General features: G+C 37.8%; 2 protein-coding genes across 3 annotated transcripts; one reads left to right on the top strand and one right to left on the bottom strand.

Annotated features, from left to right (window-relative positions):
- Nucleotides 1–1646: 1646 nt before the first annotated feature.
- On the bottom strand, nt 1647–20840 carry LOC574757 (sushi domain-containing protein 2). The gene is made up of 18 exons (XM_030979120.1): nt 20490–20840; nt 16138–16265; nt 14356–14655; nt 13100–13234; nt 12440–12602; nt 11795–12043; nt 10537–10813; nt 9840–10115; nt 9405–9537; nt 8663–8807; nt 7951–8085; nt 7317–7490; nt 6668–6925; nt 5830–6087; nt 4530–5012; nt 3938–4034; nt 3060–3113; nt 1647–2475 (listed from the first exon to the last, which is right to left on the bottom strand). The coding sequence occupies exons 1-18, from the start codon at nt 20569–20571 to the stop codon at nt 2460–2462; spliced, it is 3363 nt and encodes a 1120-aa protein (XP_030834980.1). The 5' UTR covers nt 20572–20840; the 3' UTR covers nt 1647–2459.
- A 3136-nt stretch (nt 20841–23976) lies between these two features.
- Nucleotides 23977–42613, top strand: LOC574885 (formin-like protein 5). 2 transcript variants are annotated; one of them, XM_011683557.2, is made up of 6 exons: nt 23977–24189; nt 35253–35540; nt 35634–36872; nt 37948–38033; nt 38740–38982; nt 40274–42613. In XM_011683557.2, the coding sequence occupies exons 1-6, from the start codon at nt 24078–24080 to the stop codon at nt 40385–40387; spliced, it is 2082 nt and encodes a 693-aa protein (XP_011681859.2). In that variant the 5' UTR covers nt 23977–24077; the 3' UTR covers nt 40388–42613. The 2 variants fall into 2 exon arrangements, with proteins under 2 accessions (XP_011681859.2, XP_780380.3); XM_775287.5 differs by having other exon boundaries at nt 35253–36872.
- Nucleotides 42614–52098: the final 9485 nt, after the last annotated feature.

Raw genomic sequence — 52098 nt, 5'->3', positions numbered from 1 at the left:
GAATGTTATCACATTGTAATAAACATAGACAAGCAGATTTATCTGCCATATGAATGGTTATGTTATTTGCACTGAAACACATTTGTTTTGCAAATTCTTGCAAAAATTTGTATTAAATGACATTCTCTTTCACACAATGAAACAATTTATAGGTAATTTTTGCCATAAAATTTGTGGGGCTTCCAACATTTTAGGCCTTAACATTGCATGACTTTGATCACGCATTTTTTTTTATATCATATTTTATGACATACTTATATGAATCCATATTGCAATCAGATTAGGAAAGACCATTAAATTTAATGATAGTAATGATATTTTTTCTCGAAGTGATGATGAACGAGGTGCAAAAACCTTTCAAAATCCATTTGAAATGATTGTTTAGAAACGAAAACGTCTTTTATGCCATTATTGCTGATTTTGTCTCGTCACAGCTTGTCGACATTGGTGAATCATTGTTTGGGCCTTATTTGAGTTTGGTGTTCGGTACCGGATATTGACGGCATTTACATGCGGGTTTTCGGGCTTTAAAAAGAAAATATGTATATATATATAGGTGATTACCAGGTGATTAAAGACAACTTCGGAGAAGACATAATGTACAAATGACCCCCAAATATCCACAGATATTTTAAACATGGATGAAATTTATGATGTGAATTGTGCAATAATCACTGCCAAAGTGATGGAGGGGCTTCATGAATAATTCGTTGCCCTCTCTAGAATATTTTCATCTGTGTACCAAAAAATGTAACGTCGGTGCATCAATGAATAATGATTAAATACATTTGATGAACACGTATCCAGCATTCGTCGCCATGTAGCAAATGAAGCTGACTGAAAATCAATACATTTGATTAGTTATGGCCAAAATTAATATGTAATACTTATGTGGCATTTGCCATTGATAAAATGTGTTATGAAGACAAAAAAGTGTCCTCTCATCTGTCTCTTCGTCTCAAGAACCTGTACATTTATTAACAACCCTATGCATACTGAAAATTAATAAATTGGAACGCTCATTGTTTTGATTTCCTGAATATAATATCATTTAATGCCCCCATTTCATGCGTCACATTGATACATTGATACAAATATTGATAATAACAATTATAGAGTTCATGTCTGTCAGACTTTAAACTTCTGTCGCTTCGTAAATATTACCCCGGCTTTTCAATGGCTGCCATTATGGCGCTCTAGCATTTCAAAGAATTAATTCCTGCCAGGTACCCGTTTACCTCATCTGGGTGGAGAGCGGCAAATGTAGATTAATATCTTGCATTAGTGCCGCGGCGACTCGAGCTGCGAACCATATGATCCACAGTCCGGTGACATATCTACTAGACGACAGCATTCATTCATTAAGCAAACATCGCAGCTGGTCGAATTTATCACAAGGTGGTTGAATTCCATGTCACTATTTTGCAGAATAGTCATACAAAATTCACATTAATGCATATTACACAAGAGCAAAATAAGCGAGTTCGAAAATAGCTCTGGACCGCATGACCCCAAAATATCCACAGATCATAGACAAGATGGATACTTCCCACCTGTGCATTTTAGAATAATCACTGCCAAAGTGATGGAGGTGCTTCATGAATACCTTGTATTTGCCTCTTGAGAAGAATACTTCCATAAATGTACTGTCGGTACATAAATGAATACTGATTACATAACTTTCATGAGCATGATAAAATTATTCGTCTCAATGGTTTTACGATTTTGGTCCGAATGACCTTTATTTGCCCATGCGCAAATCCTAATTACGAACTCGCTTATTACGAGAAGGTCACTATTTTTCCCGATCATATGTATAGGTACATAAACCCATCATCATAATTGTTTCTATACAATCATCAACAGATTATTTACTGTCATACTCTGGTCTTTGCCTTTAAGTTGGCCCATCTCTGCTTAGAGCAAAATTATGCATATATTCATACAAAAATCACTAGACGCATTTTCCCCATACCTTTGCACGATTGTACAAAACGGAACAAAACTATTTGTTTGCATGAACATTAGAAACGGAACAAATTACAGCGTCAAACGGTTACATGGAGCCTATTTTTTTTGTACACGTGTAGTCTTGAGACGACAATCAGAAACGATGTAATTTGATATCAACAATTCTTTCAAATGGTACAAGTAAAACGCTTTTTTACCCTCTCTGAATGTTGCGTTGTTCCTTAAATTTACAAGTTACCTCTTCGGACAAAGCGAAAGTAATATGCCTGTTAAAAATAATTTTTCAATATTCGCTATGTTAATCGCTATTATATATAATTTTTTTTAAGACATCGATGGACGGATATGAAAGCAATATTACACCATAGAAAATAAACTTTCACAGGACGGAAGAGGGCAAAATTATCTACTTCTTTGTGTTCATTTTTATTCATTTGCAGGTATTTTTCAAATTCCAGCAAGGACTGAGAGACATGTTGATTTGATGATTACCCCGACTCAACCCTGCCAAACAGAAAGAGAGGGAGAAAGAGAGGAGAATAAGTAAAAAGATATATACACAAAACATTGAGGAGGTAGGGAAGAGCATGAGAGAGAGGGAGAATTGGAAAGAGAGAAAGAGAGAGAGGGGAGAGGACGGACGGGAAGAAGGAGAGAGGGAGAGAGCGTTACGTCACTCTATATCATTTTGCACTGAACATAAAACAATCTGAAACAAACTCAATATTGTCAGGATATTGCCATAAGTGATAAGCAACTCCACACAGAGGTTCCCCGTCTGTTTTGATGGGTATATCAGTATATATCGCATATTGCCTTATCGGACACAAGATCTAGTAGATGTTCACAGATATTGCTAGACTGCTAAGTGCAGAGGTCATAATGTTAACACATACTCAATATTATCATTATTAGTCATTATATCTGATTCAAATTTCGTGTTTATCACGTTGCCCCTACCAATAGCAATAATACATCAGTATGATGGACGTAGATATCTTACAAAACTTTATAAAGACAGGCATTCTGATATGAGAATAACCGCAACATTTATGAATACACATTAATATTACATTTTAAATACTTACTTAACGAACGTAGGATTTTGATGAGCCAACTCCTCGCTTTTTGTAGGTGTCACACTATCAATTCAGAAGACAGAAAAAGTAGAAGACGATTGTTAAAGGGCAATCGAACCATTGCAATTCGTTCATTTGAATGAAAGCAGAAATATAAGACAAACAGAGTGGCGAAATGTTTGAAATAGGAGATCACTAAATATATGAGAATCTCTAATTTGCTGTTTGGGCAGTGGATTAATTGTGACGTTTGCACGGACAACTCTCCTGTTTGTCATGTTTGTCGTGTACAAATAATTATCTAAATAATTACTTTTTTTCTCCTAAGCGATTTTTTCCATTGGGAATTACTAAAATAAAGATATTCGGGATAGCATACTATTACTGGTTCTTTATAGAGAAACGAATCTCCTGAGTCATATTTCTGATTAAAAAAGACATTTTATTTGTTTTGTGTTTTGGAACAAAAGGGATACTTGTCAGGCACGACATGAAAATATTTTTCCAAATCAGCAAATTTCAAATCCATATAGGTATAGTGTTTATTTAGTAAAAAATCTAAACTTTTAGATTGAATATCCTTTTTTTTAAACTTTCTATTGGAGTAATATGCTATTAAGGTTGGATTTAATGAGACATATTGTACATATCGATCACATACAAATAGGCGAAGGCCCTGGAGTGGGATCTTAAACAGTGGGATTGTGAACATGATGTCATAATGAAAAACTCACATATTTGAGAGAGTTCGTGAGAAGTTTTTATCCCCACCAGATTATTAGGAGCATGGAGTTACTAACCTAGTAACTCCATGTTAGGAGTGTGACACGGTAAAAGCAAAAGACAATTCAGAAGAAGAATGTTAAGAAATGGTGAGAAATTAATACCTTTTCTTGTGACATAGATGGCCTATGATAAGCCCGGTGACAGCGATCAACGCAACCGATCCGATCGATATCACAACGATCGACCAGGTGGGAAGACCTGCAGAAAGAGGAAAAGATAATCTTAAATTCATAGTTTAAACAAAAAACATGGTTGATCAAAAATATGGTGAGCACTGGTCCATTTATCGGCCGGAGATATAATTAGGAGAAGCAAACTAGTAGTTGCTGAAGCGTTGACGTTCAGAGCAAGGAAAAGGAACCAGTTCCGGTGGAGAAATTTTGCCAATCTTTGTTTGATTTCATCATTTCTTTCCATTTCAAACAAAGTTAAATACTTTTTGGTCATATACGTAGCTTTATTCACGGTTGAACTAGATTTTCTGTTGGAGGGGGAAGGGGTACAACAATAAACGGCAAACAAAATTATACTAAAAAATCATATTGAGGATCTCCCCTAGGAAAAACTCAAACACACAAAAACAAAAGGAGGAAAAAAATGTCACGAATAGGAGACACCACACGAAAAACAAACAAAAGTCACCAACAACAAACAGACAAACAAGCAAACAAACAACACCTTCCCTTGACCTACCATCATCACCCTTCTTTTGGAGTGTCGTGCTCGTCAACTGTGGAGATGTCTTTGGATCTTCGGTATAATATCCTTCCGTGGATCCCGTCTCTCCCCGTGGTTGAGTGGTTATTGTATCAGTGATAAGTGGAGTAGTCCCGGGGTTGATAAGAGGAGTGGTTGGTCCAGCTGTACTTCCTGCCGAGGCAGTCTGTGATTCAGTCGAACGTGAGAATGAAGATGCAGATGATCTTACATCTTCAGTGGTTACCCTTGACGTAGCTGCATCGGTGGAAACAAATGCCGCGGTCGTTGTCTGCACGAACACCGCAATGCATGTCGGGATATCGCTATCACTCCATGTCCCATTTGATTGGCAGGTCCGGTTGGCCTCGTGACTCAGCTCAAACCCGCGGTCACATACGAACCTGGCCACGCCTCCTGGTGTGTAGGTCGTCACGATGGCACTTCCATTAGCAGGGGCGGAAAGAGTTGGGCAGCTCACTGAAAGAAACGACGATAAAAACAAAACGTGAGGAGACATATTGTTAATAATAAATCTCACATTTATAAATCGCTTAATTAGACGTTTCTAAGCACTTGACATTGGTGTTAGTATTACCCAAGTCATTGTGTTCAATTGCTAATCCGCACATGTAAGTGCACAATCTCCACTCCCTGGGAGAGTGTTCCGGCCAGGCGCCATTTTACAAGCGCACACAAGCCAATCCAACCACATTAACCTTCGCATCCTACCGGCTACACATTTAACATGTAGGCGGTGAGTAGCAATTTGTTATGCCCACGGACAATAGCGCCAAAGCAGGAGTCGAACCATGGATCATATAATCCACACTCCAGTGCTGTATCCACTAGATCACGACACCTATAATAAGATTATTTGTAGGGATATCTTAAATCTGGCGATGTTGATTTTGAGAATAATTTAAGTTTATGCCTCGATTCTGTTTCCTTTATAAGACCGTTGCACATTTTCTGACGTAAAGCAGCGCCAGTTACTGGCTTGATCTTTGACCCGCCATATGGAAGTGAAATCGTACACAAAGTGAATACAACGTGAGCAATAAGAATAACATGTTGTTGTAAGCCGAAGTTCTCTTCAAAGGTTTGATTAGCGTATTACACGATCCATATGAAATCATGTTCGTATTATGTCATTGTATTGGTCGCACATTTTAGCAGGTGATTGAATTAGCTTGTGTTGTCTTAAGTAGAGTTGCTATAGTGTTATAAAACTGGCCGTAACAAAAATGTATATAGAATCAATAAGCCAAACAACATACAGAATGAAAGAACGTACCAAATGAAGCCCTATTGTCAACGGCCTCTTCCAACTGTTCGAATTCCTCCACGGAATTCTCGGCGAAACTTTGCGATCCCGTTGTCTGGTAGTCGAAGATACAGAACTGATTCGTACCGCAGACCTGTTCGACCAGGGTTTGGTCTACGAAAGGGTTTGTGACCGGCTCAAAGATGGGACGGTAAGCGCGGTCGGTAAGAGATTCATGGTCGTTGCCCAGTTCGTAGAAGAACAAAGATTCTGCAGCATCGATCTCCCCTGTATCAAGTCAATGGAAAAAGTACCCGAAAGTATATTAAACAAACATCCAACTTCCTAAAACACACATATACAATGAATTAACATAATTTTCTATAACTCGTACTCTGTTTTTTAAAGATGAAGTTGAGTTCTGGTCATGCGATTGCATTGTGAAAGAAACAGTGTGGAACCGACCAGAAACGGTTGATCATCTAGCATATAAGAATTTGTGTGTATTGCAAGGTTCTGGAATCATCAAAATGATAAGAAATTTGGCCAAGTCTTGGTAAAGTTACAAACACTGTACACAGAAAGATGTATATGGGACTACACGAACACGTGGCGTAAAAAGTCGCCCCCCCCCCCGATTTTTACGATGTTATGCATATTTAGAATATAAAGGCATTTGAAGAGCCATGCTTTTCAGGGAACATGTCTTATCTGATGTTCTTCCACACTTGCATAATAAGAATGAGAGTAATGCTCACACATTATTTTTCACCTCTTCCCGGAACTCAACCTTCTCTTTAAACAAATATTTTGATATTGGGCGAAGAAGATGAAAATGTTGAGGGGAAATGTGATTATAGGATCTTACACTGTAGCCCGAACTGGTCGTGCAGCTGCTCAGTAGTCAAACCAGGGGAGAGGAAAGATCCCTGCGGAGTGAGAAAGTCATCATTAGCATCACCATTCCACGTTCCCATCAGGCCTTTCGTTTGACCCTGGAAGGAGTCTGGGGCAACAAGAAGAATGCTCATGGCCCCCTCTGAGGCTTTCAACGTCAGTCCTACCCCGCCGTCGAAAGCTATAAGAATTCCACCTGAGGTAATGTTGCGACCGGTTACAGAGACACCTGAGAAAACAATGAATGGTAAACAGGTGAATGCGGAAGTACTAAGTTGAATTTCGAATTTGATATGTTTAGAATCAGGTGCTGAAAGCTATGTATAATGTAATTCTTCCACATAATCCCACACTGATTTCACCGCGCGGCTAAATTCTTACACTAATAAACATGACTAACCGAATTCCTAACCTCAACCCTAAAAGCAATCGCATATAGGTCTTCTCAGCGTTTGCGAAAAGGTGTTTACCGTAAATATTTAAAGGGGAGAAGTTGATAACTTCTTTGTAATGTAGATAGCATGTTACTCATTTGCAATTGAATTTGTTTATCATAATATTATGTTCATGGGTAGGCATGATTATATTCAAGGAAGTAAACTGAAATAGCAGACAAAAACCTGTAAAAGCCCATCGAGAAGCTTGATCGAAGTCAATCCTTGTGAAGTTTTGTCCATCCCCGGCTAGTCGGACATAAGCATCAAGAACCCTGCGCTCATTGGTTTGAACATGGATTACGTCACTGTCACCATAACGTGCTGCCATGGCAACAAATACTGTGGCTGCGGGGATTCCTAAAGGAAAAGAGAGAGGTGTGACACATGGTGTTAGACATAAAATTAGCGACTCCTTTTCCTTTAACAATTAACATTCGTCAATGTCATGGCACTTAAAGTTGACGAGGTGTAAACATGAAATGAGAACACATTTGACTGAAGCTTGATATTCATAAATTTTCTTCAGTAAATCCAATAATGTATCTTTCTAATTCATTATGTAAGAATGATTGATTAGTTGTATTATGATTTATAAAATCTTGCAATTCTGCCAATTGGCTTTGAAAATAATTACTACCATGACCAATGCCATCAATATTGTCATCGCAATAGCCTTTTAGAGTCAGGGTACGATGATTCATGTTTAATGAGGGGGAAATATCGGGTTAGTATAAAAATAAGAAATATACATTAATTAACATGATTAAACTGAGGCCTAAAGAGTGAGAAAATAGAGAGGGATGGAGATATAATTTACCACTAAGAGGTGTTGTTCTTGCTTGTAAGATGAAAGTACCATTCAGTGCGTTCATCATCGTGAATTCACCATGTCCATTGAATGTGTACATGGTCGAATCAAGAGTTGCAATATGTGGGTCGCCATTTCCCTGTGCTGTTGAGCGAGGAAACAGAGGAGAAAGTGTAGGAATGACAGGTATAGAACATTTGGATGCAGGGGAGTGAGAAACATGAATGTATCCATTGTTGTGGTTTCTACTGATAGTGGTTGACACTTGATTTTTTCTCCAACACAGTGACGTAATTTTTTTAAACATGCTTACATGACAATAGCGCATTACGTAAGCTGAACATGATTTCTATGGGACATACAAAACCGTATTGAAATTGCCCTTGTCTATTGAGTTAATTTTTCGAAAATAGTTGAGATTGTGTTTATCTTATAGTTATCGTAACTACAGACGTGCTTTATGACACGGTCACCAACTCGCACTCTTACACCTATTCAAGTAGTCCATAGGACCAATTGTCTACGAGACCGAAAGACCGGCTAACTGCCACGACTGCACGCGGAAATTAAGCGTCGTGGTGATCAATTTTGACCACCAGTCTTTCAAGGGCCAATTTACCCGTACTTGTAGAGGTGTCATAGTCGAGTGGTTTTAACACTTGTGGAGGAAATGAGAAGGTCGTGGGTTCGCTAACTGGTATAACACAAGTAAACGGAATACCTGGTGGTGGTGGTTTGTAGTTGTCACAAACTTGAGATGGTCGAAGTCTTGCAAAGCTTTTGCACTCGGGATCATCATGTTCACCGAAGCGACAGCAGTATGTCCACGGCAACATGTCGGTGAGGTAGTGCGATAGATACGGTACCTGAGTAGTTGAAGTCAGGTTTACATATAAATATTTAAAATGTATGGGGGCGCTCAATAATGCCATATGGTGGGGTCATCTTGTTTATAAAAGGTATGAAATGTCATCAACAATGGCCATCATAATGTACAGCAAACCGCTATGTTAATGAGCGATATAGTTTTCCTTTCTCAATCTGTCTCCCTCTATCTTCCTTGAAATCCATCTCCATCTTCATTCCTCCTCCATTATTTTACTTTCTCACTCTCTCTCTCTCTCTCTCTCTCTCTTTCTCTTTCTCTCTCTCTCTCTTTCTCTTTCTCTCTCCCTTTTCTCTCTTTATTTCGTTCTCTTTTTCTTTTATCTATCTTTCACTAAAAAAGAGGTAAAGGGGTTTCAATTTAAAGTCATCTACGACAATTTAATATGCTTTGGATGAGGATATTACCCCCCCCCCCCCCTGACGGTCCTTGAATTCTCCATTCCTTTCCCTCCCCCTCAATCTTTCTCTCATTATCTCTCGTTCTTCTTTGTCAGTCTTCCATCGAGAAAGAGGCAGAGCGACATCAGCTTCAAGTCGCCCAATACTGAATATTCTGAATCGGAAGATCATATCACCTTCCCATTTTTCTCATAGGGTGGGACGCCTCCGTGGTGGCGCCGATGACTATATCCCCCTCCTGGGAGATCAAAGACATTGATGATCGTTCCCTTACTATCATAGCAGCATGCCTGTCCACCCAGTTTTTTGCTAAAATGAAATAAAACGTTGAAATGGTTGAGATATCTTGGAGTATAATAAGCTCTTAGGATCATTTAGGTCATTGTATTTAAACTGACAAGGCTACCCTGTCAAGGCCTAAACAAGATATACCTCGTTTGATTACGGTACGTCATATCGTGTTCCACCAATGTTTCAGTTCCTTTCAACAAAATAGTACAAACTAGTAATAAAAATAATAATACATTCTCGCAGTGCACTGGATGCAATAAAGTTGATAACAAGAACATGCTTAGGATTTAACTAAATGTATGTAATGATTAAACTTTTACCTCGGCGTGTTGGCTCGTACGCAGTGCGTCGCTCCAGGTTTGTGGATACAGTTGCTAGGTGACGAGATATCGATATCACACTCTGGATGGGGACTGAACCTACCGATATCTAGCTGGGCTTGGTCAAAGGTACATGGACACGGCGGTGTGACGTCAAGAAAAGAATCGTCATTTTCCACCTCCACGTCCCACCAATCTTGGCACCAATCCTCTGTGTCATATCCCTTGTACCACTGTAGAACATGGACCTTGCTCCAGAGCGCAGCCTGGCTTGAACTAGAATGTGAAAAAGTAGAAATCGAAGTTAAGGGAAGAAGGAACATTCCACCCAACCCTTTTCTTTTCTTCTCTGGATACGCCTCAGCTTTGCCTTCTACATTTGTCCAATGTAACACTCGGGAACTTAAATAGGCAGCCATATTTCCTATGTCTTTATTTCAGTAATGACGATACCGAATTGTGAACCGATATTCCCCGAAAATTAGGGTAATTTGTCTCCGTCAGTACCACATTTAATCCCATTATGTATTGTGATATAGTGTTCAATGCAAAACGCAGTCTTCCTACTTTATTGTTTACATTCTTGTATTCAAAACAATGTATCCTTCATTTGTGCTTGTTATGTATTTCTTTTCGGTAGGTGTTCTAGCAATGCAGGCTGAATTTAAGCAATAATATCAAAATTCATTGATTTTACTTTGTCACGTGAACTCCAGATTCGATGACCCCGATGACCCCAATCTCGAAATCAATCTCAGCGTAAGGTAACCCAGATACTCTTTGGATACCAAGGCGGTAGTTGATTCCTTGAGCCAATGTGATCACAGGTCCACTGAACTCGACCCCATTGTCCTCTCGGTAACCGTAGACAACGATGTCGACTTCGGTCACGCTTTGGAGGGCTTCTGTGTCCCACGTGATCTCGAAGTCGGATTCTCTTTGGTTGCTTTCCGTTACCGGGGAAATACATTGTCAGGAACATCCTCAGGGCTACCTGTGAGACAAGATTGATTTCACTATCTTGGTTAGGTGAGCTGAAAATCTATAGTTATTGCTCCAGTGGGGTGTTCCACAAAGATCCCAAGTCGAACTTAACTCTAAGTTGAACTTAAATATTATGGATTTTATATATTTTATTTTATATTTTATTTTATAGCTACAAATGTAGCTATAAAATAAAATATATTCAAAAGCAAAAATTCAAGTATTTTAGACTTTTTATAAATTCCACATCAAGAACATGAAATCTCCTTGATAATAGAAAATATGAGTGATTTTAATCAACATTTTATGCCTTTTAAAATAACCTGTATAAAATATTGTCATAGATGCTAACGGCTTTCCATAAATGTTAGGTCCAACTTAGAAATAAGTTCAACTTAGGATCTATGTGAAACACCCCCAGGCTTATTTTGACAGAAGTATACGGTTATTGTTAGGGTTTTATTTGATTTGAAGGTTGGGTCTGTGGTAAGGGTTAACTTAGGAAGAGGTTAGTAGAGGTTAGGCTAGTGTAGGACATCACCACGGAGCAACTGTTACAGGAGCATATGTCGTTTAACACTGATAAGTACACCAACATATCAAAAACAGTTTAGTCCTTGTGAATTATCAAGTCATGGCCGTAAACCTACGCTGTGTAGTCATCTTGATGAAATACATGTATTGTAGGCCCGCCTTTGCCAATTTTAGTAATTCCATATAAACATTGTCAAGAATATGTTATATTATCTGTTATGATTATTAGCATGATATAATAATGAAGATGAAAAAGATACCAAACAAAACAACAAAGACTGGCTTATTTATTGGAGGGCTAAAAAGACGAATGACATTAATAGAATGGTAAATGCAAATGAACGTATTTTCTATAAAAGAAAATCCTAAAATATTCCTGATGCTCAGCTACAACCAAATTAATACATTGAACGTTGACACAAAATATTCTAACTTACTAATTGTGAAAGTGCCTTTGAACAGGAAGGTCCTTCCGCCGTCTAAAGACACCCGTAGGGGAATTCGTCCTACTTTGTAAAAAGTCGGCGAAACGCAGAGGGCGGTCTTGACGGACAGAAGTCTTCCAAAAGTTTCGATTCCGTCAAAATCACAGACAATCAGACTGGTTGCGTTGAAGCATGGTCCGCTAATGAGTACCTGAGTTGCGCCAAGCATTGAACCGACCAAAGGGAACAAGGTAATTTTACCTGTAAGAACGAAATATCTCCTGATACATGATGCTTATAATGCTACAAACGGAAAACAGAAGCTCGCGGTTTGGTCAAGAACATTTCATGGTGATTCAGTATTAAAAACATGGGCATTCTAGCTAACATGTCGAATACCAGCAGCCTGTGCATTAATAAGACTAAAACCGAGAAAACTACTATAATGTTATTTTATTTGGTAGATCAAAATATCTATACTTAAGCGTCATTAAAGATGTTACATTTACTCATAAAGCCCATCGCACATTCTGTGATCAGACCATGAACCGATTTTGGAAGAATTTGTACTCAATATAAACATTCAACTTTCACTTGATCATTTGACTTTCTATCAAACCAGAACAGCAAGTCCGAGAATAGTAATTGTTTACACACCAAATGTTGTACATTCTAGTCCTTCGATGTTGGAGTTGTCCGTTCTGAACACCCATCTCCCAGGTACACCGATGTTCGATGTCGTTTCGATATCGACGACGGCCGCTGTCTGAGATCCAGGGACACTGTAATAGGTCACTCCGTCACCAGCGTTGAATCCAACCTATGGTTGAAATTTTTAAACTTTAAACTTTGAACTCTCACTTTGGTTCTTTCTCATTTTGTTCATCGTTTGAAAAGATTGACCAAAACGGTTTTCATTTTACAAATACAATTTCATTTCCGTCTGAAAAGTCAATGTGTTTGTCTATTAGCACACCATTATAACAAATCAACCACCTACAATCGTCCCGTACAAATTGTCCTAGATTTGAAAACGATTTAATACCACTGTACCCACAGGCTTGCAAAGTTCGGGGCTAAGGGATTACAGCCCCCACCCTACATACACTTTTGAAAAAATTCGAGCAGCAAAGTTGTCGATTTAAATTATGATATGATTCATTTTATATTGTGAAAATCAAAATAATACAAAGTCAATATTTGCTATGCTAACTCGAAAATATGAACACCGTAAAGTTGAAACTCAGACGAGAGAGTCAGCCCCTTGGTATGATTGTGCCTGTATGCGCCTCTAGTTGTGCCCATGGTGTTGCATACCTGAGCAGGGATACCACCGAGACCATTACCATCACCACCGCTGGCTTCTCCTGTTGTCCAGTTGATGTCACCGTAATTAAAGATGGCGAAGGAGTATCGACCATCAGTAACAATCACAGCTTGAAAGGAATTCCTCTGGAGAAAAAAAAATAATAATTAGCTTTATGAAGAATCTTTTGATTTGTCATAATTATAGAGAGAACTTTTAAAGCTTATCAACACTAGTGTGGCTAGGAGGGATTAGACCACACAGCGAGGTCACTGACAGGTGGCTATCTCATCAACTCAGCTCTCAAATAACATAAGAAATAGAGGATCATGGGTACCAACAGGCACCGATTGGGGAAGTTTTCTATATAGAGGGAGCAAGTAGCTACAAGTAGGACAGTGGGGCTTTAACACGATCTGAACTACTTTGGATAGATCAACCTAAGGTAATTTCAATAGCCTTGTGCGTCACCCATTGAAATGTTCGAACGTTACAATGACGAATACGTCACCCTAATATGATTTATACGGAACATACTACTACAGGATATTAAAATTGCCCTTGAGTTAATTTTTCGGAAGTAGTTGCGATCTTGTTTTCTTCAATCTTTCAAAAGTCCGAAGAATTTAGAGAGATAGGGGGTTTATCCCGTGTAGAATTCTATAGATTTTCATAATGCGTTTGGTATTGGCGATTGTGTGTGTGCGCGGGGGGGGGGGAGGGGTGGTGGTCGAGTTTTGCGCCATACAAAATGAGGAGATGACGACATGAGAGAGAGGGAGAGATCAACGGTATATTGAGTAATGAGGAGTGATTTAAACCCACTGACTATTGTTTGTTTAGATTGCCATAGGCTTCATACTAGGACCATTCGGTTCCTGTTATAGGCAATAGATATAAAGATAAAGTTAAGTACTGGTCTTGCGATTAAATCGGAAAAGAATTGGGAAAAGTTGATTACAAAGAACATAAGAATTATTTTGCATGATTTAAAATGATTAATTGAAAAGAAGCCTCCACAGTCCGAAAAATAACATGCATTTGCCACGAAAATTGGTATATGTTGTATAGACTACATACGCATGTTGAATACACATTTTTATCAACAAGTTATAGCCTTTTCCCAATATGTTTTGAATAATAAGGCATTTAAGGAGCAAAATCCTTCCTAAAGTGATCAGCCTCCAAACTGACAAACAATGAGACAATTCTTAAGTAATGTTCACCTTTACCAGAACTCAAAGTTCTCTCATCATAGAGTACTTACGATAGAGGGATCAGCAGGATTGTAGAAGGCCACTCTGTCCCAGGTCGCGATGTACATCCATGACGACACAAAATTTCTCATTTCGATAAATGACTCTTTGATAATCCTATCGGCTTCAACAAACAGCTCATCATCCTGACCGAATCGTAGAACTTCTCGATAGGAAATAGCACCGCCATTCCTCGTGTCGACATCGCCCCAGAATGGTGTGAGAAGTCGTCGGCCATCCCCAAGTGGGAAAGTATCCGGTGTGTATTGTGAAACGGCATCCAAGAACGAGATGACCCCGTTAGTGTTGACCTGCATGAATATTCACATAAGAGCGGTGCGCACGAGGCGTTATATTACTTGCGCCAACTACATTACATTTATTCCAGGCGCAATCAATAGTCAAAGAGGGAAACCCTTTATTTGAAGCAGGCACAACGTTTCGATTTGTCCGAAAATTGACTTTCGACGGAAAACTGGATAGTATACAAATATACACTGACTTGAGAGGTTCTGGTTAAAACTATGCGCAAGAGGTGACTCCAATAGTACTATTTGCTGAGGGGCGCAGCCCCGAAGCAAATGGTACTTTTGGAGTCACCGAGGCCGATAGTTTAACCAGTACCTCGAATAGAAGGCATGGTATATTTGTTTTATATCCTGCATCCAAAATTTATATAAAAAAAAAAAAAAAAAAAAAAAAACAATTTTGAGAGAAAACAAATTTAGAACAAAAAAAATGTCAATTTTTATCTAAAAAGATTTAAAATATTTTGTTTTCATTAAATAAAGATTGATTTGAAGGAAAAAAATTAATTCAATTAAAAAAAAATTCACATTTCTTTTCAACTCCCAAATAGTAAACCAAAATAGTACTCTCATATAGGTACTTTCTAAAAATAGGTCAAATATTTCTGGTCATGTGACGAGCTCTCAACCAATCAAAAGCCAACAAATTTTTGATGCAGGATATAATACATAACATGTGTGTGATAACTAGCGAATTGATTCATCTGTTTTTTTAACGGGTGGCAGTTGAATATTGTGCATTTGGTTATTGAAAAAAACATGACCTATTAATTTTTTCCCAAACTTTTGGTGTAAATCTAAACAAAATGTAAAAATCCGTCTCCAAAGCGCTTTAGAGGCATCGTAAATATATGAGAGCAAAACAAATTCAGAATGTCATCACCATTATTATTATTATAAGTATAATGATGATATTGATGATTATAAATATTATAATAATGATAACCATAATTAATAATAATTTCGATTTCTGATAATGAAATAATTATCAATATGGCCTATTGTCATTGTCGTTATTATTAAAACTGATTAATATCTACTGATCTAATTTCCTTTTTCTAGAGCTTTTGCAATCACTCATTTTCCCTTTTTTGTATCTTTCTTTATTTTGCCTTTTACTATTTTCCTCCATTTTTCTCTCTTTTACCCCCCCCCCCCCAATCTATAATTTCTTAGCTACATATTTTTTTTATTTCTTTATTTTCTAAGCATACTTTGTTCATGTTATATTGCCGTAAAACAGCATCTGAGGAACTAACACTTCAACAAGCTCTACTTCTAGTTAGTTACTCTTTTCTCGTGTTTTTTTTCTATTATATTTGTCGTTTCATTGCATATTTTTTGTAATATAATTAATCATCGTATTATGTTTTGCATGAGAAATAAAATCATTTGAATTATTGATCATTGTTATCATTATCTTCATCATCATCATCATCATCATCATCATCATCATCATCATCAAAAAATGTGCATGTATCTTACGAATAGACTTCTATGTTCGTAATCAAAGAACGGAAAAACGACGGAGATCAGTCGCCGAAGAGTTGATCCATCATCATTTTCGATTAGGAAGGCGTCCCCCTCACTTAATCCATACGGGAAGAACAGACCTGCGAGTAAGGAAAAGCCGGGTTTTTAAAATCCTTAAAGCGGTACTTTAATTGATGAACGTTTTGCCTTAGTGTACTATTCAGAGCTATCTATATACAGAGTTTGGCCAACTTGGTTTCACTGGGTAACAACATGGCGTATATTATTTTGCTTTGTGTTGCCCAACAAAGCAGTAGTCGCCATATTGTGTCCAACTCGAACCGGGTTGGCCAAACTAAATGGCCCGAATTCACAAAGGAGGTTTGTCGACAAACCTTGGTTTTTGAACGTCATATGACGCGTTTTTACGCGTTTTTTTACAAACCTGGTTTGTAAAAACGCGTCGAAACGCGTCATATGACGCACGAAAACCAAGGTTTGTCGACAAACCTCCTTTGTGAATTTGGGCCAATATGTATAGATGGCTCTGGTACTGTTTACTTGCACAGCGCCATCTCACGGCTAGAATCAACAGTGCAGCTATGGAAGTAGCGAGTTCCGGCGTTATTTTCTTCCGCGGCCCAGATTGAGGCTTTTTATAAGGGGTCTTGATTTAACCCTACCCCTAACCCTAACCCTAACCCTAAACTTTCCCATAGGCTCAACACGCACCTAACCCCAATCTGTGCCGCCGAAAAAATAACGCTTACGGGATCATACACAATACTACAGCTGACCTGAGATGGCGCTTGAGGGGATTTGCGATAGTGGTTATAGTTCCTTACGGCTTTAAAGATACTATGTCCCTTTTGCAGCCAACATCAAATTCTGTAGAACTTTGCAGGAATTATGTATATGTCATGTATGTCATATCTGTGAAATTTAAACGTTAGCAGTGTCCTCTTATTTAAATTATGCAAGGAAACCCGTTTACTTGCTAGACTTCACTGTCAGACACTATTGAGTGACTGACTGGCTTTTTTCTTCTTTGGTAATAACATACATAACATGAGCTGTAAAGGGTACATGAGCATTTGTCTACATCAATAACCCACTTCTTGAAATGGCCAAAATTAAACTGATTGAATCTTTGCGCAGCATAAAACGTACGACTATTCGGTACTATGGTCTGAAAAATCAGACTATTACTTATTGGCTCTATAGCTCCTAAGTCGATTCGACAACTAATAGTCATTATTTTCCCACTTAAAGACATTTTCAAGCCCCCCCCCCCCCCCCAGTATTTTTAGGGAAGTTCTAAACTAGTATTGTCTTCCAAATGCTGTTGGAATTTAACCTTTTCATTTGTTTGACCTGCAAATGGGACATAGTACCTTTAATGGCCAATCTAACCTTTGTTATAAACTGGCTTCTATGAAAGCACAAACAGAATAGTGAAAGATATAGTACATTTTGGTAAAAAAATAAATGTTAAGTCATTTGGTGTGTTGAAACAAGTGGGAAGTTAACGCCTCTACATCACAGTGACATTACCAATGTAGTCCCATGTATGCAGACCTAAAGGGATACAACTTTCTTTTTTTTAATCATAATTTTCTAACCCTCTGTCTTATTTCGTTCAAACTATATATCATTAGAAAGTCTGCTTCTTTGATTTTTCAGCTTTCTTCAAGAATAATTGTCTATTAAGTTTAGGCAGGGCAGTGATGGTGATTATAATAATTGTTATGGGATAGGCCTAGATCGTTTTGTTTTAAATATATACAGTAGATGATTAACGTATACTGTAAATCACATCCAAGGGATTCAGGCCGACACACTTCGACCGGATGGTCGTAATCATCTTCAAATATTTTATATATTCAATTTTGGTTACATTTTTATATTTACTGTCATTTTTTTATTGTTTCAATCATTTCAAAATTTGAACAGTTATTTCTGAGTTATTCAGATTGATTCAAGCCAAAGCCATGGCATTCTCTATCTTCTTGACAACAAAGCGAGGCCGAAAGGTTAATCATGTTTGTACAAGTAATTAGAGAAACAAAACACACAGAAGGAAAAGACGTTGACATGGCAATGTGATGTTTTGTTTGTCAGGATATCTTGACTAATTCAACCAAAAAACATAGAATATAGAAGATCCCATGTCAACTCTTGACTGCTCGATGCATGGGCAAGAAGGTTACATTTAACAACCCGATTTTTGTTAATGAAACAAATTCTTTAAAAAATCGTTGTAAGAGTAGACTTCAAAACTGTTTTAATCATTCGATAATCACTTAAACCCCTGGGGGCATTTCACAAAACTTGTCATCAGTGACAATTGACAGTTTTTGTTAAAAGCTACTGAAATCCTTGCTTCTGATTGGTTATCAGCAGATTTGTCACTAATATTTGTCATTTTTCATTGAAAAAAGGCTTTGTGAAACGGGCCCCAGGGCTCATACGGGTGTCTGGTGGGCACGAAACAAGGGCGTGGTAACGACTTTGAAAGGGGAGGGGCATGCGCCAAGATACCTACATGGACAATTGATAGTTGATCATTGATTGTTTGATTTATATTTTATCTTTTCAATCATATTTATTCATGTGCATTAATGTGATATGAACATTTGATTGATGGAAATTAGATACAATTTGTGTTCTAATAAAGGACATGACAGTGTATTGAAAAGGTATAAGACATTGAGTTACATGAACACGATTTATATGGGACTTACAATAGGGTATTGTCATTTCTGTTGAGCTGATTTTGGAAAGTAGTTTGATATTATTTATTTATTTATTTATTTATTTGAACATATTAAATCAGGATAACAAGATTAGAAAGGACTGGTTTACATCCTGGTCCTGAATATTAAAAGCTTACACTAAAACAAAAAACAAAAAAATAATCATACATATATAATGAGAATTGTTAAAATACTCATGAAGTATAAAAAATATTTAGTGACCATAATCTTGAGTAAAAGCCAAGTCAAAATTAAATGATATTTAATTGAATATTTAAAAACACAATAATGAAATCGAATAATCAACTAATCTATTTCAATCAAAACTCTATGATATGTTAATTACTGAATTATTGTATTTAATACTGAAATATAGTTTACTGCTACTATGAATAAATCGAAGTCTTTTCTAAGCGAGGGTGCCTGGTAATAAACTGAATTTTTGTTTTTGACCTGAAATTAAATTGAAAAAAGGAAGAGAGATAGACATTTCTGATAGCAAACACCATTGTTGCCTTATGTTTCGATTAACACAGTTTTTATCTTTGAGCAAGGTTAATTAAGATGTTTACATTTAGGTTTTGTTTACAGAAGTCCGTCACTGTGTTTGCACTTCATCTTATTACGCAAGTGAGTTCCATGAATTTGGGTACACAATTTGGAGATACATTACTGATCACATGCTCACAATGCCCCTTTTTTAATATAAGTTCTAATTCATCCCCCCCCCCCCCCCCCATATTTGTTGCCTCTTTGCGTGATGTTAACCCACTGAGAACTAAATTTTTTTAAACGATAATAATAATACCATGTCTTGCCCATGGAAGCCTGATCAGTATTACTAGCGTTCTTCCTATAAGGGCCCTGCAGACATATCATTACCTCCACCTTTAGCCGAGCTACCATGAAAAGGCGCTCAAGCATTCTAGAGAATGTCTTCTCACCGGGTACCCAATTACTAAACCAGGGTGGAGAGTGGCAAATATAGATTTATATCTTGCCAAAGATCATTATTTCCCCAGTGGGACTCGAACCGCGAACCATGTGATTCACAGTCAAGCTGCGCATCCACTAGACCACGACACCTTTATTTAACTACCTACATTCTGATCGAATGCCCAATCGAATTTGTATATACCAAGACAGAAAAAATATCAGTGTAATGCCAAGCCCAGTGTTTTATAGAATGGATCGCAATGCATGGGCCACTAGGTTATTGGGAATAATGGACTAGTACATGTATCTGTATTCATAAAGTAGCTAATCATATTGTAAATTGACATTATTCAATGTCATAAATTTTACCTTTTCCCGCCTACAAGTTCAACTTGACTCTAATTTTTTCCCTTTAGCATTTCTGAAATAGTATGACGAGTGCCCATACTGCACCATGGTAATGTTGTGGTATACATATTCATTTTCTAAAGTTGACTAAGCTTGAACTGTATCAATAAAAAGTTTCGGAATATTTTTGTATCACTTAAGCTTAAAACAAACTTAATGAAAATGAATATACTACGGCAAAATGAATATGCACAGCAGGAAAAAAATAACCATTGTTCTCATTATACGGACATTAAGATAAAAACTTAAATGTTTTAAACTTACTATTATCTGCCTCTGATGTCTGCAGTACATTCAAGATGATTGCGATGCAGAAGAAAACGGCGAATTGCTTCTTTCCGGTCATCTTAGAATTAGATGCGTTTGATAGTCAAGTCCAACAGATATCGAGCAGATATCTTCTGCTATTATATGCTTATCCCAAAAGTATTGTTCTTCTATTTTCAATTCTTCTCCTTCTTAGCCAAGTCTTTATTGTTCTCTATTCTGTCCTTTGATATCCTAATTCTTCTTGTACGTTTAATCAGCCCACGCTTCCATTTTCGTGCTCTTTTCTCCTATTGCTCTTAACGCACTATGTCTGTCTACGTTCGTTTACTCAACGCCGAATAGAAAAAAGGATTAAGTTGTCGAAATACTTTGTACCAATGACATTAAGATAAAGTCAGTATAATAGTCTCAATTGGGGCGCGTGTAAATGTGCGTGCGGATACGTTTGTGTGTGTGAGTGTGCGTGTGCGTGTGTGTGGCAGTGTACATATACCTAAGTGAACTGATAATTGTGCTTTCTACTCAAAATAAACATCATGTAAAAAATATTTTAAAAACTTCAATCCGTTTGAAGAAAAATAAAATGACTTTAATCAATCACATTATCTGACCATTTCTTTTCTCTGTGTGGCCCTAAATAATAATGTATATGTTTAGTCAAGATAAAAGTGTGTCAATGGACAGGTTTATGGTGCGTAAAAAACTTTGAAATATAGGAAAATTTTATAACCCCCGTTTTCTGAATAAATCACACTTTTATGTTTCATTGCACTATTCATATTAGTGTAATATCAGACTTTCAAATGAATATCAAACTTTGTATAAGGCGCAGTAGAGTATATATGTATACAGTAGCTACGCTTTATAAATAGACCTATAATTATTTTGTTTTACTGTGCGTGGCATCCACCGCTATATTTCCTTATATTTGTGCAAGGGTTTTAGCATGTATGCCCCCAATGCCTTTATCATGTCCAACAAAGGAGTTATACATATTTTTTAATAACTCCTAGTTCCAAATTAAAAATATTTATTTTAATCATCTTGGCCGGTCTAATATAATACTGATTCAAGGAGGATCTTTCCTCCCAAACGCAATGAAATGTGAAACGCAATATGAAGGGGAAAAAATATTACAGCTCAGAAAAAATACATCATTTGTTGCATGTTGATTCATCAAATTCCTATAACTTCAACCATGGAGTTTTTCTCAAGCACAATGACAACTAACCTTAAACCTTTGAATTTAATACTTTTTGTTTCCTGGACGAAATATGTAAAGGAAACAAAATAACAATAGACTGCTGACAAGCCATGTTGCAAATAAAAGACGGAAGCAGATACGTTTTCGAGACAGGCTGACGTTTGTTGTCCTGTGCATTTTCATAGCTTCAATTGCAGATATATCCGTATTATCAACAGCGCCACCAAGCTGTATAGTGTTTGATTTTTTATTGAACTTTGTGCGTTCAATAACGTTATACAGAGTGATTTGGTATTACAAAAAATTATCAATACATATTCAGACATAAACAATTTTCTTTCAAACACACAAAGAAAAAACGCACCTGTATAATGGAAATTAACATTATACGCAGGAGACCGCCATCATGAGCAAGTTGTTAAATGTCGATGGCGGCCTATGCCGTTGGAAATGCAAGGCATTAATTTGAAAACAAAGTAATGCTCATAATCTACAGATATAAATAATCATACATATTGTACGATATAGATCTTTGTATGTAAGTCAAAATTACGCAAATATTATTGACACCTCTATAATCACATGATAAGATAACTCAACAGGTAAATTGATACATAAAAGAGTTTCATTTCATCAAATAGAAAACGCAAACTATCAAAACAGTTACATTTGCTCATCATATTCCACCGACTTCTTAGAAGATTTGACAGAGAGAGAGAGAGAAAGAGAGAGATGGGGGGGGGCAAAGCTAAGGAGCGAGCGCAAACTCATCAGTCTGCAAGAACTTTCGACTGTTCAGTTCAGTTCAGTTCAGTTCATTTTTATTCAAAACCATACAAAGCATGATATAATCTGTTACATAAAAAGAGACTGGTAATAGTACATCAATCAACATATTCTAACTTGATTACATCATAAACTGTGAAGGATCGAGGCATGCAGACTCAACCCAAAGAAAAGAAGAAGAAACAAATATATTAAGCCTAAGGTCATTGGTTGTGGATTATGAAATCTGTATTTAAAAAAAAACTATAAAAAAATCAACTCAGGGGCGATTTCAATGCCCATTTGACTTATGTTTGACCATGGAGTAGTAGGTCCATGGTTTGACCATAACAAAACCATATCCGGGTTGCGTAATACCTCGTTGTAATGTTCGTACTTTGTATTACGTGACACACAAGGCTCTTGATATTACCTTAGGTTGACTTTACGAAAATAAAGATCGTGTTATGAGATTTTTAGTGAATTTAAAGGTACTATGTCCCATTTGCAGACCCCCAAAAAATGAAAAAGTTAAATTCCATCGGCATTTGAAAGACAATATTAATTAAGAAAGTTCCCTCAAAACGAAAAGGCTTGAAAAAGGCTTTTAGTTGGAATATAACGACCATTAGTTGTCGAATCGACTTAACTGATTGCAATCATTACCTAAGTAATAGTCTGATTTTCAGACCCTTTTATCGAATGGTCGTCCGTGTTGTGTTGCAGAAAGATTCAATCAGTTAAATTTTGGCCATTACAAGTAGTGGGTAATTGATGGAGACAAATGCTCATGTACCCGCTACAGCTCATTCTATGTTACATTATGTATGTTATTACCGAAGAAAAAAAGAAGTCAGTTAGTCAGTCAATAGTGCCTGACAGTGAAGTCTACAAGGTAAACGGGCTTTCTCGCATAATTTGAATACTATATAGGACTTTGCTAATGTTTGAATTTCCCAATTCTTGCAAAGTTCTACAATATTTGATGTTGGCTGCAAAAGAGATAAAGTATCTTTAATGTGATTCCGTGATAGAAAGCAAGGCGAGACATAAGAAATTACAAGGCCATCTCTCTCCCGAAACATGACAAAAATATTTGCTTGCTGTCGATCCAGAATTTCGAGATCCAATAGGAGGGGGAGGGGGACTTCATTCCGGAAGGAGAATAATAGAGAAAGAATGCTAATTCTCCTCGACTTGGGTAACAAGTTCAGATGATATTATACATGGCTTTTAAATCCTGACCACAATGGAAGTTTAGCTCAACCCAGTTGCCCTGTGGCTTCCCTTCTAAATCTCATTCACGACGTATTTGCATGACAATAGTCCCTATTGTTAATTCACGAAAGGCCGCCAACGTCCCGATAATAATACATAAAAAACGTAACAAATGCCTCTTCGATTTCATGACTTTCTAAAGAGCTGTGTTTGCTGTGCGCCAAGAGTGCGATCGCTTGCACACATGAGCGATTCCTGTACACGTCAGCCCCTAATATAATATACTCGGCGGTGACGTATGCGTACAGTTGTGCAGTAATTTTGCCAGTACCGTCAACCGTGTAGCAATAGGCACATTAGATCAGAAAGCTACGAGTTCATAAACACTCGTAAACATGGCGTCAGCTACAGTGAAACGAGATATTTCTACGATTTTCCTCCTTGTTTTGTCTATAACTGGGGCGATCTTTGGATTACCACTTGCAGAAGTAGATGGTGAAAACAGAGGTATGTTTTGCAATAATTGTCGCGCGAGTAAGGTAATTTTATTTTTATTGGGAAAGCACTGGAACTTTGCAGCCTGGTTGTGATGTTTGTTATGAAGCAATCAGCTCTCATCCATGCCCATGGTGACTCATTTTAGTCACTAAACGGATCCGATGTGTACTTCATTTAATGGCTGTACTGATATGTCATTTATTTGCGCGAATTCAAGTAAACTGGTTATATATCAGGTAGCATGTATATAAGAAAGTACAATTTGTTGTGTTTTTTATATATATATATATATATATATATATATATATATATATATATATATATATGCATTGGAGTATTTCGTTATGTTAATACATTCAAAGGCATAAATTTGTAGGCCTGCTCACTCTATTGATTAAACATGATAATCAAAAATTTTAAAATGTTATTTCCAGTACGAGTCCACCCCAAATATAACCTTCTTTCAATAAAAGCAGAAAATCAGACAAACCAATCAAAAAAAGTTTGAGCAAAATCGGATAACTAATAAGAAAGTAATAAGAAATAAAAACAGGAAGGGCTGTAGAGATCTGATTTAGGTATGCCGGTAAAGCACCAAGCAAAACAACGACAGAATTTACAACGCGTATTGAGAGTGAGAGAAAGAGTGTTTATGATTAGAGAGAGAGAGAGAGATTCAAAGAGGACATAATATTTTGCAATTAAATGCCATTGATTTCTATGACAACGTGTCTATTTAATTTGCTTGATGTGTCTATATTCGCCTTGAACGCTGAGGAAAATCAATAACGAATCAAACATCTGTGGAAATAGAATAATCCATCTGTGTACGCCATTTGAAAACGTGCCCTTAACGGAAAGTGAGTTCTAGTAAGCGTAAACAATATTTTGCAAGTTTCTAATTTTGTTCCATATCAGTTTAAAGTAGAACATCATGGTAGAAATGTCCTGTGAAAAATGATTGGTCTTCAAATACCCTCATATTTAGAAATATGACGAGATAACAGCTGAAAAGTTTGGACCTAAAACGTACATGTTACATGCATGTATTAGTGTGGTCCCATATAATTACTACAACTACCCATTTATCTGTGCTATATGTATGTATGTGATTTTCTGCAAAGTTGGGTCACTTGTTTTCACTTTGATCAATTAAAAACGTCAGTTAATACTTCATTTTCGTACGCACTACATAATTAATCTTACTCATCTGCATCCAGACAGTTTCTCTCATAATTACATCGCATGACAAGTGGAGTTCTGAATAATATATTTAATTGTACAGTGTTACCATTGTGGTTGCTTCAAACAGTAGTCGGTTTTGCAGTGGCAGATTTTTTTAATTAAAACGAATCAAACATATAAACGTGAGTAGTGATTAAAACTAAGTATTGATTAATCATATGAATAAATATTATTCAGTATTTAATATTGATATTAGTTCTCATTCTGTATTATTTTTTTTTAAAAGCGAAAGAAAGAAAAGGAAAGATAAAAAAAAGGGAAAAAAAGAAAAAAAATCAACGCGAACCAATCTACCAGCAACTCTTTCCCTTTCTCTGTCATATTAATGAGCTAACTACTTGGAACGTGTAACGCGTTACATGTACATGCCGACAATAATTTGTGCAGGCATGTTTTACCTAGAATGCATACTTAATATACATGTACATGTATGTGTATAAAACCCTCTAAAAGGTTGACAACTCAAGTTTGATTGGTCGTACCTGTCTTGTTGTACATGTAGCTTAAGTATCGCCTTGTTTAGTATCATTAGAAAGTTTGTTTTATCATTTTTAAAATGATACCCCATTTGTTATGATTTTTTAGACGTAGAATATGTGCGGTAGATAAAAAAATAAGGGGCAAGACAAAAAGTGAAAAGGCAAAATACTTTGATCTTGTTCGGCTGTGCATTCTTCTTTTCTTTGAAGACTGAATGGTACTTGTAGTTTTGTAGTGCTTTGCATAACGATATCAGTGCTTACGGCTTTGTATACCTGCACAAATATTTAGGATTGTATAATACATGCAGGTAGATCGAAGCAGGTTATGATACTGCCAGTAGAAAAATTCAACAACCAGGGTATTATATTTATCACCACAAAGAACAGGGTTGCTATTCTCTGGTTCAGTGGGTGAGGTAGAGGTGTTGGAACCGGCAGGTCCTGGGTTCGAATATAAATTAATGGGTAATCTCGAGTCCTGGTTTTTGACGGGAACTTGATTCTCATTAAACCGAACGAGACTTGCACCGAGTGTTCAAGAGTTCAAATAAAGGATATTTGCTTAACTATTTCCATTGTTCGTGTAATGAGTAATGAGCAATAAAGATAAGAATATCTAGCTGGTTGTGCAGACAGTTTACATGCGTTGTCATATACAGTCAAACATGTCTTAGTGGTAACCTCTCTATATAGGCCTTCACTCCATTGTCTCTTTCTAGGAAGAAATAGGTGTTGTATTGGACTAGCCTAGAAGTGTGACGTGTTTACAGTGGCTAGTTTTTCGATCGTTTCCCTTGGGTGGTTTACGAGACATGTCTGACCATATATGTACAGCTATTGTGTTTTGTTTTCTGCCTCTTAGTGAATGCGTTTTCGATTAAACATATTTTCTTATTGGCTGAAGCCCCGGTCACAAATGCCAGTACGAAGTGCTACGAACGCCGTACGAACGATTTTGAGACAATGGAAATTCGGAAAGACGATGGAAAAACAGGGAGATTCGTACGAACGCATCGTTCGTACGAATCTTTGTGACCGTAGCATTAATTGAAAATAGTCAAATGTAATCTACATGGCGATTTGCTAGTCACATGTTCAAAGACTAAATTAAGACAATTTGAAAACGACAATATTACTTTCCTTGTTTGGTTTTTGGTTTGATCTAAGCTCAAGAGATTTCAACTTGATATGATAACCAGGTATAGTGACAACTTTGATGGTGCCAGTAACATATGGGATTAAATACCGCAAACTTTGCCTTATATTTTGCTATGAAAATTAACAATCCATCTACTGAATGAAAACAATCCAGAATGTTCTTTTTCTCACGATATTTACCAAAACTAAGAATAAGCAATAAAGCTGTAGTCATAATACCTTTAGGTCCTCACCAACAATCAATTTGGTTATCATTTACATGTATGTGCATTTATTAAAAAAGAATTTGTTCATACTCCCCATCGGCTTGATATATGAGCCACCTGATTATAATAGACAAGGACTAAAAACCTTTTCATACTGTCATCTCGCTTCTATAAATATTTGGTTTCATATTTCTGTTGACTGATCAAAGTTAGTTATATCAATTTACACATCGTTATCTATGTGTATAAAACCTACACATACTTCCGACGTTTGGAGGGCAGACGTGATATAAACAACGTTCTCAAATAAGATTTCGCATTCCCGAATCCATTTGATCATTTACAAAGGTCAAGTAGGAACAAGGATCACGATTAACTAAGTGTACACAATGAAATACCGATAAAAAACGACTGGAAACACCATTACTGACATTCAATTACTTACATGTAATACATTTCGGAAAGGGCGGGGGGGGGCACTTAGATAATTGCAAGAAATTGTGTCCCGCACGTTACCTACCACATCAAAGATTGTAGTATATCTGAGTGTATTGATGTACAGGTCCCTGCTAGAGGTTGGAGTAGATGATATGCATATAAATAACTAGGACATAATTGCTGCCCCCCCCCCTTCTCCTCCCACGCCCACTACCCGTTGCCTGAAATCATTTCTAGGACCCCATAGCACATTCTCACTCACTCCGTCGGACCAGTGTACGCTAGACGAATCTAACGTAAATGTGATTGTGAAGACACAACCGTGCCAAGAAGCGTACCTCTGAACCTGTCTAGAAGAACATACGGAAATGAGTTGAGTTGCATGACTTTCATGACATGTATGAATTTAGAACAAAATAATGCATTCCATGGGACCTTCAAATAGTAACCGAACTGATAAATGTTTTCGTTTGTACAAAACAATTTATTTTTTTTTAATTCCAAGGATAATATTACCTTTGTCATATTTCTGAGTTTCCCACTAAACTACCGGCACAAATCATTGGGTTTGCATGCACTCAATAACATGAACGTGAAAATAGGTTGCTTAAATTCAGAATGTACATTGCGCAGTGGCGGATCCAGGGGGGCCGAAACGGCCGCGGCCCCCCCCCCCCCCTATTGGCGGCGCAAAAAAAAGAAAAAAAGAGGAAGAAAAGAAGAGAAAAAAAGGAAAGGAGAAGAGAAGAAGAAAAAAGAGAAGAGAAAAGAAAGGAGAAGAGAAAAGAAAAGAGGAGTGAAAAGAAAGAAGAGAAAAGAAACAGAGAGAGAGAGAAAAAAAAAGGAGAAATGATAACGAAGAAAGTCCCCCCCCCCCCCCCCCCCCCCAATTTGTGTTTCCAAAATCTCCGAAAAAGGGTTACTTTTCACGCAACAAAGTCCGGCCCGTACTGACTTTACACACCGGAGATAGAGGGGTGCTTTCAAAGAGAGGGAACATAATTGCGCGTACCCTAGATAACACTGAGTGAGTGGGGGGGGGGGGGGGGGAGGGAATGGCGCTTAGTGACAGTAACAACGAATAAGGGAAAAACTGTAATCGGGAGATTTGGGGTCATTCCAGTAGGCTTGGCAAACGTCATTGTATAGGGGGCCGGGCCGGTCGCATAAAATCTCGAGCCGCGGATTCAAAGTTAAACGTTAAAAACAGCCCCTGCGCTACAAAGGTCACCACTCTTTAGTGAGAAATTTGAAAAGGGCACACTATTTTGGATGTCTTTTAAATAGAAGCTATATACTCAACAGTCAAATTTTAAATTAGCGGTAGGGCCGCTTCACAACTCTTATTTTGCCCTTCATTTGGATCCAGCTCATACCAACTCGCTTGTGCTTGTATTTGAACTCATGTTGGTAAAACCATGGATTTATCCATGGTTGGTGTAATAAATCTTTTATTTCTACTAGTCTAATTGTGTACTATCACAATCATGATTGTTCATTTTCCCTGTAAAGCAGGCGCGTAGCCACGGGCGGTAGGGGCAGTGAGAGGACATAAGACGAAAAAGGAGCAGACAAGGAAATATTTTTGAAATTCTGACAAGTCTATAACGATACAACGAATCGTCTTCTTTCTCTAATAATGTAATGAAATGTCAAAGCTTCCGCGCTTCGCGCGGGAGGGGGGGAAACTGTATTAAAACAAGGATTTAGAGTCGAGAATGGAACAACGAATTATCCTTTCCTCTAATAATTTAATGAAACGTCAAAGCTTCCGCGCTTCGCGCGGGAGAGGGGAAACTGAATTCAAACAAGGATTAAGAGACGAGAATGGTACAACGAATCGTCTTCTTTCTCTAATAATTTAATAAAGCGTCAAAGCTTACGCGCTTCGCGCGGGAGGGCGGGGGGGGGGGGACTCAATTCAGACAAGTATTTAGAGTCAAAAACGGTACAACGAATCGTCTTCTTTCTCTAATAATTTAAATGAAATGTCAAAGCTTCCGCGCGAGGGGTAAACTAAATCAAAATAAGGATCAATAGTCGAGAATGGTACAACATATCGTCTTCTTTCTCTAATAATTTAATAAGATGTGAAGCTTCTGCGCTTTACGTTCAAAGAAGGATTAAGAGTCGAGAATGGAACAACGAATTTTCTAATTCTTTCTCTAATAATTTCATTAAACTATGAAAGGTCAAAGTTTCCGCGCTTCCCGCGGGAGGGGAGGGGAACTGAATTCATAAAAGGAATAAGAGTCGAGAATGGTACAACAAATCTTCTTATTTCTCTAATAATTAATGAAAGGTCATAGCTTCCGCGCTTCGCGCAAGAGGGGGGGGGGACGGACTAAATTCAAACAAGGATTTAGAGTCGAGAATGGAACAACGAATCTTCTAATTCTTTCTCTAATAATTTCATTAAACTATGAAAGGTCAAAGTTTCCGCGCTTCGCGCGGGAGGGGGGGGGGGGGACTGAATTCAGACAAGGAATAAGAGTCGAGAATGGTACAACAAATCTTCTTCTTTCTCTAATAATTAATGAAAGGTCAAAGCTTCTGCGCTTCGCGCGAGAGGGGGGGGCGGACTAAATTCAAACAAGGAGTTAGAGTCGAGAATGGAACAACGAATCTTCTAATTCTTTCTCTATCAATTTCATTAAACTATGAAAGGTCAAATTTTCCGCGCTTCCTACTGGGAGGGGAGGGGAACTGAATTCAGACAAAGAATAAGAGTCGAGAATGGTACAACAAATCTTCTTCTTTCTCTAATAATTAATGAAAGGTCATAGCTTCCGCGCTTCGCGCGAGAGGGGGGGGGGGGGGAAACGAACTAAATTCAAACAAGGATTTAGAGTCGAGAATGGAACAACGAATCTTCTAATTCTTTCTCTAATAATTTCATTAAACTATGAAAGGTCAAAGTTTCCGCGCTTCCCGCGGGAGGGGAGGGGAACTGAATTCATAAAAGGAATAAGAGTCGAGAATGGTACAACAAATCTTCTTATTTCTCTAATAATTAATGGAAGGTCATAGCTTCCGCGCTTCGCGCGAGAGGGAGGGGGGGGGGACGGACTAAATTCAAACAAGGATTTAGAGTCGAGAATGGAACAACGAATCTTCTAATTCTTTCTCTAATAATTTCATTAAACTATGAAAGGTCAAAGTTTCCGCGCTTCGCGCGGGAGGGGGGGGGGGGGGGGGACTGAATTCAGACAAGGAATAAGAGTCGAGAATGGTACAACAAATCTTCTTCTTTCTCTAATAATTAATGAAAGGTCACAGCTTCCGCGCTTCGCGCGAGAGGGGGGGGGACGGACTAAATTCAAACAAGGATTAAGAGTCGAGAATGGAACAACGAATCTTCTAATTCTTTCTCTAATAATTTCATTAAACTATGAAAGGTCAAAGTTTCCGCGCTTCGCGCGGGAGGGGGGGGGGACTGAATTCAGACAAGGAATAAGAGTCGAGAATGGTACAACAAATCTTCTTCTTTCTCTAATAATTAATGAAAGGTCATAGCTTCCGCGCTTCGCGCGAGAGGGGGGGGGGGAAACGAACTAAATTCAAACAAGGATTTAGAGTCGAGAATGGAACAACGAATCTTCTAATTCTTTCTCTAATAATTTCATTAAACTATGAAAGGTCAAAGTTTCCGCGCTTCCCGCGGGAGGGGAGGGGAACTGAATTCATAAAAGGAATAAGAGTCGAGAATGGTACAACAAATCTTCTTATTTCTCTAATAATTAATGAAAGGTCATAGCTTCCGCGCTTCGCGCGAGAGGGGGGGGGACGGACTAAATTCAAACAAGGATTTAGAGTCGAGAATGGAACAACGAATCTTCTAATTCTTTCTCTAATAATTTCATTAAACTATGAAAGGTCAAAGTTTCCGCGCTTCGCGGGGGAGGGGGGGGGGGACTGAATTCAGACAAGGAATAAGAGTCGAGAATGGTACAACAAATCTTCTTCTTTCTCTAATAATTAATGAAAGGTCAAAGCTTCCGCGCTTCGCGCGAGAGGGGGGGGGGACGGACTAAATTCAAACAAGGAGTTAGAGTCGAGAATGGAACAACGAATCTTCTAATTCTTTCTCTATCAATTTCATTAAACTATGAAAGGTCAAAGTTTCCGCGCTTCCTGCGGGAGGGGAGGGGAACTGAATTCAGACAAAGAATAAGAGTCGAGAATGGTACAACAAATCTTCTTCTTTCTCTAATAATTAATGAAAGGTCATAGCTTCCGCGCTTCGCGCGAGAGGGGGGGGGGGGGAAACGAACTAAATTCAAACAAGGATTTAGAGTCGAGAATGGAACAACGAATCTTCTAATTCTTTCTCTAATAATTTCATTAAACTATGAAAGGTCAAAGTTTCCGCGCTTCCCGCGGGAGGGGAGGGGAACTGAATTCATAAAAGGAATAAGAGTCGAGAATGGTACAACAAATCTTCTTATTTCTCTAATAATTAATGAAAGGTCAAAGCTTTCGCGCTTCGCTCGAGGGAGGGGGGGGGACGAACTTAATTCAAACAAGGATTTAGAGTCGAGAATGGAACAACGAATCTTCTAATTCTTTCTCTAATAATTTCATTAAACTATGAAAGGTCAAAGATTCCGCGCTTCGCGCGGGAGGGGGAGGGGAACTGAATTCAGACAAGGAATAAGAGTCGAGAATGGTACAACAAATCTTCTTCTTTGCCTAATAATTAATGAAAGGTCAAAGCTTCCGCGCTTCGCGCGAGGGGGGGGGGGTGGCGAACTAAATTCAAACAAGGATTTAGAGTCGAGAATGGAACAACGAATCTTCTAATTCTTTCTCTATTCAACTATGAAAGGTCAAAGTTACGAATATGAATTTTTTTCTCGTTTATTTTCGTGATAAATAACACGTTCATAATATACATGTACATATTATGCTCAAATTTTTGCTCGATCGCTTCGCTCACTAGCCGAATTGTGAAACCAGAAAATTACTCGTTCGGGCAAGAGGCTATAGCCCCTCTCCCCCCCCCCCCCCCCCCCCCGATTGAAATGACAAAAATTGTACCGGTATGGTGCTTCTAATATGACCTTGTAAGTATTGATTTGTTGAGTTTTAAAAAAAGGTCTGCGCAATTTTCAAATTTCCGGCCCCCCCTATTGGAAAATCCTGGATCCGCGCCTGATTGCGCAAGGGATATTCCGAAATTAAATCACTGTGAATGTAAATAAAGAGAAAAGCCTTTGTAAACAGTCAACAGCCGGCAAGTATTTGCTTCTGCATGCTCTTTGCAGGGTTTCATGACGACATATATGTACATGCAATAACAAACACTATGCGTGAACTCACTTTAGGGATGGCATTTGTATGGGTTCGATTTTCTTCTTCTAATATATATTTTGTTTAAGTCTTTGCCTCTATTTGTGTTATGACTTTAGTGCTTTGAGAAAATTGGTATCAACAGTCTGCCGATAAGAGATTAAAAGTCTAGCAAGAACGATATTAAAATAAGCGGGACCCCCCCCCCCCTCTCTCTCTCTCTCTGCCTCTTTCTCTCTCTATATCTCTCTCTCTCTCTCTCTCTCTCTTCACAATCACATTGTTTCATTTATATAACATTTTGTCACACGGCTTGGATAAACATGAAGTTACTCTACTCTTACAACAACTTTGATTACTTATTCATTTACTATATGCATGGAGATATAAGTCTCCATGCTATATGTTACCCAGCACCACAAAATCACAACAAGTCGCTAAAGGTTTTTTTAGGAGTGATTCTGAAAAAAAACATTCTCAGGTTTAAAATGATATATAATCATTTCAATTTGCTGTCCCTAACTCAGTTTAAAAAACGAGAAGAATGAATGTCCGGTCCATAGATTTTACTTGAGAGAAAAGGCGTTTAATTAAGTCTGTAGTCTATCTCAGCACTCTGACTACCAAGGTCTTGTGCAAGTTGACAAAAGGAGGATTAAAACTCCTTTTTTTTTAGATTTTAGATTTTATTTGTGATGGGATAATCAGATTGTCCTAAAAACTTGATACACTAATTAAGCATCCTGTTCTTTATTTCTTCAAGGATTCAATGTAATATCTTACTCTGACAGTGGAGAAGTTTATTTTAGTAAGCAATTTTTGGCGTGCATAAGTTGTTATACTTGGGCAGGCAAATTTGTGGACCTAGTGATGATGTATTACATTAACCTATTGTTCATGAATGAACTACAATACTCGGAGCCCGGTCTGCATACATTATTTGTTGCTATGTCGGGCAGGTATCTGACAAACTTTCAGGTTGTCAAGAGCAAACTTATTTTAAAAAGTATGCATAACATTTGAATGTGTTAGTAAACCTGTCAATTTTTTAAAAGAGTGACATAGATTTAAATAGAACTGCTTATATTTGTTTAACTTGCTGGCAGTTTTGAATGAGATTCTAAGCTGATGTTTATAGAGTTTGATTCTCTTTAAACATTTGAGACGGAAGTGGGAACGACTTATGCATACACATTCAGTTATCAGTTTTGCTTTACATAGGACAAAATGGACCAGCCTTTTAAAGGCCGCCTGTACTAATTTGGCTAGGAGGGATTAAACCACCCAGGGTGGTCACTGACAGGTGGCTACCCTATCAACTCAGCTCTCAATTAACAAACGAAAAAAGGATCATGAAGGACCAATGGTCACCGATTAGGCATCGTTTTTATATAGAGGGAGCAAGTAGCTACGAGTAGTACAGTGGGGCTTTAATCAAGATCGTATTCTCTATCAAGAGCGAAATGAGCCGGAATGCATTAAATTGTTTCAAACATTTTAATTGGAGAGGTTGTTGAGGTTTTAATGCTCCACTGCACTATTTATAGCTACTTGCGCCCTCTATATAGCAAACGATGCCAAAGCATCATGTGTTGCTGTCTTCAAAATTTACTTTGAGGACGCACTTGTTTTCATGCCGCTGTGAGTCTGTAAAGTAGCACTGTTAGGAATTTTGTTTCAATCACAGCGCAGTAGATTATATTCATATAGTAGTGTGCTTTATTAATTGATCAGATTATATATATATATATATACTAAGATCTTAGATGTGGTCGATGATATAAGGGACAAAATAGCTCGGACTTGCCCTGATGCGATTTAACTCTATGAATTATATTGACATCGTTTCCATTCTATTGAAGAGGCAATCCAACCTTGATAAGTTCATCTGTTTGAAAGTAGACAAAAATCAGAGACATAGAAATAGATAATTTTGAAATGAATCAGAGCAATAGTATGAAAGTTTTGAATGTTTTAAATATGAAATCACTAAATCTATGCGAGTCTCAAAATGGTAATTCGTTCAGTGGATTGTGACGTAGTCATAGACATTTCTCACGGACATTTGTCTTGTACAAAACTTTTGAAGTACCAATACGCCTAATGGTTACAACTTTCCAAAATTCATGTCTCTTTATGTGATTTTTTTTCTTATGAAGTAGTTTTCTACTATCAAGTTTGGATTATCCATTGAGAAATAATGCAAGAATAATAATGTTAAACCTTTGTTACCTTTCATCTTTTAATGTAGATGGACAAATAGCTCAACCTAATGGACAGCAGATGTTTCCAGCTGATATGCCCCCTCCTCCACCAGGTGCCTTCAATGATCCAGGACCGGGAGTATTACCCGCAAGTAAACTACCAGAGCCTCCAGCAGATGACGTAGAACCCCTGTCAAACAATGGTCTGGCGGTGAACCCTCCCGCAGAAGCGGCTGGAGTAGCTGGGACGGGATTAGCCATGATGGCAGGTCCTGTGGTTCCGGGTGCCGACACGGGTGTAATGTTTCCAGTCAATATGCCACCGCCTCCCGAAGGTGCACTTAACGATATGGTACCCGCTGAAGGACAAGTGGTACCTGCTAATAACGGTGATATGTTTCCAGTCAATATGCCACCGCCCCCCGAAGGTGCAGTGAACGACGTTGTACTTGACATTGAAAAGAAATTGGTACCTGTAAATAATGGTGGTATGTTTCCAGTCAATATGCCACCGCCTCCCCAAGGTGCAGTGAACGATATGGTACCCGCTCAAGAACAAGTGGTACCTGCAAAAAACGGTGGTATGTTTCCAGATAACATGCCGCCACCACCACCTGGTGCTTTTAATGACGGAGCTGCACCGCCGATAGAACTTGAAATCGCACCAAAGGAGAATGAGGTGAACCAGGAAAATATTGTGCCACCAAACAAGGACATCGCTTCACCCCCATACCGCGGTATGTTCCCACCAAACATGCCACCTCCCCCACCGGGTGCATTCAACGAGCCGCCACCAATCCCGAAACAGAAAGCTTATCCAGCGATGCCCATCGATGGCACTGCCGTGGAACCGACTTACGTCAATGGAATGAATGTCCCCGATGCAGCGGTTGTGCCCCCAAGTGACCAAAACCCGTTTATGGATCCTAACCAGAAATCATCCCTTCCTTCAAATCAACAATTTGTAGGGACTGAAAACGGACCAAGCAATGCCCCTCAATATCAACCTGATACAGCTGTATCCAATGATCCGAACACCCCATACAGTCAGACAGATGTTAATCCCCAAGCCATAAGCCCTAACACTCAGGACAATCCTGGAGAAGGCCAAGCACAATATAACCCAGAGGATCCAGATAATCTTGATGTCTCTAACAATCCAAGTCCAATCATCAACGACCAACCTGTAGAGTCTGTCCAAAATCAAAATGAAGGTCAGATCCCATATAACCCAGATGAACTTGAGGCTTCACAAAATAGTTCAGTCCCAATAAGCCCGAATGACCAGCCTGCCGAATCCTTTCCAAATCAAAATGAAGATGTGGCTCCAGTGAACCCAAGTGTTCCTGAAGCTGACAATGGAGATGAAAATCCTTCCGAGTTACCATCAGAATCGACAACAAGTGAACAATCTTATGGGGAGGTTGGTAAATCGTCGTCGTATGAGGGAGAACAGAACAAAGTTCAAGGAGATTCACAGCAATGGTCTCCAGAAGAATCCGACTCCGTTTCAGAGGAGGTGGAAGAGTCCGCCTGGGAAGAGAGCCAATCTGAGTCCGACTACTCATTCATGAACTGGGTGGAATCGAGCGATTACGATTCTACGGATTCTTACAACGAAGGTGACGGGGCCCTCGAGAACTCCTTGGACGATTCAGAATCAGAACGTAAGCCAGTAGTACCACTGACTTGATTAGAATCACCTGACATGTTTATAATAATCACATGACTTTGATAATAGAGTCGAAATGAATACTTAGAACTGGTTTAAGTGGCAATTCCACAGGTATCCTTATGTATCCCAGTATCCCACGCGTTATTAAATACGGCGGCATTATCAAAGTTCATTGCCATCAAACACTTAATTTTCTTAATGTATGTTTTTATCCAATCTCTAGTGCCTACTCCCCAAAGACAATCTGAAATACCTTACTGCTAACGAAAATCAGTCTTCTCTTTAATGAATCGCGAGTTTTTGCGGTGCAGTATCGGAAAGAAAATTGAGGAAACAAATGTCTTGTCATGATTAAAAAAAGACATTAAGCAGACCAATCCTGTTTAAATGCAATCATTTTTAACGCACTTGTGAAAGATAGGTTGTTGTGGACGTATCCACTTTTAACATAATTTCATTCGAACCCTCAAAGACGTTGAATTATTACACACAAATAAGGGTAATTTGATAGCTTATGATTATTTATTATGTAACTTGGTAAAAAAAATATTCTACCAATCGGAGTTATCGGACAGAAAATGTACTACCGGTACCTGAAATTTGAAACCTGACACTGGATTAAAACTGAGTATAAAATCAAGTCCTAACAAACTAGGATAGAGCATGGTCTAAGTTTTCATTTTCCCTTGTTTAACATGGCTTTATTTCTTTCGTCGGGTTGACCATGATGAATGAATTCTCGCTATCGCCAATACTCAAGAAATGCCCAGATGTTCGACATTTATGATTGCATGTAATTTCGGGCCACTTCTGGAACTAACATACTTACGGTGTACGGTGTATGCATGTGGCGTGCGTGTTGTATACGTATCGTGCATGCGCAAAATACGAATCCAAAAACTATTTCTAGATCCCTCTCTTGTCCATGATTGTTCAAGAAGAAATACGTATGGAATCTTACTACATGTCAGTTTCTCACGCATCCAATGCTAATATATAGCCAAACTGTTACACGTCATGAATTCTCATGAATCATAATCATCTCAATTCGAATCCTATATTCACAGAGTATGAATCCAGTTATCTAGAAGACGGCTCAGATTACTCAGATAGCTCAGAGCTAGATTGGATCTTCAATGGTGGTTCATCTATGGTACGTATAGGGTAACACATTTATTAGATTTTTTAATAAAAACCAATTAGCTTCCAAGTCCGTGTGCACTAGCTGGTTAACAGATACATTCTAATACCTGCTAATTTCAGTGTTACCAACAGGCACATCGATGGTTGACAAAAACGAACTCAGTCTATGTACCAGAAATATGCCAAAGTAGTTTATTACATCAAAATAGAAAAGTGTTATCTTTTGACCAAAGTAGACTTTCGGGTAATGTTACATTGGCGATAGTGGGGATACTTTAGTATGGCGTAATGTGAAGGGTCAGATTCCACACATGTTATCTCATCAACATATTAAAATACCAACTTTTGGCAAATGGTAGGCTAAATCACAGGAGGAATGACGACTAGTGTCAGTGGCGGATCCAGAAAGCCCGGGGTGGGGGGGGGGGGGGGGTAATAAATCAAACAAATTGTATAGTGAAGAGCGAAAATAAGGGTGGGGTCATTATGTTTTAGAAAATTGAGATGCACTCTCCTCTCCCTCCCCCCCCCCCCCTTCCCGGGCACTTGTCATATGTCAAATGTTTTTAAAAATGTATTTATTGATGAAGGCCTTTGTTTCAAAATATTAACATTCATATAAAATGGAACCATTGATACTTACATTCTTTTCCCAAACTTTGACTAACCTTGTCTCTAATTTTGTTTTTGTTCTGTTTGTTTCTTTGTGTTTTAAGGCTGCTGGATCAGAAACAAGCGAGGACGAAGAGGAAGAAGAGGAGGACTACTTCGGACGAGACCTAGCACAAGAAACTGGTTCTCATGGAGAGGATCAGAAACAAACTTTCCCAAACGAATTCATGGGGGAAGATGACATGTACAGGACTGGTGGAACGAAACTGATCATGTACTGTATTCCTGCTCTTATCCTATGTGTATTGATCCTGTTGGCCTGGAAGAATTACCGAGGGAAGATTCGGGTAAGAAAACAACGCAGATAAAACAGAAGGAAAATAAAAATATAAAATGAACAAGAGAAGCGAAGTAAAACAGAAACATAACAAAAAAAGCCATTTAAAATTAGGACGAGGTTGATGAACACACATGATTGAACTATAAGAAATATAATCGAAGATTTAACAAAAATAGAAAGAAATCGGGTATTATGCGGGAAAAGAGTGTAGAATAAGCGTCATTTTGCACGTTCTCCAACCCCAAAGCAATAGTTTAAGATGACTCGTTAAAACATGACATATCACAATCACAAGATTAACAAGCTCAAACAAAGCTGGGGTATGTGACGAGAATGGAGCGTTTAGTTATCGCATGCTCCTTTTCAACAACACAGATGCAAATTCTGTTTTTGAAACAAGTATAGCACTGGAATATACCACCAACAGGAATGATCTAACAAAATGAATCTTATACAGAAATAAAGACAGAAAGAGAGAAAGGAAGAAAGTAAAGTGGAACCGTTGTAAAGCCAAAGAATAAATGTCGCCCTCTTGTGAAAGTCAGAACCTGGACTGTTGATATACATTATCTCATGTTTATATTGCTTTTCCATTGCGGCATTATCCATGAGATGTTATATCTGCTTGCAATAGATATTAAGAATAACTAAAACCCATTTGACATGTGGTTTCAGTTTGTACCAATACTGGCAACTTTGACTCCCTTTTGAGGACGCTGCCTTGCTAAACGATTGGTATACAGTACACCGTTTCTGGATTGGATTATGCTCATGCCGATTATTTGTATTCTTATTTCGTCCCGAGAAGGAAGAGACCAGTCTGGTTTAAGATGATTAATATCCCACACTGAATTATTAAGGATACACATTGTCACCAACTTCACCAAAACGATCATGATGATGTCCATAACCAGCAGACACAATACAATTAAAAAATTCATTTTGTTTGACAAAGGACATAGAAACGACTGAAAAACTAGTCAGCGTAATCTAAAGTAGAAGAGAATGTTCAGTTTTGATAGAGTAATGCTACGGTCATAAAGATTCGTACGAACGATAATTTCGTACGAATCTCCCTGCTTTTCCATTGTCTTCCCGAATTTCCGTTGTCTGAAAATCGTTCGTACGGCGTTCGTAGCAGTTCGTAATGGCATTTGTGACCGAGGCATTACTCAACTTTATCTTTAAGGTTGGTAAAAAAAACCTATGACATAAGTTTAAAGCACCCTTACCAATGACAATTTTCTTTATTAAAACCAATTTTATTTTGTATTCTCTTTTTCCTTTCATCCCTTCAGGTTGTCAGTGTCCATAGTGTAGACAACAAACAGTACGATTGGAAGAGTGACCGCAAATCAGAGGAACACGCCCCTATGCTGCTTGATCAAGACCAAGAAGATAGAGGATACTGAGTTTGTCAAGGGCAAGAAAAAAAAAGAGGTTGAAATGTTACATTATTGCATAGCAGTATTTAACAGTGTCATGCTTAATAGTATGAATACCAAAGGGCCTAAGGGCTAAATACACGTTACCGAAATAATAGCGGCAGAATAGTAATTCCATATTCAAGTATTCAAGCCTAAGCAATAAAGCATAAAAATATACTGGAGAAGGGTCAGTGTATTTGGTCATTTTGTTATCCCATAAGTTAGCACGCATACTAAAATTATGAATATAAATACATCATCTTATCATCATCACTATTTTCGTTATCATCATTGTTTAGCTGAGGTTCATCCACACGCTGGACATTTAATTTCCCTTTAGGCCCTTATCCAACCTTCAGCATCCACCTGGGTGAGATGGTATCACATCTTCCTAACTCTGTTCCGATTTAAGCTCCAGTAGGGCTCTCATTTCAGTACAATATTCAGGTATACCAGAATTTATACAGGTATACACGTATGTTATACATGGATGTATACACCTATGAGGTTGGTAACGTATGGGATAAGATAGCTTGAACACGACCTCCAAGAAATAAAGCCGAAGCGAGGAATTCGTAAGAGCAATGCGTCCTTATAAAATAGAAATGTGAACACAGTATTTTCTTAATTATTTGCAGCAATACATGTATGAGAAATACAGATTAATTGATGACGAAACAATCGTTTCAACTTTGTATCTACAAGTGCCTTGATTTACACGATCCTATTGAAAGTTCATGTGCTTTACTTTCCTTTCCTGTGTTTTATTCAAGGGTGTAGTTTTTCGGATATGTTTTTTGGATAGAGATAGACTTAAATTATGGTGCATAGAATTATAAGTATCGTGGTCTAGTGGATGTGTTATTTGACCTCAAATCTACAGGTTTCAGTTCATTCTAATCCGTAGTATGACGTCCTTCTGTGTTAATCGGCATGTGCTCGTCTTCAACCAGGAGTAGTGAGCAAGAGAATACAATCATGACCAGAATAATTTTTTTCTTGTAATAGCATTTTGGTTGAAGCCAGGGAAAACGAATAGTCAGCGCTATGTATTCCCACGATAAATTGTTTAATAAGCATTTTGATTCAATGATTATGGCAGGCATATCATGGTAGCATTAACTCGGTCCAAGGTTCAAAGCCAATGTTTATTTTCACATTATCTTGTTATTTATGTATAGTAATTTGTTTTTATTTTGATAACCGTGTGTTATAATGTAGATAGAAAATTTTCGCCACTCGTGCACCTTAATAACGGGGAGTTATTATTTTTTTTTACATACTTGGCCTTATCAACGACAGTTGCGTACAGACACTGGCACATGCCAACCCTCCCCCCCCCCCCCCACCCCCGGAATCGAGGGGTGAAAAAATGATATACGGCGAGAAAAGAAAGATTGGGAGAAGGAAACAAAAACGAGAAAAGAGGAAAGATGCGCAATCTCTCGAACCCTCCCAAAATCAGTAAACTTGTAAATTGGAAGTTCATTATCTGAGTATTACCAGTGCCCCCTCCCACATGGGTTGAGTCATTCTACGCACTCGATCACTATTTTGTCCAGGATGACTGAAAGAGAAAGCTGTTTGTAACCCAATCTATTCAGTAACTTGCAAACTTTTGATTTGAATTACAGGCCAGGAAGGACATTTAAAAACGAGTCCTTCAAATGTGATATATGCCTTTGTATTTTCTTGATTTTTCGAGATTGGATTTTGTAGAATTTTCCGGATAAATTTTAACAAAACTTCTTTTGCTTTGTTTTATTATTAGAGTTTAACAAATTTTCCTCATTGGTCTTTTTTCCGGCAGTAATTGCATGTCGATTGCGACAATGAAGTGTACATTCAGTTAAATGCATCATTAAACGGGCAGTAACCCCTTTATCTGTCATATCAGTGCATAAAATGTATATTCATGCTACGTGTAGTATTTAATGAAAGAGCAATAATTGTATATACATGTCAATATATAACTTACAGTTTCGTTTATTTCATTGCAGTTACGACTAGTTTCATTAAATGACAATGGTGTGTGAATCGGTTACCTTTTAAACACCAAATCATGATTCGATAAAGTTCACTTTGAGTTGGTTAGCTTTTTGTTTGATACAGATTGAGTATTTTACATATTTTTGTATTGATAACATTTTGTTGGATGTGATTTTTATTGAATATTATGGAACAATAAACACTAACTTAAATATAACTTTAGTTTTTAGTTTTGTGAGCTGTGTCACTTTGTGATTTTATGAAAACGAATGAAGTAATTTTATCTACATCTCTCTCTATCTACGCACACACACACACATCCTTACACCCACACACTTTTTTATTCTCCAATAGTATTTTTAATTGATTCCAAACAATACAAATCAATCTTAGAAATAAAATACAGTTGTTTCTCTAATTGACACACACAAGTAATCCAAATAAACTGAAATTCTCAAGGATCTTTATTTCAAATGTTTTAAATACTATTTATATGACCGTGATGGAGTAATTTTTCAAATTGAATCGAATAAATACCATCTTTTGTATTAACATAAACGACTATGTTTAACCTACATGGTACATTAACCGGACATCATAATAACCATAACCATAACCATCAATTAAAAACAATATAATTAAGCTAATGACTAATTTCCTCTGCCTGCAAATGTACGTAGAGGGCAGTACTTTTTTTTAATCGTTGACAGGACATTAAAATGTGCTGCTAATGACCATGTTTACTTAATACTCGTTTTTTTCACTACATATGTCCGTCTAATGACGCCTTAAGGTTAATATACATATATATGTATATATATAAATGTAAGGAAATAACCTTTACAACAGCTTTGGCAATCTCCGTGAAAATGAATATAATGCAAAAAGGAGAGCAGCACGGGGAACTTTGATATTTAAGCTATGCAAACATCGTTCTCACATTTCCTTTCGCTTTGTAAATACACACACACACATTTTATACCAGGTTTTATCAGATGTGACAACAAAATACACATGAATATCACGTAATATCATCCTGCTTTTATAATTATGACACAGGATTGGAGGTTATTGTTCGTACAACGTCATATGATTATAATTTTGTATACGAATTTGAGAGTTATTCTAGAATTATGATATATTCATGAACTGAAAAAGTATAGATAATATACATAATATACATAAAGCCTATATATTGTTCATTAATCAATCAATATGCCTATCAATAATTTCGTTATTCAATATACTGTATTATAAAATGAAATTATTGATAGGCATTAGTGATACCCCGTTTGCACGTAACGATAAAATGACTGTAGATATATATAGTTAGTTTCATTGTTGATAACCAAATAGCGAAGCATAAGTACTTCATTAACCTGAATCGGGAACTGGTAACCATACATTCTGTTTCAGTGGCCAAGCCTCGGGTCAACTCATCGTCGATTTCGTCGGCTCGAATTTGCCGTGGTATTTTCCCGCTTCAAAATTCGTCTCCTTCGCATCTGTACGCTGTGCGATGTGTGTGAGTGTGTGCGTGCATCGCCACCGTCTTTCGTAAGGGCAAATGTCGCCTGTTTGCATTTCTCATACACACCACTGTCCATGGTACACATCTACCATAGATCTGTACAATAGGTGCATTTGAGTGTATGTTGTGCGTCTCGCGCGCACCTCGGTCGTGGTGTGTGAGAACTGTGTGCAGATATCATTTTATGCAGTAGTGGAATTTAGCTGGATTTTCTGGGACCTCTGTCACAAGGAAACACAACAATTATGACATTTTGCATCTTATGTTGAGCTTCGAGCTTTTGTCTTCTCAAGGTAAGCATTACATTTCATTCAATTTCATTCTTATAAATAGAGTTATCATTTATGCATTGATGCCGGAACGGCTATATAGCCCCTGCAGTTCAAGGGTGGAATCAATACCAACGAGCGCTGATCATTCTTGGTTAAATTCTTGCAATCGACAGCAGATCATTGAAAAACTGGACATTTATTGAGATTACTAGCCATTTTATCTGTACTTTCCGGAATATACATTCATCTTGCAGCATTCAATTTTTCATACCAATACATATCAAATCACTTTATTAATCAGAGAAGCATTAAGGAGTACCTTTCCACGCTCATAAGCACGCTCACTGGTGCGGTTGATCGCCGATACAACCCCCAGTGTCGTAATTTACAGCTGTTGCATGCATGCAATCAATATATGAAACATGTTTTGTTTTGTTTTATTTTGATCTTTCTGTGTTTTAAAACATACATGTACTTTTTACTGTAGTCTTCCATTAATGTCTGATTGTATGTGTTACACGATCGCAACTAATGTCTTTAAAAAAAATCAACCTAAAGCAATTCCAATAGCCTTGCACACATGACCATGAAGTATTACGTAATCAGAATATTTTTTCTATGGGGTGTAGCGTTAAAAAGTTGAAATTGCTCTTGATCTGATTTTCGAAAATAGTTGCCCTTCGTGATATAAATCATAAAACAGACAAGTCGCTGCTATGCTGGAGTAACTTTTATCCTGATGAAAACATATGATTGATATTTAATATGAACTCTCCTAGTTTAATTTGGAAAGGAATTTATCATCATGATAATACGTGCATCAATAGAGGGTTACTGTCTTAGGTATTGTATTGTCAGTGTGGTCTATGCAATCTAGATAATGCGATGTGTAGACTATATAGCATGTTATACCGTAAGGATTTTGATCAGAATGTTGGCTAACATCGAATTCACAACATGATATGCGGCTTTACTGGGGGGGGGGGGGGCGTCGGAACCAAATGCTATACATGTATTTTTTACAACAACAAAAGAACTGTCTAAGGGAATAATTTTAACCTCTCTCTCTGATTAATGTGTAAATTATTAAGATTTTTTTTTCTCGACATGGTGTTATCGGCACAGTATTATATCATTGTATACCTTCCATAGTACAAATAGTGTCTCGAGGGAGCAAAATCTTTGACCAAATTTATTTGTAATGTATTGATTTTGGACATTCATTATAACCATTCATACGGAATCCATTGATTTGTATATTTGAGAAAATATTTCAGATTTATTTTCAATTCAGAACCATAACAATACGTTCTGTTTTGCTTCATGTGATAGACACATTCCCCTGCTTTTACCTTCTTTGACATTTTGAATTTTTGGCTTCATAAATTATGGTTTGTGATCGCTGTTGATCGTTCTGGCATTGAGAAAATATCAGCACAGTAAAGGCCAAATAATAACACTTATATAAGCTGAAGAACAAAATATTTGAAATTATTTAAAAGTGTGATCAAACGAACCCATGATGATATAATAACAAGTGTATGAAAATGTCATCATAAATTATTACGTAGTGCTTTTACCTTAATTATGAGCAAAAAAATGCGACTCGATGTTTCACCGTCGTCATGAAGCATCGTGATTGTAACAATATCAAGCGGGGTTTTGTTGTCATTTATGCTTCTTCACGTACAACTCATGCATAATGAGCGCACGTGGTATGAAAGAAACAACCCTAATTTCATGATGGATCAATAATGAACCTAATGGCAAACTCCGATCATTCAATTACTCTGAAACCTTGCCTGGGAATGGATTCTGGGAGCCCGTCCAAATACACCTGCTCATGACGTCATCTTTCCTTTGAATTCAGAAGACGAACATAGACTCGTGTTTTTGTTCATTTGTTGTAGTTTTAGTCTGTCTCTGAAACATATTCGAATGTTGACGAAAAATATCAAGGTCTTTTCCGCGGCGTCTATATGATATAGCGCCTAGGTCGTTATAGGGCAGGTTTGTTTACCAAAGGCCTTTGCTGGGCTGTTGATAGTAAGTTTACATCTGGGAGAAGTCGAGGAAGATTAAATCATGGTTTATGCTTTGTATAACTATGTACAGAGAAATATAATAATTAGAAATTGAGAGAAAGAGAGAGAGAGATTTACTCCTCAATCCTCCCTCTATCTCACATGGTGCACCCGCAAGCCTACTGTATAACTTCTTCATTGTTTTCTCCTTATTTTCCTATTAATTTTCCTTCTGTTTCTATCTTCCTTCGTATTCATCTCATTCTCCTTTTCTACACTCCCTCATTGTCTTCTCTACTTTATGTTTCTTTACCTTACTATTCTTTATTCCGTTTGTCTCATGGGCTGCCAGTCTTGTAAGCCATCGGCCTCGTGAACCTTGCGGTCTCGTCTGCTATCGTCCTACTGGAATGTTACCAATCCCGTGTTTTCTTTCAATCGCCAGTCAATTAGTGGCATTCGCCCTCATCGAGTGAAGTCGAGTTTTTACCACCTCCATTCTATGCAGATCGGTTTTTAATTAACTAACGTGACATTGATTTTCTCGTGAGTCCATCACTTAAAGTACCAGGTGTTCTTCAAGAATTCATTAAGAAATTAATATCTCGAGGCGGCTGCGAGTATCACCATGATCACTTTAATGGGTCATATTTAGGTATTTAATTTTGGACCATATAATTTTGTTCGTAATTGGCATAATTTATTTGTCATATGAAATATTTCTGTATCTTGGATAGGGTAGTCTCTATTCGTATTGTGATAGTGATGATTATAAAATTCAACACCTTAAAAAAAAAATGACAATAAAAGGCATTATAATGTACTGGAAAAAATGCTAAAATGAGAATTTTCAAACAACCGTCAATAATAATATAATAATAATAGCCTAATAGTCCACTCCAAATTTTATTAAACCGAAACGGAAATTCTTTTTGCCCAATTGATCGTGAGCCCGGCAGCCACTGAGCAGCGCCAGATCGACGTTGCTCTATCCCTTATTGTTGAACGCCAAACAAGGTAGCAACAACTCCCATCTTTTAACGTCTTTTGGTATGACGCGGCCGGGGTTCGAACCCACGACCTCCCGGTTGTGAGGCGGACGCTCTACTGACTGAGCCAACACTCCGGTAGAGATTCATCTTATAAGATAAACATTAATTACACGTGTTTACTTGAATTATGTCTATAAAATAAAATCCAAATATCCTACCATAATGCACAGGCTATAAGCAAGCAGACAAACAAGCACACAAACAAACAACATCAACAATGTACAGCGGTGGCTATCTGACTTGGCTATGATAAATTTGATTTTCTGGACACCTCGGTGTTCTGAAAAAAAAAACTATTGTAGCGATGCGTGATTACAATTATTCCCAATCAAGTAGGTTCGTGAATAGCCGAACAGAAACACAACCAAAGACCTTTTTGCCACACCATTGCACCTTTTCCTTTTGATATTCTAAATGGGCATTATTAAAGAGAGTTGCTTCGAAAGGTCTTACACTTCCATTTGATATAATTCAAAGTAAAAGCAATTATCATTCCGTCATAATGGCAGCTCGATGGCTAGAGAGGTGTTAAAACAATGGAAATGAATGTGTGCAAGCAACGCCTCATCGAGATACTTCAACACACTAGAGAGTCTGTCTGTCTATCAGTCTGTCTGCCCAATAATACCAAAAATGCAACATAAACCAAACTCACTATTAAACCATTTCGGACTTTCTCTGCCTGTCTTCCTTTGCTTATACGTACAGTATCTACCCCCCCCCCTTTTCTCTTTCCCGGCACCAGTCTCAAGTGTTCAAATCTTTATGTTATTCACCCCTTTCCATATCATATTTCCCTCAGGAATTCCTCATGAAATCTTCAGTTTACCACAAAAGATGATGTGATCATATTACAAACGCTCTATGAGTTGTTCATTATATTCCATCCTGTATCTGATTCTCCCTTTCTGAGGCTACAGTTTATCCCGATTTCATTCTCCTACCCTTCAGCTCTCACCCTGTACTGTAGTTCCAAATGCAATCAAATTCCCAAACGCTACCGCCATTTAAAGGGAACACGAGTGGGATGGGATTCGCTCCATTTATCTCTCTTCCTCCCATCTTTCCCTCCTCTCCTCATCAGCTCATCTCTCCTCTCAATAGTCTTCTTCGCTCCCTTCATTTCGGACATCTCTAACACATTTTAATGGGCTCCTTCTCCCTTTTAACGGTACTGATTTCCTCAGTCACATCAACGAAACCGACAACAGACCGAACAGAAAAAAATACTTTAACCCGAATGGCAAAGAATCAGACAATTTGTCGTGTTTGGAGTCGGTGTTCCGTCTGATGTACTATCCATATCCCCCTCTCTACTGGCTTCCTTTCCATCTCTATTTTTCTCCCCCTCCATTTAATGTTCTTTCTTCATTTTCCATTTTCTTTTCACCTCATCTATCCTTCTACACTTATCTCTCCAATACCCACGAACACTCTGGACAGCGCAATTAACAAAAGGCACTTTTAGCTTTTTTTCGCTTTGGAGGATGTGAATGGCTTCTGACGCGCTAAAATTGATCTTGATAGCTTCCAATTGTTTTCAGGCAGACTAGACATAATATTCGATTCACCCTGCAGACAGAGATGATGGACAGAAATCGTTTTTGCAGCTCACCATAACATCGTCTAAACGGTTGCCGGTAACTCTGACAGATTTGAGGAGGCGTCATTTGAAAATTCTGATAGGTGGGGGGGGGGGGGGGGGGGGGTTGGACCGTTGCACAAATAGCCCGGCGAAAGTAATACTACAAGGAATAAAAATGTGAATAAAAGTCTTCAGTTCTCAATTATTCCACACAAAAAAATCCTTTACTGACATTGTTGAAAAATTTCCCAAAATTTGCCCCACACCCAGGCCTGTGGATATGTAATGTTTAAAAGTAAATGTAAAATGTCATACAGAACGCACTGGTAGGAAATAACGGCTAAGACTGGCTATCGAACATGTACACAGGAGGGCCCAGGGATCTTTATATAAATAAATTGGAGAGGTCATCATTCCAAGCACTTGCTCACAAGTAAGTAAACAATTATATCAATGAATAAAAATGGAGAAAAAAGGCCTCGCATTATTCAAGTTCCTTTTGTGATATAAACTTGAAAAGGACGCAATAAGAGGGCACATTTTCATTTTTATTTTTATTGAGCAGTGTCCAATGTATGTCAGGATATTAAAGCGGGCAAGGGATAGTTGAGCCACTTGCACAAATGTTTACCAACTATTTCATATACATTGAATGATTATTCCTCAGTCGCACAGAAACCGACACCAAAGTTATTGCAAATGGACCGATTCTTCTCCATTCGGTGTAATGTAATATTTGAGTTTGTGTATTGTTGGTCTGGTGTTGGTGTAGCGTCGTTCTGGTGTCGGTATGACTGGAGTTATACACTACATGTGACGCGAAGAGGTGTACGATATTAATAAATGAAGTTGATGGATTGATGGGCCTCTAGCGGAAATCATTCCATAAGTATTGTAGGAATGTGATTGGCAGGCGCCGTGCAAATATTATAATCACCATATAATGTGTTACCATTAATTTAAGTTGAGCAATACGTACGTCGCTTTATGATTAAGGAAGCTGGCATCTTGTATATATATATATACATTTCCACATGCATCATGCAGCAAAATGATTCGCCTCGTTCTCTTGTAAACAGTGCTTTAACCATGAGTAAACGGGGTGTGACACGTTTATTTTTAGTCAGACTTAAGAGTAATTTCCTTCGGACAACCCCTCCCCCTTTGAAATATAAGTGGTAATGCCCCCTGGCTCTCAAGACTTCCCTCTTTTCTACATGACCTATTCTACCCGTCCTGTCAATGCCAGGAAGCTCTTCCGAATCCAACCTCATCCATTTAGACCATCCACATAGTGCACCATTCCCGATACACACTCGAGAGTAATGTAAGTTCGTATTGCGCCTTATACAACATGAGACTCCCTTCCACTCTGGAGGGTGCGTATTTGCAATGCGTGCTGGTATTGCCCCTTGGCGCCGCGTTAGACGTGACATTTCAATACCAGTCCTCTACCAGCTGTACACTCGAATAATTCCCCCCTGAAATTCAATCACTGATTTCTACATTTTGCGTAATTGAATTCTAGGAATGGCTCTTCATTGCATTGTAATCTTCAGTAGTATGTTAAATGCATTGTTTCCTTTAAGTTCAGAATATTAATGAATGAACGATGACATCATTACAATGCATCTCAGCCATTAAAGATGATATAAAAAATACACCATACACTGCACTTATTTGCAAAAACACATTAAAAATGTTTGATTGACATGGATTAAAACATACCACAGCATCATCCTCATGATTTTAAGTGAGCACTAGGGGACCTGAGCCTTAAACTCATGTGAAGGGATAGGGAATTGACCCATTGTTGAGGAAGTATTATCTAAGCACTATTACAAACTAACTTGGACTTAAAAACCCTGTCGGAAGTTTACAAAAATGAAGAATTATAAATATATCAACGGAAAGCTTTAACCGATGCCGTTGGTTTGGAGAGTTTTGGAACTGGATAGCGGTGATTATTATCATTGTAAAGGTTATAGTTGCAATTTCACTTGGTAAGTCAGCATGTCAGCATACACATTTTTTGTCATTGGCAGTTCATATTTTCTGATCATTGTAAAGAACGGTCTGTTTTCTAAAGCTGAAATAATTTTGTATATAGTCACTATTATAAAATGAATGTAAATGTAAATACATTTATATATTTATCTCGGCTGAACTTGCCATTACTGTACATTGAAATCGTCTAAAACACTGCCATAGTTTACCTCACTATGGCTAAATTATTTGGGTCATTTCTATTTCAAGAGTTGCATACAAATTGATGCAAGTTCCCGGTGGCATAATAAATGAACAATTGCTATTGCGCTTCAATCAATAAAATATTTCCCGTCTATCGTTAGTATCATAACAAAGGAAACAATAAATATCTATTGTTTCTGCATTAAACAATTATTATTGATGCCCTATATGACGGGACATATAATCAATATCCATCCCAATAAACATCATCATAAAACTTTAACCAGGATCTAATTCACTAATTGGATGATTACACGTAAGTGGACGAGATAGACACAACGTTGGTATTTGACATCGAACCAGTAGAGTGGACTAATTTTGTAGGTCAATACTATAGAGGGTATTTCATGCCATAAAGATCGACGCCGTAAGATATTTGTGTTGTTGATCCAAGGCAGTTTTGACTGAAAGAGGGCGAGAATCAGCCACTCGATATCAGATCCTATAATACAATCATCTATCACTGAATCTTATGGAAATGCAAGGGAGTTGCTTTATTTTCCGAGGGGAAGGGGGACTGTGGTTTAGTCAAGATGCTACTGATTCTTGCTCTGTAATTTATTAATTCTGTGTCCGACCCATACTCATTAATTAAAAAAATATCGATCTTGTGATAGATTGGTTTGAGAAATCCATTTATTTGGTCAAAATTTATTAATTAATTCTTTGTTTGTAATACTTGTTATGGGTCGACCTGTATGGCACTGAGTGCTATCCATATGCTACTGCCCGATGTTTTTCACCGCTAGTTCTTTCATGCCTGAATTGTGTGTACGCCGAAGATGCGATGCGGAAAAGGTCGTCGGGAAGCCATTGCGACTATTCAATTATCCAGTCAGTGCCATCATTGTCAGAGTATGATGTAAACAAGATTTAGAATACCAATACCTGCACGCAGTGAATCATTATTGGATCATTTCCAATGGAAATATAAATGATGACGTCATGATAATGATGTCAATTATACAGCGCCAAATAGATGAGTTTTAATGG

This window comes from Strongylocentrotus purpuratus, unplaced genomic scaffold (genome assembly GCF_000002235.5).
Source record: "Strongylocentrotus purpuratus isolate Spur 01 unplaced genomic scaffold, Spur_5.0 spur5_scaffold_10, whole genome shotgun sequence".
Lineage (NCBI taxonomy): Eukaryota > Metazoa > Echinodermata > Echinoidea > Camarodonta > Strongylocentrotidae > Strongylocentrotus > Strongylocentrotus purpuratus.
The sequence above is the reverse complement of the archived record's forward strand: the minus strand, read 5'-3'. Positions and strand labels throughout refer to the sequence as shown.

Excerpts from the sequence above, each read along its gene's own strand:
- LOC574885 (XM_775287.5), top strand. The coding sequence starts at position 24,078 with ATGGCGTCAGCTACAGTGAAACGAGATATTTCTACGATTTTCCTCCTT. Across the intron at positions 24,190-35,252 it reads AGTAGATGGTGAAAACAGAG|ATGGACAAATAGCTCAACCT; the intron begins GTATGTTTTGCA and ends CTTTTAATGTAG. Across the intron at positions 36,873-37,947 it reads GGACGATTCAGAATCAGAAC|AGTATGAATCCAGTTATCTA; the intron begins GTAAGCCAGTAG and ends CTATATTCACAG.
- LOC574757 (XM_030979120.1), bottom strand. The coding sequence starts at position 20,571 with ATGACCGGAAAGAAGCAATTCGCCGTTTTCTTCTGCATCGCAATCATC. Across the intron at positions 16,266-20,489 it reads GACATCAGAGGCAGATAATA|GTCTGTTCTTCCCGTATGGA; the intron begins GTAAGTTTAAAA and ends CCTTACTCGCAG. Across the intron at positions 5,013-5,829 it reads TGACAATAGGGCTTCATTTG|TGAGCTGCCCAACTCTTTCC; the intron begins GTACGTTCTTTC and ends CGTTTCTTTCAG.